Raw genomic sequence first — 72,089 nt, 5'->3', positions numbered from 1 at the left:
GGCATTTGGCATTTTATACCCTGTCGCTGAAACTATAGATGCTCCTCCCGTACACCAGCCTATGCAAGTAGAAGAACCATGGCTTTCATTTACATGCATATTCAAAAATCAGCTTTTCTATTGTCTCAAAATTGTAGTGGTTGATTTTGAGTTTCACAGTTTAATATGTATAATAGATTGCTTTACCCGTGTTTTAAATTCTCTTAGTGTTTATAAGCTTTGCATGATAATGCTCTTAAAGGATGATACACACTCCATTTAGACTATGAAATTTAAGATCAAGTTTGGCAGTCTAAAAGGAGGAGGGTGCATCATCCTTTAAGAGCATTATCACGTGAAGTTTATACGTGTTAAGAGAATTGAACAATACATATATGTGTAAAGCGATCAAGGATATAGCATAGCGACCAATGAAGATAGAGTGGACCATGGGAGACCAGGGTTCAAATTCCAACAAAAGCACAAAAAAGTTAGTTGATTTCGTCTTTGGTGTACAGAGTTACCCTGGAACTTTTCTTGTGGAAGTAGCAGGTAACTAGTGAATTAATAAGGTGCATGAAAGTTGGCTCGAACACTGCCTTTATAAAAAAGTGGATTAAGTTTGGCATGATTATTAGATATTTTATATTTTACTAAACACCTTATAAACTGCTTTCGGTATGCTCTGTGGCAAGATAAACACTGCCCCCCAAAAATTGTATATAGTCTGCCTGCATATGATAAAGTTTTAGAATAGCCACTTGTGATCCTTTGTTTGATCTTCTCCACCTGCAAATGACAATCAACTCCATTCCATTTCTTTAGGGAGAGTGGCAAGCCCAAACATCTTATAGGCAAGACCCCTTCTGCAAAACCAGTCATACTGTATAACCTCTCCTTGTTCCACCATCTATCCCAGCACAGAATAAGTTTGATTATTCAATATTGGCTACTAAAACAGTTAACCATGTTCTTGAGTTAAAGTGGAACTTGAGGACAACTTTGTGTTTAAACAGTCAGAAGAGATCACAAGACTTTTTTGAAGTTGAGGAGAGATCACAAGACTGATTCAGTGTGATTTTCACTTTATTGTTGGTATAGATAGATAATTAATTAAAATATGATACATTAGAGATTAAAATGTCTAATGCCGGAATGCAGTTATTCTTAATGTGCTAAAAGCTGACTCAATTTTAAAGTGATATTGCTTAAGCAAAAGGGTGTGCAATATCACCTCCTTGTTGCTCGATTAATTTTTTGTGAGATGGTTTATGAGGTAAAGTTTTCCTTGTAGAGCTAGATTCACCAAAGGGAGTGCCTCTGGAAAAAGGGAAACATTATGTTGTCCAGGATTGAAATTCTTTTGTCTGCCATGTATTTATGTAGTGAAAAAGGTGCTAGGGAGGAGCACAGAGATCCATGCAAGGGGTGCAATGTTGTGCTTGAAGTATCTGCTTCTATGAGTACAGCTGGACTTGAAATGATATTGTATTGAGGGATAAAACATGAATATTTAATTAGTTCCGTTTTTGAATCTGCACAGGATTGGCTTCCTGATGACCTAATCCATAGTGTTCACCTATTCTATAATTGCTCTATTATTTGTATCTTTCCCTCTTGAATACTAGGCATAAAGTAAGAAGTACAATTTATTTTCATTTTTTTATTTGACTCGTCGCCATTGCCTAAAATGGCGAAATGGCAGGTGAGTACTCACTTTTACAGTGAGGGTTCTATCATTTGAGGCAACAATTAATGCCTCGTCTCCTAATCTTACCAAACGCTACCTTAGCACGGTAAAATTCTTCTCTCTCTTACTTTTACGGTGTTTCAACGGTCTATGACTGATTTTCTTTAATTACATTTGTTTTGTGAATTTTGAATCCTTAAACGTAATTGGTTCAATGGTGACCATGAGGATCTGTTGAGGTTGGGTGAAATCTGACCCTTTATTTGTTTTTCATACTCAATCCCCACCGCACAATGACGATTGTGAGGAAACAAGTCCAAAAAATGGACTTGTCCCACATCGATGCGATTCGAGTTTGAAAGATTTGGGAGTTTTCTATATAAATGGACCCCAAGTTACATTTGAGGGGGGGGGGGGAAGCAAGATATTCGTATAAAACTCGATACTTGGTTTTTTAACGAGTGACCGACATTAGAATTGGACATTTAGTTGAATTTTCTCAGTTTTGATCGAGTGCCAGTTTAAATCTTAGTTTTTTATTCCTTCTTGTGGTTGAGTTTGTGTGGTGGAGGAGCAAAAAGATCTCTAAATTCATTCTTGACAAAAGGCTGTGCCTAGAAGAGGTAATTGTCATATCCCTTCTATTTTTTCCTGTCTTGTTATTCATGAGCCGTTTGTAGTAGATATTATTTTTCTTTTATGGTTTGACTCAATGTAATCTCTGTCTAGTGATGTGTTTAGTCTAGCCTAGATGTAGGCCTGGGTATATGATTATTCATGTTTGAGTTCTTGCCTAGTTCCATATTAGCCTAGATTATTTGCAAATATGTAATGATTTGCTTGGTTGGGTTAAATTAGTTTCTTGTGTGGTGTGAACCTGTTGTTCCTTAGTTAGTAGATATGTTAACATAATACTGGGATTAGCTTAACTTGGTGATTAAAGAGATTAATATGTATTAGTATGTATCTAAAGGTGTTTTTTTGAATGCTTGATTGGTTGAAGTATCACATTAGTTCATCATTTGAGCAATTTCTGAGTAGCTGAGTCCAAGAAAATAGAATAAAAAGGTGAGGTCTCAACTGATTATGTGGAGTCTTTATGTGTAGGCTAAACTTAAGTAGCATTGAAAAGCTTAAACAGGGTTTTTTGAACTTGTTCCCATTTAATTTGGCATAAAAACCTTTTTTTCGGCTGCTCTGAATAAATCAACCTATTTTATCTTCAATGAGCACCTTTTATCTGTTTTCATGGTCAATCCAAGGGTAGTCTAATATAGCTAGGAATCCTAATCTCAAAAATGGTGGATTTAGCTGATAAACATTTGTAGATCTGTCTAAGTACTCTGTATAATCTTTGGTGTAATAGTAAAGGTGAGTTGTTGTGTTGTTCCCATGTATTGTCTGATAAAAGAGCAAGGATCATCAAGACAGGATTTAGTGTATGAATAGACAGTCTATGTGATATCATGTTTGTTTAGCCCTTTTTCTTTGGATAAAACTGTGTCCTGCTGTCATTTGCTTGAATTTATCTTTGCTATCTAAAGACCCTAAGAGTAGCTATCTTGAGCCCTGTTTATTTGAGTATGGTGCTTGATAAGTTTTATTGGTGTTGTGAAAAAGACTTTGAGAGCTATGTTGTGTGCCTACTAACCAGGCTTACACATGTGAACCTTCTGAGGTTTCCCTGCCTACTGCCTACATTATTTAAATCCTACCACTAATATGCTACATAAAATTCTAGGAAGGTCTGAAGTAAGTTTGTTCTATGTTGTTTAGTTTTAGTTTTAGCTTGTTGAGTCTGTGATTCTCTTAATTCTAAAGACTATGGCTTAAACCCCCTATATTGTCCCCTGTTTGCTATGGGCATATAGTGTACTAAGCAATTTTAAGATGGTCTATCCCTATTTTTCTTATCTGGTATTGAAACCAGTTATGGCTGTGAAGCTTGTCTGATTAAGTTAAACCATTATCTATTACCCTAAACTATGGCTCTGTGGTTAAATGTTGTATGACAAGGCCTTTTATTGAATCAAAGAGTGTAATTGTAACAATCCCTGACTGAATCTAAATTTGTTTGAACCTTTTGGTCTTTAAAATCTCAAAATGACACTTCCTATCTTTTAAGTGATTAGTTTTGGCATTTTAAAAAGTGATGAGGGAGGCCAGAAACTTATGTGCACATGTAGTTTTCTCTTAATACCTGCTTTGATATTATGTGGCTATGGTCACATGTGGCCTTATTTAAAGGTAGTTTTGAATTGAACCTAATGTACCAGACCCTTATATGCTCCTATGATGTCTACTCTAAGTTAAAAGACTTGCATTCTTTTGATGATTCAGTACCTTAAGTTTTCAAAGATAAAAAATGGCAGGCAAGAAAGGTTTGATAAATCCTGAATTTAGCAACTGTGGATGTGGTTAATGATCTGGGGAATCCTGCTATTTTCTTTGGAAGTATCCTGATGGGAAAACTTGTACTCTGTGCCTTACCTAACTCTGTTGTACATGCGCGATTCATTTTCCATGATCTTAAATGGCTGCTTATCTATGTTTATAAAAGTATCAAAGATAGACCTAAGCACAACATGAACTAGCAATAAGTTGGGATTTAGATTGTAAGTGAGTTCTAGGCCTTATGTGATTCATAATATCTTAATATGTCAAAGCCATCTCCCTAGGGATAGAATTAGGAATGAAGATATCCGAGACAAGGTGGGAGTGGCATCAGTGGAGGACAAGATGCGCGAAGCGAGGCTGAGATGGTTTGGGCATGTGAAGAGGAGAGACACAGATGCCCCATTGCGGAGGTGTGAGAGGTTGGCTATGGACGGTTTCAGGAGAGGCAAAGGGAGGCCGAAGAAGTGTTGGGGAGAGGTGATTAGACAGGATATGGCACAGTTTCAGCTCACTGAGGACATGACCTTAGATAGGAGGTTGTGGAGGACTCAGATTAGGATAGAAGGCTAGGTGGCTTATCCTTTCACCATAGTAGTTGTAGTTTTGCTCATTTGTTTATTGCCATTTGATTGCTGCTTGTATTTGTTGGGCCGTTGTACTTTGGTTATCTTATTTATCTATAGTAGTTAATGCTCATTTCTTTCCGGACTGTTCTACCATGACTTTCTCGCTTTTGTTATTCCTTGTTTTCATATTGTTTTCGATATGCTTGGTCCTATCTGACCTTTTGTCTTGTTTTTCCTCTCTTGTTCTCCTCTCTTGAGCCGAGGGTCTTTCGTTTCATGGTGGGGGTTAGGTCTGCGTACACTCTACCCTCCCCAGACCCCACATGGTGGGATTATACTGGGCTTGTTGTTGTTGTAGTGATCTAGTATCTGATACTGTCTTTCTGGGTATGGGATTATCTTCCATGTAAAATCTGAAACAAGCTGTTTCATATAGCCTGCTAATAATCTTATGATAATCTGCAGGAAGCAGCTAAACTGATTCAACCCTCGTCTAGAAGAGAAGGTTTCTCCGCTATCCCAAATGTAAAGTGGGAAGATGTTGGAGGCCTTGATTCATTAAGACATGACTTTGACCGTTACATCGTCAGGCGTATAAAGAATCCTAATGATTACATGGTCAGTAATTCTCTTAAATTATATTGAATATTCAGATAGAAATACCGCACTGGTGTGTCAGCTGACTGAGCTGATAACTTTCATTTAAGACCTCCTTATGTTATGTTTCTTTTCCTTTCCCTTTATCTCATGTTGGGCGCTTTTATTTATTTCGTCCATGATCTTTCTTTGGGCATTTATCTCCTTCTTTGCCCTCTGTTTATTCCATTGCAGAGGATCTTTAAATTATCAATGTTAAGGTGGAGTTTTCTTGCCATCTTTATTGAACTTTCTGTGGCATGGGGAATACTAGAGTTGTACTGTTACGTATCTTTTTTGAGTAATTCTTCTCCCACATTCCTGAGCATCTTAATGTGCTTGGAAGACTATGTGTTCTTTTTGGTGTGATCACTTGTACTTTCTTAACTTTATTATTGTGTCCTTGGTCCTACCAATGCGTCCAACTTTGTCACAACTGTAGTTGCAAGTGTCCGGTGGGACTTATGTTCATCGGGAACACTGCTACGAGGTTGGGAGGATTCACCATCAAATAAATGCTTGCCCTTTGGTTGTAAAATTCATGCATTTCCTTTAGCAAGCATCCTTTGTGTTACAAGTTTAGTAAGCTATCAGTTGATGAATGCAAAAGTCCAAAGTTAGTACCAGTTCTGTGTGGCTTTTTAGTGCCTTAACCTCAACTTTTTTGTTAATTTTTCTTATGAGTACACGAAGTATAGTACTTCTGGAAGTTGTTTTATATTTCAGGGTTTTGGAGTGGACTTGGAAACAGGATTCTTGCTTTATGGTCCCCCAGGATGCGGTAAAACATTAATTGCCAAGGCTGTTGCTAATGAAGCTGGAGCAAATTTTATACACATTAAGGTTCCTGCAAATTTCTATTTTCCTAATGACTGCTTTTCTTAAAGTTTTGCACTACTGAACATGACATGTTTTCTCATTTACTGATCTCCTCCAGGGACCTGAAATTCTGAACAAGTATGTTGGTGAAAGTGAGTTAGCTATAAGGACATTATTTACCCGTGCAAGAACATGTGCTCCATGCATTCTATTCTTCGATGAGGTGCTTGTCACTCTTTACAACTTAAACACTCTTAAATTTGTCTAATAATCCACTCACCTTCAACAGTACTGCAGAAAGCTTTTACTCATTTTTATTTCCTTCGAAAACTTAGGTGCACCTGTAAGATGCTTGCTACAAAGACTAATACATAGTACAGTGGTCAGATATTAGAGTATGTTTTGCACTGTTGCTTCAGTACCCAAAATTAGTAATAGAATAAGACAAAAGTAGAAACTTTCGGAATTCTTGTGCACTTATAAGATGATTGCCACGAAGTCTAATACATAGTACAGTGTGCAGACATGAGTGCTAAGTTTTGTACTGATGGTTTTATTACACAAAAAAATAAGGGAATAATAGAAAAAGAAAATAGAACTTCTGTGAAAAACACATGATTGTCAACCTTCTTGTTTATTTTCTTTCACATTCTTTTTTATTTTTTCATGTTTTTACAGATGGATGCATTGACAACTAAGCGTGGTAAGGAAGGAGGTTGGGTTGTGGAAAGGCTTTTGAATCAGGTTTGTATGATGGAGCATATTTTCTTGATAAAAGTGGATATTATATTCTTCTTAACCTTTGCAAATGTTAAATTTTTCTAATTATTGCAGCTACTAATAGAACTAGACGGTGCAGATCAGAGAAAAGGTGTTTATGTGATTGGTGCCACAAATAGGTATATTTTGTTCTTCTGGATATTTGTGCCTTTTGTTTTTGGAATGAACATTGGAAGTAAATGATTCACTTCCTATTTTGGTTCTTATTCATGTTATTATGTTTGCAGGCCTGAAGTCATGGACCAAGCTATTCTTCGACCTGGAAGGTTAGGGAGACTCCTATATGTCCCTCTACCTACTCCAGATGAGCGTGGTCTAATTTTAAAAGCTCTTGCCCGGAAAAAACCTATAGATTCTAGTGTGGACTTGATGGCTATTGGAAGAGATGATGCCTGTAAAAGTTTAAGTGGAGCAGACCTAGCTGCACTGGTTTGTTCAGCTTTTGTTCTAACCCACTTGTTTTACCTGCCTTTACCACCCCTCCCCCAGCCAACCCCCCCACCACACACACACAAAAAAAAAAAACCACACACACACCCCTTGAAAACAGTGGAACTTGTCACATCTCTTTTTTTCATGGTTGGTACTTTTATCAAAGGTGTGTTTCCTTTATTGACTTTTCCAAATTGCTTAAATGTGCTAGATGAATGAAGCTGCAATGGTTGCACTTGAAGATAAATTGACAGCCATAGATACAAGTTGTGGTGACATATCATCGACCATCAAGGAGTCACATTTCAAACGTGCTTTGGAGAAAATTTCTCCATCTGTCTCCGACAAGGTACATCTGATTCGGGGACCTGGTATCATTTACAGTTAAGGTATTTATCATTGTGTACTAAATCCGATCATGGTCTCTTATTATTCTGTTTCTGTTTGTGGATGCAGCAAATAGGATACTATCATGATTTATCAAAAAGGTTCAGAGCAGCATGAAAGCCTTGGTGAAGGAGAGGAAAGAAGATGCTTAGAGTGGTGGTCATATCTCCAGCTCTGGCCATGGGAGAAAGTTGCACGAGAAATATTTCGGATATTTCTTTCTTTTTGGTGGTCTTGTGAATATCCTTGAGATATAGTGTGGGAGCAAACAGAGAGGAGAGGGAAAGCAGAAAAAAGCTTTAACCTTTTCCTCTCTTTTTTGTGTTTTTGGTTGGATGGAGTTTGCAATTAAAGAGAAGCTCTCAGTGTCCATGTAGGGTTCAATGGAGTTTGTACGAGAGAAGAACTTTTTTGTTGTGGTCAGTTCCTTTTTTCTTCTTTTACTATTATTTTAGCAACATAATTCTTTGCACCTGGAAATATGCTATAATGGTAAACTGTTATCTAATTGAAAGCAATAGAGACGTGGTATTTATTTGCCTCTTGACCATTTTCGATGCAGTTGAACTTAATAAAGCAATCTCTTATACTCGAGTTCCAAAAATGATACGAAATTTGAATGAGATATTGTACTTTTATTTGGTCTATATTAGCTCAAGAGCAGAGCTAAATTGCAGATGAAGAAGAGTTGGCAGGGATTGGGGAAGAGGGAAAAGGGATATAGAAGAGGATTCATTTCATTCATTTCATAATCCCCTACTTACAAGCTGAAAATAGCATTTAACATTCAAGGAAAGATTTAGAATGAGAATTTAAATAGGCCAGCTGTGACAAACTAACTAATGTGATATTTCTGAAATTAACAAGACCGGTAAGGATTAAACTATTGGTTTTAATATTGTTGGTCCATTTGAACCTCCATAAAAATGCAACATTCTATGAAGTTAAATTATATTATCGATTTACGAATTGTTGCTCCATTTTGAACCTCCATGAAATCGCGTACTGTGAAGTATTTCTCTTTCAAGCCTCACATACTCACTAGTTCATTACCATCGATGTATTTCAAATTAATTCGGGAACTTTGAATTGAGTATAAAGATGTCACTTCAACTTCAAATATTGTAGAGTACATTCTTTTTGGACACTTTCCTAATTTGGGATTTGCCCAATGCTTGCCATCATTTTATTTTTCATGAAGAAATAGATAGAATACAAAGGAATTTTGCGTAGGAAAGTAGAACTGAATAAAGAAATTAAATGTCACACATTTGAAAAACATTATCAAAGGTTGGACAACTAGAAAAAAATGAATTCACTTTGGCATGATTTTTAGATTACTATCGTAATTTCTTTGAGGAATCTAATTTGGGGACCTCTGAATTATAAGGACGAAGAGTATATACTCTCTAGTTTAATCTTTTTTTTTTTGGTCAAAAGGATATTATAATTAAAAATAAATATAGTTAACTACATGTTAGTTGGAGGCAAGCTCAAAGATTGTTCAAAACGGTCGGCCAATATCAATATTACAGCGTTTGTTTTTTAGAATGGGTAGTTCCTTCCATGTTCACCCAAAAAACATTATTTGCAGACTCTAGAGGAACTAGTAGCATCTGGGTGTCACCAAAAAGTTTATTTGCTCCCGGTACAGATGTCTTACATGAGAGCTTCCTAACTTTGTCATCATATACCTGTATTCATAGATTAAAGCATTGTAAGTTTTCGTGGCCATTATGGATCATGTGTATTACCTCAGTTGAGTCACACTCCACCGCCAGAGGGTGTAGATCGTATTGGAAAGCAATGGTTAACCCTTTTAAGAGGGCTGAGACTTGAGTGTGTTGGTGTAGAGGCATTCCTTCGGTGAAGCCTACCATCCAGTCACTATTACAATTTCTCATAATCCCTCCCAGACCCCCTACCCCGTGCTTTCCAATGCAGGAGCCATCATTGAGCTTGTAGTACTCCCAAATGTGGTGAAAAGAAATAAGAAAAAGATGAAATATCAAAATCACTTACAAGGAAAATTATTGACGTAGTTATTTATTATTTCATCCATATTTGTGTATCACCTCGTATCTTCGGGCTAAAATGTGATCCATAATATGGGGATATAATGAAATCAAGATGGAAGGTGTAGGAAGTGTTTTGAAACCTATAAAAGGTATAAGAAGAGTAGTTGGGCAAATTAGAGTTGGAACCTATACTACGGACCATGTTTTCAAGTGAATTTGTAGAAGGACTTACTTCAAGCCACTCTAACTCCCTTATTAGTTAGGAATTTGGGAAAACTTCCTTGATGAAAGTTTTAGCCCTTTGAAATACCTTTCCATCGATATAAGGATTAGGTCAAACAGATCTCTGTAAAAAAAGTTATGTACGTTTTACTATAGAGCTGTCAGTGGTGCTCGTCCATGGGCTCGCGACATGATTAGACTACGTCCCAGGGCCATGTCCTGCGTGTCCGGGCAGCGAAGTGAGGATCATTGAGTGAGTGCGAGCACACACATGCACAGCAAGGTACCGCACGCTGCTGGGCACGCGACGCACCCTTTATGGCCTGCGATCTCTGCAACATTTATAAATACGTTGTTTTCCTAATTTTTCATTCTATTCTTCACTTCTTCAAATCCTATCACAAATTTTCTCTCCTCTCCTCATCCTTTCTGTTATATCCCGTATGTTTATACATTGGGACATTTTAAGCTAAACGTGACAAGTTAAAGACAAGACTATTTTAAGGTACGAAGTAGAGACTTTAACTTCCGGTTTCGTTTCAAGTCACAAGTTGCCTATAAATTTCGTTTGGTATAGTAGTATTAATGGAAAGTTGAGATTAAATTAACCATGATTAGATTATTAAGTGGGATTAAAAACTAAATCAGTCCATTAAAATAGCCATAAGTGGTCGTGTATGTAATGTGGAGATGGTCAATGATAATTGACTCAAATATTGAGTGGGACACATGTCCAACCCATGAACATCATATATATAGTAAGAATGCTGATTCATTCATCACTAACCAAACCATTTTCATCTTCACAAAGTCAAGAATATTGGAGATAGAGAGAGAAGGTCTCGGCTAGAGCTAGCCGAGAATGGGGTTGTGAAATTGATCAAAAAAAAATCAGTTTCTTAAGCAATTCAACTCCTTTGAAGGTGCATAATAACGTGTAGCATTCATTGGAATAGCAAGAACAAGTGTTAAAATTCAAGAAGTGAATTTGAAGGGCTAGCCGATTGAAGGATTGAGTGACAAGGTAAGAATTGATCACTTCTCATATGTTTTATGGTGAATTGAATGTATATGATTGTGCATGTTGGTATTGGATTGTTGTTGTTGAAGTTGAAGTGGGCCGTATGCTATAGGTTTATAGGAAATAATGTTTAATCTTCTTGTACATGTATTAGGAATGGAAGGAATGTGTTATAGTATGAATAAACGAATGAAATTCATGAAGTTGTTGTAGTTGTGTTGAAGCCGTGTAGGGGCTGGTTTAGAGGAATTAATGGACTGTTTTATGTGATGCTTTAATTGTTGTTGTTATGGACATTGTGGTGCATTGTATGCCTTATGAATATGTGAGTTGAGGTGTAAAGGAAATGATTTATGTTGAAGTAGAAAAACAGTCCAAACCGTGGACTGTTTTAATGAAAGGGGTAGATTAGTGTATTTTGAATGTTGATTGTTGTTATGGACGTTTAGTGAAGATGGAGTTAATGATTCAAGTTGAAATTGAAATGGTTTGTGGGCTGTTGTAAGAGTTAAAATGATGCTAAAACAGTTCTAATAATCATATAAGTAATGTTGTTGTTGTTGTTGTTGTTGTTATGGTTGAAGTTGGAAAAATTTCGAATTGTAAACGATAATGTTGTGTGTGCTGTTTTGGCCGCGGATAAGAGACTGCTTTGAATAATATACGGGCTGTCCGAAGTTCCCTCGAAACATGTTTAAATAATCTCGGGTTGGTACATGAAAGCATGACTAACAATATTAGCTTGGAGTACTAGTTGGGTTGAATGCGAACGAAACGCCGTCTAAATGTTAGAAAGGGATTACTAACGTTAAAATACGTATCGAATTCCCTCGTGGACTAATCGTAACTCTTGATATCTTGATATAGGATAAGGTACTATTGGGCAGCGAGTACGAGTTATAATACGACTAAACGCTAAAGGTATGTAAAGTCTATCCCTTCCTTCTTTTGGCATGTCCTAGATGTAAGTAAGAGATGATATGAGTTTTGGGGTAAATTCTACTCTCTAGTTCCAAGTATGACTTATGATTCTATTCATTCCTTAATGTTATTGTCAGGAGCCTACTATATGATTGACTAATAAATGATGTATAAAAATTCCTACTCTTAGAGAATTGCATAATTAGAGGTATACTTGACTTTCACAAGCTATATCATGTTAAACTGATACCTGCATATGAATTCTGAAACGTTCCTTGTTATAGTTTGTAATGACCTTTATAAAGAACTTAATATGAACATTATCCTGGTACTTGAGAGCTGATTAGATTACTTATCTATTGAGTCTCAAAAGATGATTGGTATGTATGTGGTTGCTTATTATTCTGCTCATGCTTACCGTTACATCCTTCACTGAGTCCCGGGCCAGGACACGTTTTCGTGCGCATATTTACTATATTACTCACCGAGTCCCTCACTAGAGGGCCGGGACACGTTATATATATACATGATGATATGATGACATGATGATATGGGGATGGCGGCCAGGATGGCATATGATCATTATTTCACCGAGTCCCTCACTAGAGGGCCGGGACACAAATATGTACATGTTTATAATGCTATGATTTTAATTACCGAGCCCCTCACTAGAGGGCCGGGACACGTTATATATGTTATGTACAGAATGATTATTCAGCTTTGACTACTAAACTCTATATTGATATTGGTATGAGGTTGATAAATATGAATTATGTTCAAAGGTAAGTTTTATGGATTTCTGTTTGTTGCATTAGATCCTCCACTCCTTGTCTCAGTATGATTCTATTTACTATATTTCAAGCTTTACATGCTCAGTACATATTCCGTACTGACCCCCCTTTCTTCGGGGGGCTGCGTTTATGCCCGCAGGTACAGACGCTCGTTTTGGAGATCCGCCAGCCTAGGATATCTATTCAGCTACTTGGGATTGCTCCTTTGTTCCGGAGCCTAGCTTGTGGTATAAATCCTTTTTGTTGTATATATATGTGTTTGTTCGGGGTACGGCGGGGCCCTGTCCCGTCATATGACACTGTCATTACTCTTAGAGGTCTGTGGACATTTGTGTGGGTCTGTATATAGTTGTTGTTTTGTTGTATGGATATGACTTATGTTTGGGGTGTACCCATTCGTAGTGGCAGCCTTGTCGGCTTGCATATATATATATATATATATTTGGGATGTTGCGTGTAGTGGCAGCCTTGTCGGCTTGCGTAGATATATATATGTTTGTTGTTGGAAATTGTAACTCCTCAGGAGACAGGTGGCTATGACATGCATATATGTGACAGCTTTAAAATAACATCTTGCCTTTTATACAAATAAGTTCTCGATATGCTAGCTGTAGATGATTATAGTTAACAGGTGATATGAGTGTCCAACTCGGGCACTAGTCACGGCCTACGGGGTTGGGTCGTGACACTTTCCCACCAAGGTAAGTCCCTCCTAAATATTTCTAAGTAATTCTAACTATTATACATGAGATTATTAACAAGATTCTACTCTACAATCATAGGATTTTCTAGAGGACCCTTCTCAAGGATTCAAGTTCAGATTTTTGGGATTCTTTTTCAAAGTTTGGATTCTTCTTTGGGTGTTTTGGAGCAATTAATATATGTAAGGCTTCTATCTACGTGGGGGAGCATCATTGCTCTTCCCCACGCCACGTTTAATTCATGAAAACACGATTTTTCCTCAAAATTAAGAAAATATGTCTCAGTTCATAATAAACCCTAGATACATGTCAATAGTTATATGTTATCATGCTCATTCCGGTTATTTGTGTTCATGACTATCATTTCGATTATTATGAATCTTTCCACAATCCATGAATACTCATGTTTTGAACTCCATGGGTTATCAAATACAAGTCAGGAATCAATATTATTCTGTTCTATAGATTTTACATGTTTCCATGCTTCATACAAGTTATATTAGATATCTATATACATGTTAGATTATACATACAAATCATGTTTACAAGTCATGAGCTTTTCAGCCAACCATGTTCATGTTCATGGTTTTAGGAATTGCACATATTATCGAGAAGGTTTAATACCTGAAACTACGTATTCCATCGTAGGATAAGGATCGATCCGCCCTGTAAGGACAATTCCTTCATGTTACCTATTTCCGGTTATTTTATGGATCCAGTCACGTCATGTTCATGTCTTGTAAGCCGACAAGGTATGAGATGGCTTAGCTGATCGGGCAGAGATCAAAAGCCACGTGCTCACGTGGTGGTTACATGTCAGTTATACTAAGGCTCTCCCACTTAAAATGATTTACTCATATTATATTATATGCATGTCAGATTATGCTCATGTTCATGTCCAGCTTTACAGTTACAGTTTCAGTTCTTATTATTTCATGTGAGCGCGTTTATTCATTCAGTTACCTTACATACAAGTACAATTTCAGTGTACTTACATCCCTATTGCTCGAGGCTTGCATTTTGCAGGTACTGATTTACAGGACGACAAGACTGTTCGCTAGGATCTCACACGTATCCGCTATTGGTGAGCCCCACTTCATTCGGGGTGTTATTTTTATTTCATGTTCATGTCATATTAGGCAGTAGAGGTATGCCGGGGGCCTTGTCCTGGTAACAATTTAGTATTCAGACTCATGTTCAGAGGTTTCATAGACTGGTCTACCATGTTATGTCAGATGTTCAGTATCATATAGCCGTGTTGGCTTCGTACTTATTATGTTTTCAGACTACTTCTGCATATATACTCTTAGACAATATCTTCAGTATTATATTTAAACCCCGTGCTTTATTCAGATTTTCATGTTTAAGTCATATTCCACGATAGTAAATGTCTCATGTTGATTAAGCCAGCCATGTGGTTGCTCAGTTACATGCAGTCAGACACCGAGCGTGTTACACCCCATGATTCGGGACGTAACAATTTAGACATAAATTTTACTTTAAAAAAGGTTAAAATGTTGTGAATGAAAATTTTAAATGGAGAATTTTAAATTTTAAATGCTCCTCAACCCTATTTTTCGAACTTTAAATTCTATATTTGAATTCAAAGTTGAAATAATAAATCAAACTTATAACTAAACACTTGAAAAAAACTCAAATATTTGACGTTTTATTCATGGACAAATACTGAAAGGAGGTTGGATCACATTGTAATTCTATAAACTCTAGGGTGCACACCAAAACTTATACAAAATAAAGAGGGGTTTGAAATGAAATTATCTCTCCATATGTGAGCTTCAACAGCTTTACACACCTCTGTATTTCCAATGGCGACCGCTCTTTCTATAAACTGGACTCGCTTCGCTTCTCAAGTTCCTCGCTCTTTTCCCTTCCCTTTTCTTCAAAAGAACCGCCACGTCATCAGATTATACCGGAGCTTCCGGTTTCCCGGTAGCTTCTGCACTCTTTATTCCTCCTCTAGACGCCCTTACACTGTCGTAGCTTCCAATTCTCAGTCTAATGGTAAGTAAAACACATCATTTTTCATTTAACTATAATCATATTTATTCATTATAAACTGAAATAATTATTGCTCCCTCCCTCCCTCCCAATTGATGTGAGAGTGTTTAACTTGTCACGGAGTTTAAGAATGAAAGTAAGCCTTTCGAAACTTGTGGTCCAAAATAAATCATAGGTAATTCGGTGGCTAGAAAACATTTCATTAACGGTAAAATGGTAAGTTTAAAGTTAAATTGTTATTAAATATTTGAGACAATCTAAAAAGAAAGAGTGTCACATAAATTGGACGGAGTTAGTACTATAAGTTCAATTTGATATATTCATGTATGCATTAGTTTGATTCTTTATGGGGAATAAAATTCAGGAACTACATGAATTCTTACAGTAGTGGAAATTTTTTGTTATTTTAACATGATGACCTAGTACATTTAAATTTCTCATGACTTATAAACAAATCTGCATCATTGATCGTAACTAGTCCTTGATTGTGAGAGTTATTACTCCTGGTAGAATTGATTAATGCTAACTCCATCCCAAAATAAGTGTCGCTTTAGCTTATTTCACGCCTATTAAGAAAAGCATTAAATACAAGGTATAATTTACTAAGTTACGCCTATTTATTAAATGTTTCTTGAGAATTTAGCACTATTAAGAAGAAGTAGTTCTTTAATATAAGGGTATAGTTGGAAACAATTACTATTTTTTGTCTTGAATTCCTAAAGCGACACTTATTTTGGGACCTTTCTTTTTTTTTTTTGCTAAAGCGACACTTATTTTGGGACGGAGGGAGTACGTAGTTATGCAGATAGTTTGGGAACAGTTTGATTCGATAATCCAAAACAGACAACTCACTAGGGTACTAGTCAGTCTGTGTTTTCTGCCGAAAAATGTCCGATGATTTGTCAAAATTTTGGCAGGCTTGAGTAGTTATACTGAAGTGGGTGATGAAAGATATGACGTGATTGTGGTGGGAGGAGGGCACGCAGGGTGTGAAGCTGCCCTTGCTTCAGCACGATTAGGGGCGAAAACGCTGCTTCTTACTCTTAATCTTGATCGCATCGCATGGCAGGTAATGGGAACTCATCTTTTTTTTTTTTTTTTTGGACTAATTCTGTTACGTGCAATGTACTTTTTTCTTGGTGTTTATTGTATAATAACATTTTAAATTGTATTCTTTGGCTATTTTTGAAATGACGAAAATTGTGACTTTTAGGAATAGAAACTTGAATATTAGTAGAATGAATTAATCTAATCTGAGTTAGCTCCAAATGGTCAAACTGACCCTCGATAACCACTAAGTGGCAAATAAGTTGGAACCGAAGGAAGTCTACGACTGCGTGATTAATTAAAAGAAAGAAAAGATTGGAATAGAAGGACATGCATTTCTGCTTTCCAAGAGAACTTGTAAATTCGTGATGTTATGCATCAATTAAGCTATAATTCAAGGACTATTAAGTTTACAACCCAAGGATGGTTCTTATATCTAAATCTGCTTTCATTTCATGATTGTAATCTTACTAACTAATTTTATGCAGCCATGTAATCCTGCAGTTGGTGGCCCTGCAAAGTCTCAGCTGGTGCATGAAGTCGATGCACTGGGTGGTGATATTGGAAAAATAGCGGATAGGTAAACCTAAGTATTCCAGCTGCTATTAAAGAAATCATCTGGTCTAGTTTGGTAACTGGCTCAGTGGAAGCATTTTTTTTTTAAATCCTGAAAAATCGGAAACAAAACCATGTTTGTGTCTTTTAAAAGAAAACTAATTAAATTTGGCATCTTTTTTAAGTTCTTAGAAAAATATAGGGGACAGGAATACTATATAAAGCGTGGCGGGCTTACAAATTTGTCTGCATCTGAAAGGAAGAATAACTGAAGAACTATGATAAATACCAAATAGGACAAAAAAGAAAACAATGAACAAAGTAGCTTGTAAGCATGAAAACATCTTTGGAACAAGTTTGGCAAGAAAATGGAGAGGGTATGGGACGAGATAAATCTAGTAGAAAAGAATAGTTTAGTGAGGCTTATTTTTTATAATATTCGATATTCTTGGAGTTATATTTCCTTAAATCCACCTATCATTATTCAGGAGACTGATGAAAGCTTCTTTTTCCAATAGGTGCTATTTGCAGAAACGTGTTCTTAACATCTCTAGGGGCCCTGCTGTTTGGGCATTACGTGCACAGACGGATAAGAGAGAATATGCTCTAGAGATGAAAAAGATTGTTGAGAGGTAAGTTTATTGTCACAACATAGAATACAGTTGTTATCAAGAATGACTTGTGCTCATGAGTAAGCTGCTCAAAGTTTTTTACCATATGGGGCAGATGTGCTTATTAAGCTGTTTTATAAATTTTATGAACGCAGGGCAGATAAATTTCATCAAAGCCAATAATACATTCAGTAACTTGTCTTTGTCACTACTGCAGATACCACTTACCATGTGTTTCATTGTGAACTACACAGTGAAATAAGTATTTTATGAGTGCTACATAGATCCTGTTTTATATGATTATATGAACTTCCTTCTTAAGCTTTGATCTATTGTTCTGGGAGAAATAAAGATGAAAGCTTAGTAATTTCTTGTCCACGCTATAGAGTTTCATGGATCACTTTGTATACTATGCTGACATATTGGATACTTATCGTTCTAGTTAAACTTTGTATGCTTTAAAAATGTTACAAACACGGTGCAGATAAATTCATTAAGGCCATAATACATTCAGTAACTTGTCTTTATCATGCTACTGTAGTTACGAGTTATCCTGCGTTTCATTTTGAACTACACAGTGAAATAAGTATTTTATGAGTGCTAAATAGGTCTTGTTTTATAATATATTACTTTTTTTCTTAAGCTTTGATCTATTATTCCTGGAGAAATAAAGATGGAAAGCTTAGTAATTCTGGTCCGCACTATAGAGGTTCATGGACCACTTATACTAGACTGGCATCTTGGATGCTCTTTCTAGCAGTATCTCATATACTTCTCAGCTAAAGTTGTACAATGTCTTCATTTAACAAACTATTGGAAATATATAAACCTGTACCTGTACAATGTCATCTTCTTGCGTTACAAAGTGCTATGAAAATATTCACCTCAGGGTTTCTGGGACGATTGCTGTGCTGATGTAATTTTCACCTTTTATTACGAGGCGAACTAATCCATTTCTCTCGCCTCCTTCTTTTTCTTTTTTGGGTATAAAAAGGAAAAAGGGCTGAGCTATAAACATCTATTTACTTACCAGAAAACTGAGAAGTATGGAGAAATTCAATTAATTCCTTGCACATTGGTGCATGATTTTGCAAGTTATTCCATTGCGTTCAAATTATATATCTCAAACATATTGGTGGCCTTTATATCTTTTGAGCCTAACTTAACTTGTCGCTCCCATTTCCAGCACCCCAAACCTCTTTATCAGAGAGGCAATGGTAACAGATATTTTGTTGGGGAAAAATGACAACATTGAGGGGGTCTGTACTTTCTTTGGAATGAACTTCTATGCACCTTCGGTGATTCTGACGACAGGGACCTTTATGAGTGGGAAAATATGGATTGGTAGAACTTCAATGCCTGCAGGAAGAGCTGGTGAATCAGCTTCCGTTGGTCTAACAGAAAACTTGCAGCGCCTTGGCTTTGAGACTGATAGGCTAAAAACAGGAACCCCTGCACGTGTAGACTGTCGTACTGTAGATTTCGCAGGACTGGAACCCCAACATGGAGATGAAGAGGTCCTTCTGCTTATTCTTAATGTGTAGGTTCTGTAGACTTAACTGTCATCTATGATCTCTAACCATGCTGAACTACTTGTGCAATCCAATAGCATATTACTTATGACAATGTATTTTGTGGGTGAGTTGCAAATATTGCATGCTTCTGGATGAGTTTCATTTATTAAGTATGTTGTATAACAGTATAAGCTAGTTTCACTTGCAAGTGCATGTGATTTTTATTTGAGTTGTCTTTGGATAAACTTATTTGTCACTTTAAATGCTCTGGATCTCTCTGAACCTAGATCCGGTTTAGGATTTCCTCCAAATGTATTCTGATAGGCGATATCTAATACTCTTTTCCCCTAGTCCAACAGTTATTTCTTGATTTTTACTGATAATAATAGATTTTAAGTTTGTCTGATCAAAAACCAATTTATTATAAGCAATTTTATATCTAATACAGAACTGCAAGCATGTGTTTCTGAGTGCTATGTGCTATATAATACAAGTTACACGATGTCCAGCTCCCCTCTTCTGTGGGATAGACCGTAGAGTATAGTATATACATTGTGAGGGGGCTTGCGTTATTGATAGGTAGCTACTTGTAGAGCTTTTATTTTGCTTCTTGCCTTCATTTTATCTCATGAGGGTTTAAGATCTGGAGGCTTGAAATTCCCTTTAGAGTGTGCGATATATTTGTTGGTAAGGTTCACTTAAAATATTTTTTTTTTTTTCATTTGTAATTTATATATATACATGCTCATGGGTCTACATTCATATGCTCCAACATTTATCGTTGATCCTCAGGTAAGCTGGTTCAGTTTTGATGCTAATTACCATATAGAAAGGGAACAAATGTGCTGCTACCTTACACGTACCACAAAGAGTACTCATCAGCTAATTAAAGATAATTTGCACGAAACTCCTACTTATGGAGGGTGGGTGGAAGCTAAGGGCCCTCGATACTGCCCCTCCATTGAGGATAAGGTATTATATGATGTTGCAGACCATGTAGCTTCTCTCTGGTTTTGAGGCATCTCATACTAAATTCTCCGTTCTAGCTCTTATTTTCTTGTTAATATCACCTAATGCGCGGAATGCTTGCGTTTACTGATGTGAGAATGCTGCACATTTCTTAGCCAAAAATGTGAAATGGAAAGGATTAATCTTCCTTCGAACTTTACTTTCCAGAGACAAATTTATATCAGCATATCTTTATTTTGAGTTACGGAGAATTTCAAATGAAGTACAGATAAATTGTAACTTCGGATTTTTTATCTCCATCTTATTTTTCCTGATATTCATGTTTCTTTGATTCAACTCAAATGGCAACAGAAAAGGGTAATTATTTGGATTATTACATTTAGGCGTATAGCATTTCAAAGTTGCTTGTCTACTATTTTGTGAGGATCATATCAATGTGCTGTTCAATAGTGGGTTAGAGTGATTCTGAGGCATAGTTGAAAGTTGATTGATATGGTTGGTGATAAAATCCCCTCACATTTTAAATTCTTAAAGTGGATATCCATCATGGATTGTGCAAATTAGTTACCACTTACTCAGAAGGGTGTTATTCTATGTTGTCGAATGCTCTGTTAAGATGGTGCAATTGTTAAAGGAGGCTACTATTATACTATTTCCCAAGCGTGGAATCATATACACCTTAGCTATGTTTTGAAACTATTAATGATCACTATCTCGATGAAATGTTAATGATCATGATTCCAATGAAGTGTTAATGTTGTCCCTTTTTGTTTTTCCTGCAAAAAGTTTATATCCTGATATTTCAACAAGAGGAAATTTATGCCCACTGAAATTTCTTAGTAGTTGTTGTGTAACTTGGAAGCTCCTTGTGCTATTGGAGGGAAAAGAAAGTAAGTGGAGGGAAGATTTAATTCCATCTGATACTAGAATCTGCTAATGTTATTATAGTTTATCTAGTGAGTGGAGGGTGAATCCTTGCTTGTAACAAAGTATGTGACGAGTATTAGTTGACGTAAATTTAGTAACCAACTCCCTCGTTCAAATATCATGGCTCCAGATTTGAAAACTATTTGTTCTTATTTTCTTTTTATTTCTCCCATGTAAAGTATGATTATCTTTTTGACTATTTCAGATTGTAAGATTTCAAGAGAAAGAGTCTCATCAAATATTCCTTGAACCTGAGGGTCGAAGTGTTCCTGAACTCTATGTGCAGGTTTGCTGACTCTTTGAGTTAATTTAATTACTGCCTTACACGAGGAAAACAGCTTTTCGTTGATTGTCATCTTGCTGACAATCTGCAGTGTTTATGGTATAAATCCTTTACATTCAAACAGTGTATTAATTGATTGACTAGGGGTTATCGCCTCATTGGTGAGCTACTATAGGCTCTTCAAACTGTCAGGCGCAAAGTGATCCCAGCTAGAAGCAGCAAATATTTCGATTTTGACTTTAAAAGTTGTATTTTTTTTTTTTAAAAAAAAGGAGTAAAAAAAAGGGCCTTTGTCTTTTGAGTTCTTGGTCCTCGGACTCCTCCCCGCATACACTTCAGCTGTAGCACTCTATTTTTCGTTGTTTTCTTATTCTTCTCAGCCTTACAATGCCTTTCCTACTGGTACCTTTTGCCTACTTTGAATTTACTTCTTATTTTCTTCTTCAAGTGAGGATTCTTTCTTTTTTATTGTGCAACTCCTCTTCAACCCTTTCAGTTACTAGAGTAATTGAATACGAATTGAATATTGCAAATTGATTCTTTTTATGATTTATTAACTGAAAATCGAAAATTTAATTTTGTGATGGAGCTATCTTTATGTGACCTTGTTGAATTACTTAATAGGGTGCTTTTGGTATTGAAGGGAATGCTTATTGTGAAAATGTTTTACCTTGGGAAATCATTTCCCACATCATGTTCCCGTAATGTGTACTAGGTAAAGTATGATAGGCGTGAAGGTAGAGGAGTGTGTATGATGACTATGTTTGGGTAATATTTTAGTACTAAGGTTAATAACAATATTAGAACGGAAAAAAGGAACGATAGAAGCAAAAATAACATGTCAAACTGTTATCCGCCGAGTTTCGAACTGTGCAATTGAAGCAAATGATATACTGCAAAGAAAAATGACTTTTCCCTATAAATGAATGACTTTGGTTTCTCCCGTTTGAGGAAAATATTTTCCTTCAATAACCTTATCAAGAAAAATTATTTTTGTTGGGGTAAAAATATCTATTGGCGCATTGCAAAGTGGCGTCGAGTTTGTAGAGGGTGCTTCTGAATGATTTTGGTGTACAACAGGCAATGGTGGGTACCGTTAGAGATGTTCTGCACAGTTGGGCTGTAAGACGTAGATGAAGAAGGCAAAAGGCTTGGAAGGTTGCTCCATTAGCTTTTATGTGGGTCATATGGAAAGAGATAAATATGAGAGCTTTTGAGGGGGTCGAAAATGAGTTTGCACACTTAAAAAATAGCCTTTTCTCTTTGATTGCATTTTGGTGCACCCTCGTGATTCCTTCTTGTATAGATGATTGGGTGTCTTTTGTAGAGTGTCATGTTTTCATATAGATTCTCTACTTTTTGGTATACCTCCTGTATATGGGAGTTTTCGTTCCCATTGTTAATAATACCACTTACCTTATCCAAAAAAAAAAAGGGGGTCAAAGTAACCGAATACTCAAAAACAATTCATCAAGAAAACATTTTAAGAAAAGCATCTTTGGTCATACCAATCACACCCTTACTGATGTTTAATATGAGTTGTTGGAGTAATATTGTCATTTATTACATCTTAGATGCTGAAATTAGTAATATTTATTGTAATTTGATGTTACAAGTACTAAATCCATACATATAGCTAATTTTTGTATTTCCGGAGAATTGGGTGCTTTACTTCGAACTTCGAAGAAGTGTACACTCTTAGGATCTTGTCGGCTTTTTGTGGTTCTCTTTTTAGAATAATGTATTCAAGTCTGTTACCTATTCCCGAGTATAATGTGCTAAGGTTTTGCCGGTTAGTGATATCCATAAAATTGATTTTAATTTGCTATGACTTGGTCATTTCCAAAGAACCAATGGAGATGTGCTGGTAGGAAGATATGTAGCCTACTTAAAGCTCTCTGTTGACTAATTTCTTATAGTTAAAATTTCATTTTCTTAGTACGCTCTCTCTTGGAAATGAAATACTCTGATGCTATATATCACTGTATTGCTGAGTAAATACTCCAATGCTATTTGCATAGTGTAATGATTCGTTCATCTGTAGGGATTCTCTACTGGTTTGCCGGAGAGACTACAGTTGCCACTTTTACGAACATTACCCGGACTTGAGAATTGTACAATGCTCAGGCCAGCCTATGCCGTAGAGTATGATTACTTGCCTGCTTATCAGTGCTCCAGATCCCTAATGACTAAAAGGATCGAGGGTCTTTTCTTTTCTGGCCAGATCAATGGGACAACAGGCTATGAAGAAGCTGCTGCCCAGGTTTTTATCTTCCAATATGCTCACTTTTGCTTATGTATTTTTAGCTATGCATCCAATAGATATAGGAAATGTTTAGACTAGTTCCTACTTTTTAACTAGGCCATTATGATTATTATCTGATAAGTTCTTGTAAGCCTCCTTCGGTAAATTTTTCCTGATGTAGGGGATTATATCTGGAATTAATGCAGCTAGACACTCAGATGGCAAGCAACTTATTGTTCTTGAGAGAGAAAGTAGTTTTATAGGGACTCTGATCGATGATCTTGTAACCAAAGATCTTCGAGAGCCTTATCGCATGTTAACAAGGTGAAGTGAAGTAAGAATGGTCATGTCATAGCGATGACCTCTTTTATTTTTTATTAAGCAAGCATGCAATAGCTATTATTTGCATACTGTTAAGTTCACTGATGAAACTACAACATTCTTTGGTTGCATTGTTGTCCAAATTAACAGTGCGCGTCGTTTGCCTTTAATTGATTACACACCTTATTTTCTGTTTAACCTTTATTTAACAGTATTGGCTAGCGATATAACCTGGAGTGAGTTAGGAGATCTGCAATGCCATTTTGAAGATAATTGACTACATTTTCTTTTTTTATGAGCTGGTCTATGCCTTAGATCTGTCTGTTTTTACCTTCTCCTCTTTCCGTGTTGCTATTGGCTTAGCTATTTCCTGTTTATCATTGTTATTAGATAGTGAATTTAATCTCTGGACCTTCTGTAAGCAAGGTGCATCTTTCCCAAAATGAAGAAAGAGATAAAAGAAATCGTGATGCCTTTGCCGTTGTTGTAGACATCGATTATTTCCATTTGCCTTCTTGTGAAGTATTTTTCCATGTTTAAGTACAGCTGTTGTTCTCCTAGCCACTTTTTATTTTCAACTTTTGAAAAGTACCTACTGCCTGATGTTTTCAGATTTATATTTTCAGCAGTTGCATGAAAGTTCTTATAAAAAAAATCTTTGCTTATGTCTTTGTTTAGACTAATACCTATGTCATGGAACATACAAAATCCAATAATATATTTCTTTTTGCCATTCTTTTGACTAGTCAAATTAAAATTTTCTTTGCTTTGATTGTTGGCTGGAAAAAAATGAACCCAATCACAAGAGCTACCTCATGTGGTGAGGATTGTCCAAGAGCATATAAGGGGACATTGGATGTTGGGCCTTAATCCCAAGAGCTACTTCATGGAGTGAAGATTGTCCAAGACCAGAGACAACAGTCCATTCCCATTTCCTCTGCCAATGGAGGATACTTTGCACGGCCAAGGCTAGCATTTAGTGTGTGGAGAATATTACATGGGGGCATATAACATTTGGAAACCTATAATAGAGATGATTCTGGCTCTAATACCATTGGAGGCAAAAACATTTGGTGATTTCTTCCCATCTATCCAAGTCTTGGTGGACAGAGTTACCAAATACCTGTGTTGGTGAGAGGTAGAGAGTACCGCGTAGAATTAGTCGACGTGTGTGCAACCAGTCCGGACATCACGGTTATAAAAGAATCATGCTAAGAAAATGAACTCCAGGCCTAATTCAACCCCAAAAGCTAGTTTGTGAGGTGAGGGATCGGCAAAGACCATATAAAGAGACAACAGTCAGTTTCCTCAACCAATGTAGGACACTTAACACAGCCTCGCACGAGCAAAACTGGACATCTGGTGCTTAAAAAAAAAATTAAAAAAAAAATACAAAAATATGAGACTATTGCATGGGCTCAGACTATAACATGGAGGTCCAACTTAGGAAACAAAAAAAATGGATGGATATGACTTCAAATATCATGTTGAATTGCATGACTATCTAAAGTTTTAAGTTGTTACAGAATTTATACTTTTATCATGTCGTCAGCAGACCTGATAATAACATTACGCGCATGACCTGTTATTAACATTACTGAGAAATCTTGAGTAATTATCTATGATAGATGTCATCTTTCTGTGTAGATCTTTTTAATGATAACGAAGTGCATAACGTGTTATTAACCTTGCATAACCTGTTATTAACCTTACTGTAATCTTGTCATTGTAGATGATAGTTCTTATCTTCATGTGTAATTCTACTTGCTAATAAGTCTCATATACCTTCAGCCGCTCAGAACATCGTCTGCTTCTGCGGTCTGATAATGCTGATAGCCGTCTCACTCCACTTGGTCGTGAAATCGGTTTAATAGATGATCGAAGGTGGATGATGTACCAGGAGAAGCAAGCTCGTATCTTGGAGGAGAAAAAGCGGTTGAAAGCAGTTAGAATTTCTGGTCAGCATTGTTTCTTTCTCTTGTCCCTCTGCTTGTTGGTGGACGTAAAACTGTGCGAACCTTATTACTTGTGCTTATATGGAAATCATAATTCTAGAAGTAAATACATGAAGTCTTTTGTTCATTCAAATTTTCTGTCTAACTCAATGCCTGTTTCGTTTGCTTCTAGGTGGAGAGTTGGCCACTGAAGTTACTCATCTCTCTGGTCAGCCAGTAAGGGATTCATCAACACTAGAGAGCCTGCTTAAGAAACCACATATACAATACGAAGTTTTTGATAAGCATGGGTTTGGAAATTCTACCCTGTCCAGGATGGAGAAACAGTGCGTAGAGATTGATATCAAATACGAAGGCTTCATTGTGCGCCAGCAGAGCCAACTTCAACAGGTAAACAGTGATGCACTTGGGCTTTATTTACTAGAACTAGGATAGGGACTCTGGTCTGTTGTATCTACACACTCATTGGTCTTTTGATCCTATATCTCTCTGCTTTCAAAAACCCCTCTAAATCTCTAATCGGTTGGTATGTCATATCTTTGTGATGTCGACTTTCTGCTTGTAGATGGTTCATCAACAGCACAAACCAATTCCCGAGGACATAGATTATTATGCAATGGTGACTTTGTCGCTCGAAGCACGTGAAAAACTCTCAAAGGTATTTTCTGCCTCATTTGCATAGCATTGCTGTCTTCTTGCACACACAAACTTTTAGTTATTTCCTTACTACTTTTCACAAGCTTAATGGTGTAGATCTTTTCTGCACAAAGATGACATATTGTGCCTAATTATTCTCTCTATTAATTTTTCTTTTTAGATGTTCTAATTTGTTTGATACCATCCACCAATAGTATAATTGGATACAACTTCCAAAGTTTTAAATCCAATTCTTTATACAAATCAAATTTAATGTTTGATGTTTTCTCCATCAAGTTAACTTTCCCACTTGTTAGGTTAACATTTACTTCAATTGTTATTGATATAAGTCAGGCTAATATTTCATGCACCTACGCCAAGGTACATAGTGGAGGGAATGGTAGTAAGTACTTGGTGTAAATTCAATTGTTCTGGTAATGTTGGCAAAATGATGTTTTGATCCTCCTTTCTTTCTTTTCTTAGTTCATAGGCATCGCTGGACTTTGTTGTGTCATTTGGACAAATGCAGAAAGACAGAGAGAGAAAGGGGTGTGGGTGGGTTGTTTGTTGGGGCGGGGAGCAGTTGGTTCTTGCTTGTAGGATTGGGTCTTTTGCCAGTTGCCTAACATTTACCATATTGCATCTGCTTTATGTACAGGTTAGGCCGCAAACAATTGGGCAAGCAAGTAGAGTTGGTGGAGTTAATCCTGCTGACATTACAGCACTCCTCATTATTCTTGAATCTAACAGGAGGAAAGCCAAAGAGCAGAGTAGAGAACAAGCAGTACTTTTGTGAAGGATACATATGATCGGCTTAAAAGTCCTCTTCAAATGACACTTGTCTCTTAAAACCAGCAGCATTCTTGTCTGCATGATTTTTAGATCAATGAACAAGGGAATCATCACCACCTAGGATGCATGATAGTCTTCCTGTTTTCATTTGAGATACTTGTAGTTGAAAACGAAGCCAAAGGTTATGTACTATACGTACACGAGTTGTAACATATTTACTGTCTTTATAAACGTGCAGCAGCAACCGCGTAATTACTCTCTGTGTTTAAAGGTTCTCCTAATTGCAAATGCTTAATAATGTAAACATGCAATAAAAAATCTAGAAAATATTATAGTACATGGATTAAAAATGTCTTCTTTTTTTTTTTTTTTGGGGGGGGGGGGGGGGGGGGGGGGGGGTTGCAAGTCCAAATCTTTACCTGGAAAATGCAACTACAGATCTTCACCGGGAAATTGTATCTCATCACATTAGCAATCTTAGACAGGTCGTGTACACATACTTTTCAGAACACTACCCCGTTCCTTTACAAAGTTTTTGTGTCGTTGGAAGCTAAACTTCAAAGGGATATTTCCTTTAGAAGCCATGTCCACATTCTTTGAAGTTTGAAATTGGTTATGTTTCACTTACATGTGACCCTTCATCCTAATTTCCAACTAATCTTGTATCCTCAAAGTACTCCTTGAAACAACATTGCCTGCAATTTAAGACTTAATGATATTTTTATACATTTTTTTTGCGTGGATCCCCGGTCTTTAATTTTTGTCTTCGCCTAAAAACTCATGAGTTCATGGTTCGAACCCCGCTCGGTCAAAAATTTTTAAAAAAATTCGCAAGATAGAGTTTTGGATTCACACTCTACCTTGCCTTGTGCCTGAAGGCAAACTCTGCCTTATAAGGGAGATTTTAAGGTAGAGTTTGCTACCTTAAGGCAAACTCAGCATAATCAAGTAGCAAATTTTGCCTTGCGATTTTTTTTAAACTTTTTGACTGAGCGGGGGTTCGAATCTGGAACCCATGGGTTTTTAGGCAAAGGCCAAAAATTAAAGACCAGCAATTTGAGGGTCAAAAATTAAAGACCACCCCTGAATAAGAACAATCATGCTAATTGCCCAATTTTATAACCATAGAACTGTCATTTTGTTTAAGATCATAAGTTTTATTTTTATTTTTTTTTGAGTTTGTGCCGAATTAAGAACCATCACATTAATTAAAACGGATGAAAACTATATAACATGGATCAAATAAACCTAACCTTTGTACTTGAGTGTTGTTTGGTTGGAGTTTGAGAATATTTAATTTGCGCTTGAAATTGAACACCAATTTATACAATGCTTGGTTGTTACTTATGTATTACGACTTCTTTCGCTTCAATCCATAAATATGTATCTTAATCAAAAGGAATTCTATTTTTTAGTCTTATTTATACTAATACAAGAAAGAATGTTGCAAGAAGCTACTCATCATGATATTCCTTTTGTCTTCCCTTTCCTCTATCTTCAACTATAAAGCGATTTAAGAAGTGCACCTTGTTTTTTTTTTCTTTTAGCCTTCGTGCCTCAACCCCTCAATGGAGCATAAACACATTGAATAGGTCTTCAACTTCAATTTGGGTCTGTTTTAGAATGTATAACTTCAACAAAAGGAGGGACTTTTCTTCTCAAACTCAAAGGTAGTTGTTGGACGTTTTCTATTTTGCTAACTAATGTGAAGTTAAGTCTATCCTTCCCTAGTTCATGTAAGGCTAAACTTCGGATTTTTGCTTTCTAAAAAAATCTCTTATCAGATGGTTGTTAGTTGCAATCTTTATGTCTCACCTAGCCTATTCACTGTTCTCCAGGATAAGAGGTTAAGTGTTTATAAGTAATTGCGCTTAACCATATCCAAAAGGGGATAACACACCCACCATTTGGTGAGTGAAAGGCCAGGAAATGCGGACTCTAGTGTCTCCTAGGAGGCGCCGTGCATCGAGTATACTCTTTGTAACACCTCGTAACTTCGGACGAAAGTTTGACTCATAAGATGATAATATAATGGAACCAATATGAGGGTTATAGGAAGTGTTTTGAAAACCAATTAAGTCATAAGAAATGTCTTTGGGCAAAGAAAAGTTGGAAGCCACTCTACGGGGCATGTTTGCAAGTGAGTTTATGGAAGGTCTTACTTCCATCGACCATAAACCCTCTATTAATTTGTATTTTGGGAAAACTTCCTTGATGAAAGTTGTATCCCCTTGAAATATCTTTCCAACGGTATATTATGGGCCTCAAACAGACATCTGTGCAAAGAGTTATGCCCATTATATGACGGACGGTCCGAGCAGAAGAATTTTGACGGACCATTTGACGGTCCGTAGAACAGTTTGACGGTCCGTAAAACAATTATACGGTCCGTCAAATGGTCACAGAGGATAATTTTTTTGTTGGTCAGTTTTACGGTTCATTTTTACGGTCCGTATAATATTTTGACGATCCGTAAAACAATTATACGGTCCGTAAAATGGTCACAGAAAACCAAATTTTGCTGGGCAGTTTTACGGTTCATTTTGACGGTACGTAAAACAATTATACGGTCCGTAAAATTGACTCAAGTCAGCGTAAAATGATCACAGAAACTCATTTTTTGCTGGGTAGTTTTACGGACCATTTTGACGGTCCGTCAAACAGTTTGACGGTCCGTAAAAATGGGCGTAGAATTGCCCGATGCGTCAGATTCTAAGATATTAATAAGAGACCCAAACTCATTTTTTTTCATTCTCATTTCTCCTACACGACTCAAGGGTTCTCTAGAGCCATCCAAACACTTCATATGCAAGAATCCAAGTGAAACTAAAGATCCACTTCATCAATCCACAAAACTAAGTGTGAGAAACATATCAAATCCATTCAAGTCAAGAAATTCCATAGAAGGTGGAACTAGGGTTTTGTTCAAGTGAAGCATTTCAACTCAAGGCTTATTCCTACAATAACTAAGGTAAGTTTTATGATGTTTCATGATGATTAAAGTGTTGATAAGTTCTTGGGAGAATAATAATTGGGTTTGATAAAGAGAATTATATGAACTATGCTAGGGTTTTTGGATTGTTGACTTGGGATTGTAGTATTCATATGGGTGATGGAGAATGATGTTAATTACATCTAATTAAGATTGTAGAATCACCTAGAAGTAATAGAATGGGAATTGGGTGAAGAAATCACCATTAATGGAGACTGTGGAGCTTCGTGCCCACTAAGTGTTTGATAAAATGCTTAGATGACCAAAACATGAATATTATTGCTAATATAGAATCCCTTTGACTTGTATTGATATAGATCAAAGTTGAAAGGGTTGACGAACATTGTATTACGCTCAAAGGCTGGAATTAAGGTATGTGAGGCTAACTATCTACGTTAGGGAATGTTCATGATTCTCCCTACGCCTCATTCTTCATACTTGTCAGTAATTTGACTCGGAATACAGTTTAGCCCAGTTTTATGGTATGTTGTAGAACTGTTATCTTCTAGGGTTGCAGTTACAGAATTCGTTCATGGTTATCAATTTGAATATCATGAACTCAGCACGTAATCTTTATAGACTTATGTATTGTTACCACATGAGTCTCAGTCTAGAAATTCAGTATGCTCAGAAACAGTCAGTGTTTTCAATTCAGTCCAGCATGTCTATTTCAGTTCAGCACTATTCATTGTTGTTATGGTCTCAGTCCTTATTAATTAACCATAATTATACATATGTGATTTTGCCCGAGGGCACAGCACAGTCTTGTGTATACGTATACATGGCCGAGGCCATTGACTGACGCACTACTAGGCCGAGGCCATTGTGTGCATTTATTACTGGGCCGAGGCCCCACATAAACAAACACAGATAATACAGATGATTCAGATACAGAGCAGGGAGTATTCATATCTCTACTTCCTTGCTATTACAGTTACAGTTATCAGTTTCAGTTTCAGTTTCAGTATTTTATTGCTTCAGTTGCTTTACATACCAGTACAATTCAAATGTACTGATGTCCCTTTTTATTGCTTGGGGGCCTGCATCTCGCGATGCAGGTAACGATACACAGGTTGACGACTCAGTTAATTAGGAGTGCACGTATCAGCTACTGGTGAGCCCCACATTCCTTCGGGGCGTTGTCAGCTATCCAGTTATTTCAGTTTATAGACAGTTCTATTATTCAGTACTCTTAGAGGCTTCATAGACACAGTTCAGACAGTCATATATTTATTATGTTAGCCTTGTTGGCAGTATTTCCGCATTATGATATTTCAGTGAGACTTTTAGTTAATCAGCATGTATTAGTTTTATTTTATAAATTAGTTATGTTTTGGTATCACATGTTGATTCAGCCAGCCAGTTGGTTCGCTCGGTCACATGCAGTCAGGCACCGGGTGCCGTGTTACGTTCAGGCCCAGGTTCGGGGCGTGACACTCTTGGTGTCCAACTTCCCGTGTTTTTGGGGAGGCAAGCCCCCTATCTTATTCTTCTTTTCTCCATAAATAATATACTTGCACAATTATGCTGAGACGTATGTATTATTTTATGGCAGGATAGAATGTAAAATGATAATGTGGATATTTGTAATACATGAATTTAAAATACTAAAGTGACAAAACTAACAATGGTCAAACTTTTACTTTGTTATTTTTTTAAAAGTAAACACATATTTTATATTATACATTATATACAAATTTGTGATATATCTAAGTAAATAATCCCTCATTGCAACTCTTATATAACTCAAGTCCGCATTACAATCCTAACATATATGGGGTCGTTTGGCTCAAAGACAAGTTATACATGGATTAATAACGCAGGGATTAATAATACATGAATTAGTAATATAAGGATTCTTTGTGTTGGGTGTTTGGTTCATTGCACTAAAATTGGACACAAAAGATACCATTTGAATATTTATTTATTTTTAAAATTTAAGAAATAATTTGATACAATTATATCCTTGAATGCTTGGCCTTTTATAGGTTTCTTGGAACAAAACAAGGCTAATTTTGTCATTTTAGTTTTTTATCCATGGATAAGTTGAGTCCGGAACAAAAATGACCCTAAAAAAATACCTTTTGAACCAAAATACCCCAACAAAAAAAAATGTTACTAACGTACCTTTAACGCAGTAATTTACTGCGTTAAAGGAGGCCCCCTTTTTTTTTCTTCTTCTTTTGGCTAATCTTTACACTTTTTTACGTACTTTAGCCATAGATCAATCATGCTTCGAGACTCCGAAACTTCAATATTTTATATAGAATCCTACTTATTTTTGTGCAATTAATAAGGTAGGCTCAATACATCAAGGATAAGCAAAATTTTGGATTGTCATTTTGAAAATTGCTCGAAGTCCATTTTTGTTTAGCTGTAAGTTATTATGTTTTAGGGTTTCGATTTAAGCGCGTTATTTTTTAGTCAAAATTGCATCATTCATAACAATATGAAAACACTTAAACTTGTTCATCAATAACAAACACAAATCTGTTAAAATATAATCATCAAAGAAAGAAAAAACTTAAAATACATGAGCCTACACATGCCCTTGAGTTGATTTGCCGCCACCACCACTAGATCTGCCACCACCACGAAAGTTTCCTCCGCCATGAGAGGTACTTCCACCACGAGATGTATTTTGACCACCATAATGTAAGGGACACTTGCGCTTATCATGACCAAAATAATTGCAAAATGAGCATTTTCGAGTGTATCTCCCCGGTGGAATATCCATTTCATTAGGAATACAGGAGTATACTTTATTTTTGAATTTAGGGATAAATACTTTATTTGCAACCATGGAAAATGGATCCGGTGGCAATAACTCTCACTACCAAGTGGGTAGAACCTTCCAGCATACGTTTTTACATAATTTTCAACTGTATATTCCTTAGCCACGTACGTGGAGGCGTTCTTTCCCATTGTGATAAAACACTGAAGGCATGAGAACATGGCATGTGACATGATTGCCACTACCACATGTGCATGTTCTTGGAATCTCTCAAATTGTGTGGACGTTACCTCCTTTACCTTGGTGCACACTTGTTGTGAGTTCAGATATGCGCTCTGCATAGTTGTACTCTATCCGGTCGTGTTGCTGAGCCTTAAATTTGTGATACTCGAACAATTGTAACGGTTTTGGCATCCATTTTAGGCGGCCTGCCGCAAGTCTTTTGGCTTCTTTTGATCTAATAACGAACCGCTCCACAACCTACTTAAAAGTCATTCTCACCATTGCAGTGACGGGTAGTCCCCGTTCAGATTTCAACAAGCCATTGAATGACTCAAAGTTGTTTATTGTCAGCATCCCCCATCGCCTAACTTCATCCTGGTGTTGTGTCCATTTGTATTCAACCATTGTCTTTATCAATTGTATTCAACCAGTGGAAGGCTTCCTCATCCGCCCGCCTAATAATCTCCACCTGCAGGTGAAGCTTCTTCTCCTAATGCTCTATCGCAGCCGCCCACATCCAATTGCAAAGTGTTGGGCTTCGATATGCCTTTTGGAAGTTTGCCTTCAAATGCCTTAAACAATAACAATCGTAGGCAAAGGGTGGTTGCCACCCATGCAAATTAAGCATATTGCTCAATATGCCAGCATTTCTGTCTGATATAACACATATGTCCATGCAATGCTTAATAACGTGTTGCCTCAAGTAGTTTAAAAACAGACCCCACGTAATAGTGCTCTCATTAGTTGCAATTGCAAAAAGCTAGACGGAAAATAGATCCGTTTGCATCCATTCCAACTGCAATTAGCAGCTTTATGTCATATACCCCGTACACATATATTACTGGTTGACAATGAGCAAAACCATCAATGCATGGTTTGAATGCCCAAAACATATCTCAAAAATATTACGAGCACACCAGGCTTCGATTTGAGCTTCTATTCAACAACAATACCAGGATTGAAGTGTTGTAAAGCCGTCATGTATCTCGGCAACGTCTTGAAAGAGCCTCCCAATTGTCGTAGACTATCTCTCGTGCATGTCTATGCCTAAGATACACCTTCCATTTACTAACGGTTTTGAGATATACTTTTAGGATGGTTGTAATACAATTTTTAATAGGGTACCTGGATAAGTTGATATAACAACATATATCAACGAGGAACACCGTATTAACATCAAAATTAAAATAAATTTCGGTGAAGGGGATACCTTGGGCTTTTTGCAGTGTCGCCAACTAACACAACAACAATCATATTGGTATCTAGATTGCAATGATCATCTGGGAGGTCACCCATATCATAAGTGTGCCTTGTGTAGAACTTTGAAATAGTCCATATCTTTTCAGTAGTCTCCTTACCACGGAGCATTCATTGGCAACCTAGATTTTTTCACTTGCAGACCAATTGCTAAAGTTTTCTAGTGGAATCGTCAACTTTGAACTCCCTCATCCCCTGGATGCAATAGATCTTAACAGCTCTTTGCAATGACTTTTTCAAGTTGAAAATCGTGCATTTTTCAATATGAACCTTTTGTTTTTCAAGATCCACTGGCTCTTTGCACAAACTTCGCCAAATATAATCAATATCCCTAGTAAAGACAAAGGCATCGGGGCGATCTTGAAGATGATCAAGATAGGGGATCTCATCGGAATGTCAATGCACCGGGGTTGACTCTTGCTGTTGAAATTGGCTTTGTGGCATAGGCCCTTGCTGATCAAATGGGTGCTGTGAATTCAATTCTTCCTGGTGTACCAGACTATTCATCATGTCTTGCAACAGTTCTACTTGATATTGAGGATTAGTACCAACCTCAACTTCATTCTCACTTTCTTCATCTTCACTTTCCTCCCCATTAAGTATTTCCTCACTATCACTAGACGATGTTACTATATAATTCGGATAATCCGGATTATCCAGAGCATGGCTTTACCTATAATTTTGTGCGACGACCACATTCTCCCTACATAAGAAACTAGAGTATTTTAACTACTAGACATCAAATAATACTATTGATGATAAGAAAATAGACGTACCGATAGTAATCAACTGCACCGAAACTTGAGGAAGGGCCATCATTTTGAGTAGGTGTATTACCCCTAAAAAATATAATCAACATCATTTGTAGCATTGAAGTAATAAACACATGCTACTACACATAAGAAGAAGAAGAAGAAGAAGAAGAAGAAGAAGAAGAACAGTAACAATAACAATAACAATAATAATCAGAATAACAATAACAATAACAATAATAATCAGAATAACAATAACAATAACAATAATAAGAATAACAATAAGAACAATAATAATAATAACAATAATAATAAGAATAACAATAACAATAATAACAATAACAATAACAATAACAATAACAAGAACAATAATAACAATAACAATAACAAGAACAAGAACAATAATAACAATAACAATAACAATAACAACAATAACAATAACAACAATAACAATAATAAATAATAATAATAAATAATAATAATAATAATAATAATAATAATAATAACAATAACAATAATCATAACAACAATAATAATAATAATAATAATAATAATAATAATAATAATAATAATAATAATAACAATAACAATAACAATAACAATAACAATAACAATAACAATAATAATAATAACAATAACAATAACAATAACAATAACAATAACAATAACAATAATAATAATAATAATAATAATAATAATAATAATAATAATAATAATAATAATAATAATAATCATCACTGCCCATCAAATTGCTGACTTAAACTTTCCAGTGGCATTTGACTCCTTAAAATGCCTTCATAAGTGCTCATGTCAGGGTAATTGTGTTCATGAGTAGGTTCCGCTTCAGTAACTTTAGCCTGAATTCTAGATGGGGTTTTCCGACGAGATCTATTTCGAGCTTCCCGAGGAGCTATAGCCATGATTTCATGACGATTAACGAGGACCTTCTGTACGTACATTTCAAGGACGTTTAAAGTTATGCATTCCCTATAATCGTAAGGCGCCTTCAAATAATCCGTCAAAGAATCATCATCATGAATATGCCACTGTCCATAGCTAACTGTACCTTGCGGCGTAAATGATATTGAATATCTTCCAATTATATTTAAATCAAAATCACCCCTACTCACTTATAGTCTATTATACAAGACTTGGAGTAGTTTTAAGAATTTTAAGTTAAGTGAAAACTTAACATGGTATTTTAGGGGAGAGCCATAACGCAAACTATTTTCCTCGAATATAATTTCTCCATCCCTGAATAAAGAAACCCTAATTTTTGGAACATCTTTCATTTTTTGACTAATTTAGGAGTACAAAATGCAAAAGTTGGATGAAGCTTAGAATTTGTGTAAAATACAGAAATTGGATGAAACTTAGAAACTGTGTTTTCCTTTCATACAAAATCTTTATTAGATAAGGTTTTGAATCATATAAGGCATGCAATTAGTGTGTCTTGCAACGTTACGTCAAGTCAAATTAAGTACGGAGTGCGCCCATTTGACTGTGTTATGTCAGAGATAACAGTATAGCCCAGTATATTAATGCGTTATTTTGACCTCAAATTTTTGGGAAGCCAAAAGTATTTATGTATATTAGAGAATTGACCAAAAGTATTTACGTAATTTGACCAAGATTTTAGGAAAAAGTAAGTGCATTTGAGTAGCAACGTAAGCTGTTTTTCAAAAGATGAAAAAATAGCTTTTTCCATAAGCACTTAGGGAAATCTTGGTCAAACACAAATTCCTAGTGTAATACTCGCTTCGGTTAAAAAAGAGTGTCCACTTAGCTATTTGCACACCTATTAAGAAAATACAAACTCCTAGACAAAAATAGGTAATTTTACTAAATTACCCATAATTAAATAGGTATTGAAATTTGGTCACTTAACGCTTAGTAAGGGCAAATCTGAAAAAATAAGGTTAGTTCTTTCTTAATTTGATAAATGAATAATTTTTTTTTGAACAAAAAAATAAGGCTAAGTGGACACTTCTTTTTGACCAAAGGGAATATTGACAAAAGTAATTTTCAAATTGATTAAACAAACACAAAGTGCTACTAAAATCATATTTTCAAAATTAAGCAGATTTTAAAAATATGACCAAAGAGGCTATTAGACAATTTAGGTTGGGAAAAGGGTCAAAAATACCCCTCTACTTTGGAAAAAGGGCTAAAAATATCCTCCGAACTTATTTTGGGTCAAAAATACCCCTCTCATCCTTAAAGTTTTCAAATATACCCCTGTCTTGACAGAAATTATCCCCCAAAATAACCCGAAATTATTTTTAAACCCGTTCCATCATTTAAACTCGGCTCAACTAAATAATAACCCATAGGATTCCTTTATTCCCCCAATACGTAGGTTTGAAGCTTGAGGGAATTGGGGGAATAAAGAGATCTTATGGGTTATTATTTAGTTAGGTCAGGTTTAAATGATGGAACAAGTTTAAAAAATAATTTCGGGTTATTTTGGGGGATAATTTCCGTCAAGACATGGGTATATTTGAAAACTTTAAGGATGAGAGGGTATTTTTGATCCAAAATAAGTTCGGAGGATATTTTTAGTTTTTTTTTTTCAAAGTAGAGGGGAGTTTTTGAAATTCAAAAGAGTCCCCGAAAGCGGGAATAAGAGGCAGGGTAACTCGCATTCTCTTCACTGTGCAGAAACTCACTGCTTCAACTACTAGTCACAGCAAAATGTGGCAGCAGCAACCTCGAAGCCTTAATCAACGCCTTCTCATTAACCTTTCTGCTTCCCATTCTAAACCCCCTCCTGGTAACTACTTCTACCTTCATCTTCTATTTTCTAGTAAATTTCTTTTAACCCATTATTACTCATTATTTTATGTAGATGATATGACAAAATTGGAAGCTAGGCCACATTTCAATCAAAATCACGTCGCCGTTCCCACCTTCTCTTTTACCTTAGATGATTCCGATTCTTCTCCTTCTCCCGGTATTCTTCTTTTACCCCCTTATTTTTCTACTAACTCTATGTTTTTTCCTGATTTTTTTTTGGTGTGTGTGGGTGTAGTTCGATTTTCTGCAAATGATATAGGAAACGACGCCGTTCCTAATTTCTCTGGGATTGCTGATTTCAGCCCCGAACCTGCTACTTCTGGTACCCTCTTTTAACCTATTTTCCGAATTATTTTTCCTTGTTCAAAAGCTTATTTTATTCTTCAAATGGTATAGGAGACGAAGAAGAGATTGATGATCAATCACAGATTAACACTATTAGTAGTGATTTTGAGAACGACGCCGTTCCTAATTTCTCTGCTAAATCTTCTCCTTTTGGTATTCTTCTCCCTTAACTCTAAACCGACGCTGTTCATAATTTTAAATACTTTTTATGTCAAAAACCTAAAACGCCCTTTTTTAAAAAAAAATTATCTATTTGTATTTGTTTTCGTTTAAATATTGTGTAGGGGAAAAGGCGTTTGATAAATCCAAGCATGAAATTCAAGAGGAATTAAGTGGTCAAACTGAGGATTCTTTCTATTATCAGTGCTCTGGAATCGGTAAATATTGATTGCTTGTAACTATTTTTTTCTTTACTTAAATGATTCCTCGTAATTACTTGTGGTATTGTGTCCCCAATTCCTTTTACAGTTCTCAAATCCTTTTTGCAAGGATTAAAAATTAGGGAAAATTACCTCTATGTCTACTGGGAGAAAATATTTACACTACATAGCTCATATTTTGAGTTGTTTACCCAATTTAGCTTATATTTGCGTATAAACATTTTATATACTATTATACACTTTTATATAAGGTTGATAAATTGTGTATAATGCTTTCCTCCCAGATATAATATTGTATACTCAGCTACGCGACATTGGGCTGTATATTTTGAAAATTGTCTAAAACAGGAGCTAAAACGCCCATTTTTAAGATCTCTATTTATTCCTTTTAAATATTGGGTAGAGGAAAAGGAGATTGATGAATCCAAGCATGAAATTCAAGAGGAATTAAGTGATCAACCCGAAGATTCTTTCGATTATCAGTGCTCTGGAATCGGTAAAGATTGATTACTCATAATTACTAGTGTATCTCCAATTCTTTTTGCAGTAAATTATTTACATTGATGGGAGTAGAAATTTTTAGTACCATACTATTTTAATTTATTATAACATGCTATTTATCATTTATGCAATTTTAAGTTATATATAATGATGGTGTAATTTTTTTTTTTTAACACCATCAGCAAAAATTAAACCTATAATAACAAGTTATTTATTTCTTCCACTTCATACTAAGTGTACATTTAGCTTTTTTATTTTGAATCAAAATAAGTGTCCACCACTTACATAATCAAGAAGGAATTAATTTTATTCTTTTTCATATTTGCCCTTATTATAAGTGATCAAATATGTGTCAAATTAATAATAATATGTAAATTTTAATTAATAGTAGTTTAGTAAAAATACCAACTTGCCCTTATTGTAAGTGAACAAATTATGTGTCAAACTAATAATAATATGTAAATTTTAATTAAGAGTAGTTTAATAAAAATACCCACTCTTTTGCACAAAATTAATATTTCTTACGGGGTTAAGTGGACAACCGGAGGGAGTACCATTTAGTTAGCAGTCAAATGTTTGTTAAATAATTTTCCATTTAGTTAGCAATCAATGTTTGTTAAATAATTTTCCATTTAGTTAGCAATCAATGCTTGTTAAATAATTTCCTATGATTACCTTAAGTGATATGATTATTGTGTAGGGGAAAAGGAGATTGATGAACCCAAGTATGGAATTCAAGAGGAATTAAGTAACCCACCATCCGAGGATTCTTTTGATTCTCATTGCTCTGAAATTGGTGATCTTGATAGCTCATCTTGTTCTGGTAATTACTAGTCTCTAAAATTCCTTTTTTTTTTTGGTGCTGAAAATAGGATTTTGTGCTTCCTTATGTCTCTATTACAGTTTTTCCTTTGTTCTGCTGCTCAACCCTTTTTTTCTTTTGAACATCTGAATTTTTGTAGGGGAAAAGGAGATTGATCAACCCATGAGTGGAACCAAAGAAGACCCACTTTTATCTAAAGTTGATGATAACAGTTCTTCCCTGTCTGGTAGATAAACTAAAACTTATTTATATAGTCCTCTCCCTGTTTAATTTCGACTGGTTTCCAGTATGTTTCTGTCTCGATATTAATCAGTAAACGATGTTGCAGTGGATATGGAACAGTCCAAAGATGTGCATGAAAATTGTGAACTCTCTCAGAAAGGCCAGAAAGATTATGAGAAAACATCAAATGAAGGTAATGTTTGTCCCTTTGAGAAATAATATGCTTGTGTGCCAAAACTGTGATATGATGTATGCTGAGAATTTTTGTGCACTTCTGATTATTTTCATTGATGCTGATGAGCCTATTGTCTGATAGGAGAGGAGAAAATAACTAAGGTGAAGATCAAAGGTCGTCGTCGCCTTTGCAAAATTTCAGAGGATAGCAATGACAGTGAGGAAATGAAGCCAAAGGATAATGAAGAGTCCGGACTTGCAGAGATAACAGATTTTGATTCACCTCCTCCCCAGGTGAAAAATGTAGTTCAGAATGAACACGGTGGTTGTGGGAACGAAATAAGGGATATACTGAAGGATTTAAGTTCGAGACTTGAGATTTTGTCCATTGAGAAAAAAAGGGCGCCGAAGCCCAGTGATCTGACTAAGAAGAATGAAATTCCGGAATACCAAAGTGCTGGTTCCTCTTTTTCACCTTCTTCTGAAGATTCAACCAAGGAGTCTAGGATTGGAGGAGAAATTCACAAGGAGTGTCTGAAGGAGGTCGATTTGGGGGATGAATCTAAGAACGACTGTGTCGTCCAGAAGTTCAATGATTCAAGATCTTCTGTTGGAGCACCAAAGAGGAAAGAAGTTAAGCAGATGGTTGGAAAATCACAGCCCATAAAGAACTCTCTTTCTGCCTACAAATTTCTGGAAGAAGGAGACAGTAATGACAGTGATGGTGATTGTGTGGTTGTTGGTGACAAGAGTGCTGTCACTCAAGCGGGAAGACATAACAGGAAGGCTAGACATGAGCATAAAAATTCAGATGACTTTGATTCACATGATTTTGTTTCAGAGGAGGATAACACTTACACTCTCAGTGGACCAAAGTTCAATTACGGGTTACCTGGTAAAATTGCCAAAATGTTGTATCCCCACCAGCGTGATGGTTTGAAGTGGCTTTGGTCTCTTCACTGTCTAGGTAAGGGTGGTATTTTAGGAGATGATATGGGTTTGGGGAAGACCATGCAGGTAAAGTCAAGGTCTTAATTTTGTATTTCGTCCATCTTCAAAATTAATGTTTTCCAAAATATAATTTCTGAATTAACTTTTTCTACTTTTGCCATGTTTTAGATATGTGGCTACTTAGCTGGTTTATTTTATTCAAAGTTGATAAAGAGGGTGTTGATTGTTGCTCCCAAAACTTTGTTGCCCCATTGGATCAAGGAATTAACTGCTGTAGGGCTTTCTCAGAATATAAGGGAGTAAGTCGTCTTTCTTTAATGTTGTCTTATTGATTTCAACTTTGACTTCAACTGGTAGTATGAAATGTGTAAGTGTTCATGGTACTTTCTTGGTGCAGATATTTTGCGACTAGTGCAAAACTACGGAATTATGAACTTCAATACGTTCTTCAGGTTCCATCTTCTATACTCAGTAAAGCTTCACGTTTAGTTTGTTTCATGCTGGGCCTATATAATATAGGGATTCCATTCCATGCTAATGTTTCAACTGCTTGTGCAGATAGAAATTTCTTAATCATAATATAATTCGTTGGGACTGCATGCAAAAATGAATTAGAAGAGTCTACTACTTGCATCTGCTTTAATTCTCTCTTCCTCTCTCCTTTTCTGTTAGATTATACCTTTTAGTATGAAACTGAGTCTTTGACACAGTTTCATGCATTTCATATATTGTGGGTGCTTGTTTGGAGTTGTTGACTCGACATATTAACTGTTGAGTATCTAAAGCTTCAATGGACTTTCATAATCTGGGTTATATTAATTTGTGTATTATGGTATGTCTAATCTATGGTTAATTCTTCCCTACTTGTTTTTTTTTTTCATTTATGCAGGACAAAGGCATTCTCCTCACAACATACGACATTGTAAGAAATAATGTAAAGTATTTATGTGGTGATCAGTACGTTGACAGAGACGAGGAGTTGACATGGGATTATATGATCCTTGATGAGGTACTTCTTGATTACCATTTAACTGTTCTAATATCAATGCATGGCAATTGACATTTTGTATCAGTTAATTAGCAGAAATGAGATACTACTTCCATATTGGTGTGGTTGAACGAATACGCATTAAGAAATCTTAGTTCAATTCCAAAGTAAAACATCATCTCTTGTAGACACTTTTTAGGAAAAGACACATCCGAAATAGGGAAATTTAACTCTTATGCTATGTGCAAAAGGACTTTTTGTTTGGTGCATTGCATATCTGATGCGGTTCAACAATCGACCCATCTGAAACTATATGCTAATTCCCATGGGTGCATGATCATAGCTCTACGAGAACATGATTTGACCAGCTTCCTAGACCTATTAACTTGGGAAGGGTGCATCCAGTTATGACCCTAGTTGCTTGCTGCTGCAGCAAGTTCATAGGCAATATATAAATATGTCATGACCTACCTCTGAGTATTTGGAGGTTGTGTTCAACCCTAATCTTATTACTTGACTTTGAATGTGTTGTGTGTTAAATTTGATTTGAATTGTTAAGCATCTCAATCATTTGTCTTAAAGCTTTGATTTTTATTGTTAACCTCTTCTTTTGACAAGAAAGATTATATGCATGCATGGCAAATATATATCCTTGCGGATTTATTACAAGTTTCAAGGTGTGAATGTATAAGCCTCTTAAAGTTTGAGTTTTTGAATTATCAGGGTCATCTCATAAAGAATCCCAGTACTCAGAGGGCTAAAAGTTTGCATGAGATTCCATGTGCTCATCGTATCATTATAAGTGGCACGCCTCTTCAGAACAACCTCAAGGTGTCTATACTTTTACGTTTTTTGATGTCTATCACACTTTGATGTCAGTTGAAATTATAGAAGCAAGTTAATGTTGTGTTTTGCTCTGTTTTCCTTTATTTCTAACCCTCCTTACCCAAATAGGAGTTATGGGCACTATTCAACTTCTGCTGCCCTGGGCTGCTGGGTGACAAACAATGGTATACCAATATGTTCAAATCCATTCTGCTTATATTAAAACACTGGGCTCGAATAACATGATATTACTTCTTGTCTAAAGGTTCAAAGAGAAATATGAGCATCTCATTCTTCGTGGAAATGATAAAAATGCTTATGACAGAGACAAGCGTATTGGCTCAGCAGTTGCAAAGGTAATTGCTAACCCAATCTTTTATACTCTGCATATGCTAGTTTCTTCTGTGTGCTTATATTTCTCGATTACCATGAACGCTTATATATTTCATACTACCAGTTGAAATCAATAAGACAACATTAAAGCAAGACGACTACTCTGCATATTCATTTATTCTGAGAACTTTCCTCTCACTCTGGAATAAATATTGGTGTTGCTCTTAGAAGTAAATACACTATAAGTCTTTTTTGACAAAGCTAATTAATAGTTTCATCTTTTTCATTTAACTCTCCTCTGAGCAAAATCAGAAAAATAATTAAGCTAGATAGCTGATTGGCATTCATCAGAGAAGATAGCTGATTGACATTTGCCTTCTCAAGCTTTAGAGTTGCATTCTGGAATCTGTTAAGTTGGGGTTCCTGGGTCTGGTAATACTGTGACATTGGCTGGAAAATTGTGCTTTTTGTTTTAAGACTGGTAACATGAAATTTGTGCTTTTGTTCTTTGTTAATCGTCTGGAGTTGTGAAGTTGGTTGAGTGGTACAACACACAACTCAGTGATGGCGGTTTGTCTGAGATGATTTCTTGCCAGGTTTCCCAAGCTTGAATGATTTACTCTACATTTGATGAATGTACATTGGATATAGAAATTCAACCCAGCATTCTTCTCAGTTTTTGGCTTAACAGCTAAACTGGTCAGTCAAGCCTGAGTGGTGCAAATTGATATTCGTCACTTTTGGACATAAAAGCAACTTCTACTCAACACATTCTTTCTCTTTAAATTACTCTCTATGAAAGGAGAAAAAAGAAGAGAGAAATTTACTTTTCACAAAATGGCTTCTTGTATAGGTGTTTTTGCCTTATTCTTATAAGGTGAGTTATCTTTTATACAAGGATCCAATACAACAACAACAACAACAACCCAGTGAAATCCCACATCGTGGGGTCTGGGGAGGGTAGAGTGTACGCAGACCTTACTCCTACCAAGGTAGGACGGCTGTTTCCGAAAGACCCTCGGCTCAATAAAAGCATAAAAAGAAGTCAGATAAGGTTAAGAGATTCAAAGCAATATGAAATGAAATAATGCAAGCGACACAGATAACACAGGATAATCAAAGCACAGGAAATAACAGATAATAGCAGAAATCTGAGCATAAGAAATTATATTGCGATAATGCGACTACTAATAAGAACGGAAAACGAGACTATCTACTAGCCTTCTACCCTAATTTGGGTCCTCCAAACCCTCCTATCTAAGGTCATGTCCTCGGTAAGCTGTAATTGCGCCATGTCGTGTCTAATTACCTCTTCCCAATACTTTTTCGGCCTACCCCTACCTCGTCTGAAACCATCCAAGGCCAACCTCTCACACCTCCGCACTGGGGCATCTGTGTCTCTCCTCTTCACATGCCCAAACCATCTTAATCTCGCTTCTCGCATCTTGTCTTCCACCGAGGCCACCCCCACCTTATCCCGAATATGCTCATTCCTAATCCTGTCACTCCTGGTGTGGCCACACATCCATCTCAACATTCTCATCTCGGCAACTTTCATCTTTTGAACGTGAGAGATTTTAACTGGCCAACACTCCGCCCCATACAACATAGTCGGTCTAACCACCACTTTGTAGAACTTGCCCTTATGTTTTGGTGGCACTTTCTTGTCACATAGCACTCCAGAAGCAAGCCTCCATTTCATCCACCCTGCCCCAATACGATGTGTGACATCATCGTCAATCTCCCCGCTGCCTTGCACAATAGACCCAAGGTACTTGAAACTACTTTTCTTCTGGATGGCCTGGGTTCCAAGCCTCACTTCCAAGCCAGCCTCCTGAGGTGCTTCACTGAACTTACACTCCAAGTACTCTGTCTTGGTCCTACTCAGCTTAAACCCTTTAGACTCCAGAGTATGTCTCCAACCCTCCAGCTTAGCGTTAACTCCGCTACGAGTCTCGTCGATCAGGACTATGTCGTCGGCGAAAAGCATACACCATGGCACCTCACCTTGAATTTGCCGTGTCAATCCATCCATCACCAAGGCAAATAAAAACGGACTAAGAGCTGATCTTTGATGCAACCCCATCACAACTGGAAAGTGCTCTGAGTCTCCTCCTACTGTCCTTACCCTGGTTTTGGCTCCCTCATACATGTTCTTGATCACCCTAATGTACGCCACAGGTACACTTTTAGCCTCCAAGCATTTCCATAGGATCTGTCTTGGAACTTTGTGATAAGCCTTTTCTAGGTCGATGAATACCATATGTAAGTCCCTCTTCCTCTCCTTATACTACTCCACCAACCTTCTCACAAGATGGATGGCTTCTGTAGTTGAGCGTCACGGCATGAATCCGAACTGGTTCTCTGAAATAGACACACCTCTCCTTACCCTCATCTCCACCATCCTTTCCCACACTTTCATAGTATGGCTTAGCAGCTTGATACTTCTATAGTTGTTGCAACTCTGGATATCTCCCTTATTCTTGTATAGAGGGATCATTACACTCGCCCTCCATTCTTCGGGCATCAATGCCGTCTTAAAGATGACATTAAACAACCTAGCCAGCCACTCCAAACCTGCTGGGCCCGCGCTCTTCCAAAATTCCCCAGGAATCTCGTCAGGTCCGGTCGCTTTTCCCCTGCGCATCCTACGAACAACACCCTTAACCTCGTCAACCTTAATACTCCTGCAATACCCAAAATCGTGACGCCTTCCGGTATGTTCTAAATCTCCCAATACAATGTCTCTGTCCCCTTCTTCATTCAAGAGTTTGTAGAAGTATGACTGCCATCTCCGTCTAATGGGAGTCTCCTCTACCAATACTTTTCCATGCTCGTCCTTGATGCACTTTACTTGATCCACATCACGTGCCTTTCTCTCCCTCGCCTTGGCTAGCCTGAACAATTTCTGGTCCCCTCCTTTCTCTTCTAGTTCAGCATACATGCGTTCAAAAGCTGCCGTTTTTGCCGTCGAAACCACCAACTTCGCCTCCTTCCTCGCCATCTTATAAAGTTCTGTATTCGTCCACTTCTCCACCTCATCCTTGCTTTCTATCAACTTCGCATACGCCACCTTCTTTGCTTTCACCTTCCCTTGAACTTCTCCATTCCACCACCAGTCCCCTCGATGCTGACCACGACTACCTGTCGAGACCCCCAACACTTCCCTTGCTACCACCCTAATGCAACTAGCCGTCTTATCCCATATACTGGTCGCATCCCCACTACTATCCCAGGCCCCCATATCTTTCAATTTCTCTCCCATCTCCAGGGCACTAATCGTGGTCAAACTCCCCCATCTGATCCTAGGTCGGTCCTCCACGATCCTCTTCTTCCTCGTCATCTTGATCGCTAAATCCATCACCAAGAGCTTATGTCGGGTTGTAAGATATTCGCTCGGAATGACCTTACAATCTTTGCACAGACCTTTATCATCCTTCCTAAGGAGTAAAAAGTCTATCTGAGTCTTAGCCACCGAACTACGGAAGGTTACCAAGTGTTCCTCCTTCTTTGGGAAACTCGAATTGGCTATCACCAACCCAAAAACTCTTGCAAAATCCAAAAGTGAGACTCCTCCACCGTTCCTGTCCCCGAAGCCAAAGCCTCCATGCACATCATCATAACCTCCCGAAATAGGCCCGATGTGTCCATTGAAATCACCTCCCACGAATAGCTTCTAAGTAGGCGGTATGCCTCCCACTAATTCGTCCAAATTCTCCCAAAAGCGCCTCTTCTCCTCGTCGCCTAAGCCCGCTTGCGGCGCATATGCACTAATAATGTTCAAAGTGAGTCCTTCAACGACCACCTTAATCGACATCATCCTATCAGTGGCTCTCCTAACCTCTACCACCTGATCCCTTAATTCACTATATACTAAAATGCCCACCCCATTTCTATACTTCGACCTACCAGAGAACCACAGCTTATACCCGTCTACCTCCTTAGCTTTAGGACCTACCCATTTGGTCTCTTGGATACAAGCTATATTAATCTTCCTTTTCTTAAGAATCTTAACTAGCTCTATGGACTTCCCCGTTAACGTCCCAATGTTCCAAGATCCTACTCTCAACCTAGATGCTCCTTTAACCCACTTACCCCTCCTAACCCTCGCCCCCGTCCCCGAACGAGAACATGACCCTAGTCTACCATCACTAAGCAAAGCCACGAAAATGAGTATGAACTAATAAATTATTCAAAAGTCTAAAGTTAGCAAAATGTAACTACAAGTGTATGGACAAATAATGGATATGGCAACCGGAGGTACCAACTCCAGTTGAACTGAACCTGGTCGCCGCCGGAAAACACTGTTCAACGTCCGAGTTACTGTTCACTACCGGAATTCTGCTCACAGAGACCTGAAACAGGAGAAGAGGGGGGGGGGGGGGGGGGAGAGAAAAAAAAGAACAAGAAAAGAAAAAAGGAGAGAGAAAAAGAGGGCTGGCCGGAAAATGGTGCTGGAAAAAGTCTCCGGCGATGACGCAGCTGTGTTCTGGCAGCGCCAGAAGCAGCTAAAAAGGAGAGGAGAAGAAGAAAAGGGAAGAGAGAAAAAAGTAAATCTGGCCGGAAAAGTGGCCGGTGTTACCTGGTCGCCGGAGTTACCTGAACAGTGATGCGGTCTGGTCGCCTGACGGGGTGGGGTGGGGGAGGGAGGGAGGAGATCTTACCGTTGGATAGCAGAGGAGAGAGAACTGATCTGAACTGATCCAATAAGGATCCAATAATTTCACCTATTTAGTACTCTGCAGGATTCTGTAGAACTGATCTGAACATAGTTTGACACTCCCTCAAAAGCTGGAGCATATATGTCATAGGTTCTTAAGCTTTCCACATTTATGCTTGTTTCTCAGACGTCGAAATGCCTTGGTGAGCTTATCTGTCTTCATTTGAACTAAAAACCTCGCTCAAGATCAGTCTAGACTGGATCTTTTTCACGAATAAAATGCCAATTAATCAAAATATATTTTGGTTCTCCAAGAAATACCAGATCTTAAATCATAGGGTACTTGCATTTTATCCATGAAAGGAAACTCAAAAAAAGATACATGATTCTGGCTCTGTCACGATGTATGAGAATACCCATAGGAAGGATGTTTATATTAATATGTGCTATATTGTAGATTAATATTGCATTATATGGTTAATGAATCGTGTAATTACCTGGTATTGGGTCAGTATATGCCTTTGTGATATATATTTGATTTCATTTTTTTTTTATCTCTATTTCTGAAATCCATGTGGGCTTATTGGCTTGTAGCAGATGCTTAGTCCCACTAAAATTTTGTTATCGTGTGTTATACAGGAATTGAGGGAACACATTCAACCATATTTTTTGCGACGTCTCAAGAGTGAGGTATTTTCTGATGATTCCTCGACCAGCGCAAAACTTTCCAAGAAAAATGAGATTATTGTATGGCTTAAATTGACGAATTGTCAGGTATAAGTTTGATTTGTCTCTCAATGTAACTTGTTCTGTTAGCCTTATGTTTCTGCTAAACTATTTGGAGTTTGTTCCTAATATTGTACCTTACTGCGTTGTTCAGCGGCAACTCTACACAGCTTTCTTGAAGAGTGAGATCGTCCTCTCAGCCTTTGATAGCTCCCCACTGGCTGCACTTACTGTAATGTTCCAGATGAACTTTCTTATATGCCTAGTCTCTCCGGTTATTTCACATTTGTTTAGTGGATATATGCAACATGATCAGTAGTAATATTTTCATCTGGAATTTGCTTTATGTATATCATCTCTCTCTCTATTGCTTATAAAGAATGTTAAGCACAGCAATACTTTTACCTACGACCTTGAAACACCAGATTAAGTACCCAGCCGCCAAACCAAGTTTTTGTTTTCCTATTTTCTTGTTGGTAACACCGCATTCATATCTCCAACTGTTCTTTCTCTTGTAAAAGAACAGATCAAAAATTTGAAGTTACTATTTTTTTTTTTTTTTGAAACTGGTAACATAAAATTTGAAGTTACTATTCTAAAAGAATTACTTTGCAAGCATAACATGGTATTTCAGTTTCTATCCATCGCCGACTGTCATTCTTCACAACTTGAAGATGAGAAATTCTGTAGAAGAAGCATAATAAGAAACACAGCTGAGCTGTTAGGGAACAGCTCTAATTTGAATAATTGGTTGGAGACACATATACCTGTAATCCCCTTTTAGAAGCCAGATTTTGGGGTCAAAATTCATAGCTGCAATACAAAATCAAAATGAGAAGGCAGGTCAGACTAGTTACTCTATCCTTTATCAAGAGAAAGAGTGAGACAGAGAATCGCTGATCTTAACACTTAGGGGACTTGAAATTGGGACTGCAAAAGGTTTGTTGACGCATCTCTTCATCCCCAACAAATGTTCTGGTTGTTTATATCCCTACTCCAGTTTCATGGTACTTCTCAATTTGTAATACATGAATTTCAAAGATCCGAATCGCTTTACCTTTTCCATTGTTCTCTTTTCTTTCTTCTCTAGGTATATCTCTATTCCTTTCACCTGCATAAATACATATATATATATATACACACACACATATATATGTATATATATTTTTCTTGGGCTCGACTAGGCTTCATTGAAGGATGCTGGGCTTGTTCTTAAACTTAGCTTAGTCTTATTATCATTGCTAGGGGCATTTGTAGTAGAATCAGACTAAATTATAAACAAGATACATTGGTGTAGCATTGATGTTTCTTGAATGTTGTTTGTGTGGCTGTAGGAAGTAAACTCATTATTTGAAAATCTACACGTAACTTCCCTAATCTTTCAAAATTGAGGGTGGTGATCTATCTTTGTAATTTAATGTTCATTCTGTAGTCTGGCTCAAAGCAAGCTTGTAGCTTTTATTTCTTAGTTTTGCAGAAGGCATATTCATGTATTTTTGTCAAATGACACTCAATTTATATGGAACAGATCTTGAAGAAAATATGCGACCATCCGCTACTACTAACAAAGAGGGCAGCAGAAGAAGTTTTGGAAGAGATGGATTCAACATCAAACCAGGATGACCGTGCTGTGGCAGAGAGATTGGTTATGCAAATGGCAAATGTCACTGAGAAACTTGACGAGGAAGTGAACCATGATGTGTCCTGCAAGATAACATTTATACTGGCTTTATTGGTGAGATGTCAACAACAGAAGTGTTATGTTCTACCTACCTTGATAATAGCTTGTCTTTGTAATTCAAATGCTTCTTCATACAGGACAATTTGATTCCCGGTGGGCACAATGTGCTTATCTTTTCTCAAACACGCAAGATGCTTAATCTACTCCAGGTTATTGTCATGTTCATATCTTGGTTTTCCACATGACCTGCATATGTTAATACTTGCATATTTTTTTTGCATGACTTTTTAAATTTTTGTTACTCTAATCTGTATTCAATCACTTAATTTTCCCCAGGATGCTTTAATATCCAATGGTTTCCAGTTCATGAGGATAGATGGAACCACCAAAGCTACTGACAGATTGAAGATTGTTAATGTTCGTCTTCTCCTTGGTCTTGATTATTAATCCTCCATAATATTTTACATTCTGATATTTATGCCTATTTTATAGGATTTCCAAGAGGGTCGTGGTGCTCCAATATTTCTTCTAACTTCTCAAGTTGGCGGTCTAGGTCTTACTCTCACAAAAGCAGATCGAGTGATTGTTGTTGATCCAGCATGGAATCCAAGGTACATTCTTTGAATGCCTTTTTAATATCTTCTTAGAGTTGGTTGGATAAAATGAATGTTTTAGACTATCCAGAGAAGTTTCAGTCTTCCCATTTCATGATGTCCTATAATTTTGTTTAAACGTAATATTTTTATTATGCAAGTAAGGCTCTGTCTTCAAACTTCTTCCAATTTAATGGTCCTCTTTCGTTAGATCCTCAAAACATGTCAGTACCCAAAACCATCTTTGTCAAAAAAGGCGCCATTAAGAATGCCATTTGCTATATCTGGATTGTTTATGATGTGATGTCATAATCTATTTTAGTTGTTTTTCATATTTATTCATTGCATAGATGTTATTATGTTAGTTGAAGAATTGGTCATCCCGTGCCTTCTTTTTTAGTAAGATTATAAGCCAGCAATTACTATCTCTCGCTTATGCCACACACTAACTGGAATATTCTTCAATGGAAGGTTTGGATGGTCTACCAGACATTACTAAATGGCTACATGCAGATAATAAAGCTTCTTTGTGACAATGTTCCTAGTGTCTTCCATGATTAGTACGAGTTCTGGTTGTTTAACTGTGTGCTATCTTTATTATAGATACTATTTGTTATTATTGCTGGATTTTGATTGTGACTTGGTTGCACTTCTTTTAATATGTTTTTTTCTGAAAAAGAGTGTTCATACTTCAGTTTCATGTCCTGTGTTATTGCCTCCATGCCCTTTTAGATAAATGTGTTTCTCTGGGAATGGAATCTAAGATTTAACTTTAATATTGTGTTAATAGTAGTGGAAGAAGGAATACTCCTTTTTCGAAAAGAATGATGGGGTCCGGAGTAAAGTGTCAAACCATTTTGATCTCAATTTGGACATCGATTTGTTTACTTCGGACTGCTCATACCATGGGACAAGCAGGGGATAGAAAAGTAGTTTCTAAAAAACAAATTCCGAATAATATGGCTATAATCCCACCCCTAGACATTCGGGATTGTATTTATCTTGTAAGGTGAGGATGTAGTCACAATCAAATGCACTTACCAATAGGAGATCTCATTTGACCACATTGATCCAAATGACACTTGATATCTTTCCTCTATTTGTGTTATTATTTGTTAAATCCAGGATGCACATTGTTTGGAAGACAATGTTGCTCCATATTCTGCTACTAATTATTGTACCAGGCCTGTAATAGCTATCTAAGTGCTTGCTGTAAAGTGCTTCTTCTTCTTTCTGTTTTCCCATAGTCTTAATTTTTTGTTAGGGATTAAATAATAGCCATTTACTTTCAACCTTGCAGCACGGATAACCAAAGTGTTGACCGCGCCTACAGAATTGGGCAGATGAAGGATGTTGTTGTTTATAGATTGATGACTTGTGGCACAGTTGAAGAGAAAATTTACAGGAAACAGGTACATATTTTGTATTTACGCTTGACTGAGTTGTGATAAAGATGCAATACGTTAATGATGAATCAGTGATCTTCAATAATTGTGACCCTAAATATTTAATGCATCAACTGTTAAATGCTTATTATGGTTGGCTATCTTGAGAAGTATGGTAACCATTCTCTGATGCTACTACCTACTACACTAATGCCTATTCTGATGGAGTGTAGGCTAACATTATAGTCGCTGTAGCTAACTGCATGGTCCTTTTGTCATTAAGAACTCTAAATCAAAGACCTGCTTTTTTATACGCGTGAAATGAGCTGCGAAGAGAAATTCTTACTGAAATGGTTGTTCACAAAAGTGGGGCTTGAGTTTTTGAAACTTTTAGTCTATGCATAACATAAGTAATTACTTTTTATGTTCAATAGTACAGGTCATTATTCTGCTAAAATTTAAGCATAGAATATCTTATGAAGTATTCTACATAATATTTTCCGACTTATCAATGGATCTCAACTATTGTGAATCTAAACTCATTTTAAACTTTTAATTCCATTTGTTCTCTTGACTTATATTCAAGTTACTTCTAAGATCAGGAGCAAAGGCAATTCGGAATAAGTGATAAACGTAGAAGTTCTCAATTTGAGGATCTGACCTTGCTTTTTAGAAACTTCAACAACTTTATTAATCTGTGAGGCCACATCCTTTGGCAGAAGGCAATTGTTTTGTTAATTTATCTACTCTGTAATGCACATTTCGAAGAAGATGAGATTTATTTCCCATCTGTGTTTTCATATATTAATACCTACGGTACAGGTATACAAGGGGGGATTGTTCAAGACAGCAACTGAGCACAAAGAACAGATCCGTTATTTTAGTCAACAGGTATATGGTTAGGTGGATAATCTAAAAGTTATATCTGGTTTATCTAGCTGCCGAAATTAAATGCTTTGATCGGCTTGTGTGGTCAACTTTTCAGGATCTTAGGGAACTTTTCAGCCTTCCTAAAGATGGTGGTTTCGACATATCACTCACTCGAAAGCAGTTGAATGAAGAGCATGATCATGAGCACAAAATGTAATGTATTTGTATCTCATATAATTTTGAGTGATTGTTTTGTTGTTGAGGTTTGATAGGATTTCAGATTGTTTCTGGGGGCTTGTGCCTCTTAATCTATTTAAGTGGTACTTTTGCTATCAACTAGTTTTTACAATGATATACTCATTTTGCTGCAGGGAAGATGCTTTGAAGGCCCATGTGAAGTTTTTGGAGACGCTGGGTATAGCTGGAGTTAGTAGCCATAGTTTGCTTTTCTCAAAGACAGCGCCCGTGACAGCTGTCCAAGATGAGGACGAAGTAAAAATGTAAGATCATAAAACCCTGGTGCTAAGCATGCATCAGTGTGTCCGTTTCTTTAGAAGCTGTTGAGGCAACAGAAGAATGGCACGAACAACTAGTTCAATAGCTGCATTTTCTAGATTATATTAATATACATTGAAGGTTTTACAATTTATGAATGACAAACTGGACAAGACAAATCATTTTCTTGTTACCATCACTATTTAAGAGTTTTTGTTTTCTACTTGCGTGCAGTGCAAGAGAGAGGATGACATTCGTTGGGAACTCATCCTCGCACTCATCAGTTGAACGTGCTGTTGATGCGTATGACTATAAACTTCGATTATTAACTGCAGCTCTATATATTGGCTTTTAATTTAATTCTTAGAAATCAATTCTTCTTCCAGGGGGCAGTACGCTTTCAAGCCAAAGGATGTGAAATCGCAGGTGAAGTCTGTACCTACAAGAATTGGTCCTACAGAAGCTGAGATCAAGGACAAAATCAGGCGGCTTTATCAAATTTTTGCGAACAAGGTATATTGATGAAGCTCATAATGAATTCTTATATGATAGTCTAAATCGTGTGAAAGAGGAAGAGAACCATATTACAAAAAAGTAGACTCAATATTAGGACAGTTCGATGTAACTTTTGTATGTATTAATCTGAGTTCTTGGAGAAAAAAAATACTCCAATCTTAGGAAGTCTTTTATAAGCTGTGTTTCTATTGGAAAGTTCTTGGGGTAGTATATCTCATTTCATCTTATCTTCTCAGGAAATGATCTCCAAGTTACCTGATAAAGGGCTGAGGATACAAAGGCAAATTGCTGAACTGCACAAGGAGCTGGAGATTCTTAGAACGGAAAAAGAAAACAAGGAAGAAATCATTGACTTGGATGACATATCTGGACAATTCCACAGGGCTGTAAATGTGTAAATATTGCTGTCCATATGAATTATGATAATTTTTGACACTTCAAAGTTGGACTGTGGGAGCCTTTTTCGCTACAATCTTGCAACGTGGGCTCCTGTTTTCTTTTGGGTACAAACTTCAAATTGTAGTATGTAATTAGTGCATTCCATCTCTTGCACTCATCGGTATTTAGTTATAGAGATTTAATTTCAGTTGGTTAACACTTTTGTTTCATCTGGTTAATTGAAGCACAATATAGGTTCTTGTCTCCCCGCCCGAGTTAACCTCGTTATTTCAGTTTGATACTTGTTTACCACTTGGGCAAATGCGACTAATTTTAGATTAGAGGAAATCTATATATAATATAAAGCTTGGCATAGACAAGGTGATGTGACATTTCTTTATGACCTTCATTTCTATTTATCTTTTTTCTTCTTTTTTTGACAATTTTTTTCATTTTTTTCATTTTTTATGTGCCTCTCCTCTTACATATTATTATTATATTCATCATTCTTTAAAGCACTTAAATGGTAGAGTTATCCAAAATACAATTATGTGATCTAAATGTGAGAGCAATAAAGGGGCACGTTCTTTTGGTGGATTTATGTAAAATAATTTACGTTTTCCAACTTCTCATTTTCTAAAGTTTCAACTATTTAAATTCTTAGATGATTTCTTAGCTTGTAAATACATGTCTTCACACCTGTTTTTACCTCAACATATTTTCACTACTTGAAAACATTCTGACTTAAGAGACATCTATTGTTAAGATAATTTAGATGAGGTATGAAATGTGCAGGGAGCCAGTGAGTGGTCATAGATATTTTTGATTTATCTATCCAAGCTAAAGTTTTAAGATAAAACTGTCTTTGTCCGATATTGTTACATGAATTGGCATCTCACTATAGCAATTTTCTTGGGTATAACATTTTTTATTTGTTTCTTTTTTGTAGATGCACCAATCTATATATAATATAAAGTTAGACATAGACAGGGTGATGTTGACATATCTCTCTATGACCACCATTTCTATTTATTTTTTTTCTCAATTTTTTTAATTTTTTCCTTATTTTATGCTTAATTTTTTTTATTTTTTTTTTTAAAGAAAACTAGGTGCTCTTAATTTTTATCTTTCCTCATTATTAGTACTATTTATTTCTTTTCCTAGAAACCCTCCATTTGCCTTCGTTGTCTTCCGTTTTTACTTTTTAATCTTTGTTATAGTTTCATCTTTTCTTCTTTCCGGAAGGAAGACTAAACATGTGCTATCAATTAATGTAGAGTTGAAACGTTTTCTTTCAATGTTATCACTATTAGCTCTATATATTTGGAGCACTGCAAAAGAAACGATCAGAAACTTTTATTTCTACACTGCTTTGGATTGCTTGTTATTACCTTTAGCACTATCTAATTGTTTCTTTACCACGCCGTCCTATTATATTTCTGCTATTTCGGCTTATTATCACTGTTTATTATTACTAATGCTTTTTTATATCTCTATTTGAGCCGGGGGTCTATCGGAAACAACCTCCCTGCCCTTTAAAAGATAGGGATAAGGTCTGTGTACACTCTACCCTCCTCGGACTCCACATGATGGGATTATACTAGGTATGTTTTTGTGTTGTTGTTGTAACCATTTAGTAGGGGTTATAGAAATAAAACGTTAGATTTGTAATGTAGGGAGGTGGACTATATAATGGCTTGTGGGCAAAGGAGAGAAGACAAGCATAGGGAGTACGAATTTTCTTGTAACGGAGTTATTGGAGTTTTATGAAGTATCTTGTCATTTCTTCCTCAGGTTGTTCAGGTTCCTCTCCTAATTTCATTTTTTTTTATTTTTTGTACATTATGCAGTGTTTAATTTGGTTGCAATAGCACCATATGAAGAAGATAGAGTTAAATACAACTTTATGAGTTTTGCAACTAATTATATGTGATGAACATGACGAGTTTTTATTTTATTTTATTGGATAAATATGAAATAAGTCTTACAATAATTTTATTTTACGTATTATCATATAAACGTTCATATTGAGGAGTCCGGTGTTCGTACTTGAATAAAAAAACTTTGTAGTGTTAAATCAACATGATCTACTTTTATTACGGGCCAAACTCTTACTATTGGTATGTTATGTATATCCCTCAAGATAACTATTTGTAAATCTATGGTGTTAACACTTGCAGGGACAATATCATGACAATGTGTCCGACTTTACAAATTGAAGATTCTATAAAAGATAATAATGAAGTACATAACTTTGTTTTCCGTTTTTAATGTTTCAATTAAGCCTGGCAACCGGTTCCAACCGGAACCGGACCGGTAACCGGTTAGGGAACCGGCCGGTTCCGATTTACCGGTTTGAAACTCCAAACCGGAACCGGTCCGGTTTTAAGTGGTTAAAACCTTTTTGTTTTTTGTATTATATATATATATATATATATATATATTATAGTATTTATTAGTATATTGTAGGTATATTTACATATGTTATACAACTTTATAATTAAAGTTTAAATATTTACTGACTAACAGGCTAATAGCAAGTCAGCAATACAGAATAGTGCTTTTCGTATACATATATATGTATAACTTAATATAAGTGTATAACTTAATATATATACTATATATATGTATATATATGTACTATATACACTTATATACTATATACTATATATACTTAATATATATACTATATATATGTATATATATGTACTATATACACTTATATACTATATACTATATATAGTATATAAGTATATACTTATAGTATATAGTATATATATATACAATATATACTTATATACTTATATATATGTACTATATACTATATATACTTACTTATATACTATATATACTATATAGTATATATACTTAATATATATACTATATATATTTATATACTATATACTATATATACTTACTTATATGTACTATATACTATATATACTTATATACTATATATACTTACTTATATACTATATATACTATATATACTATATATACTATATATACTATATACTATATATACTATATATATTTATATACTATATATACTTATATACTATATATATTTATATACTATATATACTTATATACTATATATACTTACTTATATACTATATATACTATATACTATATATACTATATATATTTATATACTATATATACTTACTATATATACTTATATACTATATATACTTATATACTATATATACTTATATATGTTTAAGTATACTATATATATATATTATAAGTATATTCTTAGTATATTTTAGGTATATTCCTAACTTAATAAAAGTAAAAATATGAACACAAGTAAATAGAAGAAAGCTCAATGAGTCATATATTTTATTCATTCTTGGATAACATTTATTTGCAAGTTGTATTTTTTTTTAACTTGCAAATAATACATGAATTGTACAAAAATAGTAGAATAATAAAATCACCAATTTTGAACCATTTCGTTAATTTCCCCCACATCATATTCGGTCATGGAAATATCTTCAAAGTCTTCCATTTGGTCCGGTCCACTAGCTATCAAATCTTCAATTTCTTTCTCTTCGCCTTCCTCCGCTTGTAAGTTTTGGTTGCGTCGCTCCGATCTAATCCAATCGCGAATGCACACTAGTACTTGCAAGCTAAATCCGGATAATGAATGTCTATGGTCTCCAATTTGCTATCTTCCTTAGCTAAATGCGTTCTCCGAAGCCACGGTTGTACTTTTTCCACCATGCTAAGACGTCCAAATCATCTTGTTGGTTGATATCCACATTTGACTGCATCAAATAAAAGTTATATTCATCAAAGTTTGCAGGAGAAGAAGAAGTTGGCTGTGAATGTAAAACTTTTAAACCCAACAAGCCCTTTTTGCTACTCTGAGAAGTAGTAGGGCGTGGAGCAACGGGTGTAGCACGTTCTTCCAAACTAGAATAATGAGTAAAAACTCTTCTAAATTCATCATCAATAGCGAGATCGGCTTCAGCTAAAGATGGTTGAACTCCCTCTTCAATTTCTAAAAATGTATAAATTTGACTAACCAAATTTTTAGTAAAAGACAGTTTTAAACAAGGATTTAAAAGGGAACCCAATATAAATAAAGTTGGGATGGGAAAAAAATACTTCTTAAATTTGATTATCATTTCAAAAATAGCCACTTGATAATCGGGTTTATATTTATACTTTTGTAAAACTCTAGCTATTTCCGCTAAGTAGGCTAAAATTCCGGTTACCGTGGGATAGAATTATCTAGAAAAAGCAAGAGTTGCATTATAAAATTTTTCTAAGAGGTCAACACATTCTTTAACATCTTCCCAATGCGCATAATTTAACCAATCATCACTATCAGTATTATATTTGTTGTGAACTTGTTGTATGGGAATCCTATACTCATATGCTTGTTGTAGCATAATGTAAGTGTAGTTCCACCTAATCTCAATTTCTACTTGAATTTTCTTAGGTCTAAGGTTATTTTCCACACAAGCATTCTTAAAATCTCTAATTTTTCCCCTATTAGCATTACAAAAAAGAAACGCAACCGCATCTCTAACTTTTTGAACAGAATCATCAAAATGCGCAAGACCATCTTTAACAATTAAATTTAAAATGTGACAACTACATCTTACATGAAAAATATTTCTTAGCGGAGGGTTTAGTTCTCTTTTTATAAGACCTATCGCTTTTGTATTATTAGAAGCATTATCTAAAGCAATACAAAGTGTTTTTCTATAAATGTTAAAAAATCTCATAATAGTAGACATTGAATCGGCTAAATTTTTTCCATCGTGACGACCTTTTCCTTCGTCATATAAAAAAGCTATAATTCTTTTTTGCATAACCCAGTTGTCATCAACCCAATGACATGTAATAGCAAAAAAATCTAAATGGTTAATACTAAGACCCAAATCAGCGGTAAGACAAACATTACAATTTAAAGAATTAAATACATGGCGCAAATAAATCTATATTTTTTAAACAAATCTATAACATCAGCTCTACAAGTACTTCTAGGAATACCCTCAAATAACGGATTATAACAACGTTGAATGTAAGTAACAAACCCCAAACCCGAGGGAAAGGAAAATGGTAAACAATCATAAGCTACCATTTTAGCTATTTCTACGCGTTCTTTTTTCTTGTCATACTTAAAATTTCTACCGGTTCGTGGGTCTATCGTCATTTGAATCCCCCCCACATTTGAACCTGTTTGCTCTCCCCAAATATCCATATGTTTGGTTCTCATATGAGCATTTAGTGTACCCGTTCCACCATCCTTACCAGTTCCTTGCTTAAAACTAAATACTTGTCTACATATGTTACATGTAGCTGATTGGTTTTCCCTATTCTTAGTCATAAATTTCCAAACTTTAGCTGTTGAAAATGAAGAAGGGTTTATATAGGGGTGGGGATGGGTTAAAGTGTTAAAAAAAAAAAATTGGGGGCCAAAAATTAACAAAATGACCGTTTGGCAACGACCATTTTTGCAAATGAACCGTTGCCAACGGTCCATTAACGGACACTGTGCGGCCCAACGGTTTATTTATTTTTTTATTTTTAATTTTCACCGGTTAAACCGGTCCGGTTCCGATTTTACCGGTTCCGATTTCCAAAATATCGGAACCGGACCGGTAATAAACAACACGGTGAACCGGAACCGGTAGAACCGGTTCCGGTTTAACCGGTCCGGTTACCGGTTTTAACCAGTTAAACCGAACCGGTTAACAGGTTTAGTTTCAATCTTTCTTCTATGCATGTTTGCATCATTTCAGCTTTATCATCTAATCATCTATATTTATTCCCCAAAAACATTATTGGTATAAAACTAGAAAAATGTATGTAATGATTTTATTTGAGTTTATTGTTATATTTTATTTTAAAATATGTAGTCTCTTCTAATACATTTGATTGTTTTGTCCAAAAAAAATAAAAAAATCATATGTATGCTTATGTTATATATTTATTATTTTTTAGTTTCGGTATTACAAAATTAATATCCTTTGTACATCAACTAAGTTAATAAATGGACGACGGAGTTATTGAAGTTTTATGAAGTATCTTGTCATTGCTTCCTCAAGTTGTTCAGGTTCCTCTCCTAATTTCATTTTTTTTTTTTGTAAATTATGTAGTGTTTAATTTGGTTGCAATAGCACCATATGAAGAAGATAGAGTTAAATACAACTTTTTGAGTTTTGCAACTAATTATATGTGATGAACATGATGAGTTTTTATTTTATTTATTGGATAAGTATGAAATAAGTCTTACAATAATTTTATTTTGCGTATAACCATGTAAGCGTTCATATTGAGGAGTCCAATGTTCGTACTTGAATAAAGAACTTCATATTGTTAAATCAACATGATCTACTTTTATTACGGGCCAAAATCTTACCATTGTTATGTTATGTATATCCCTCAAGATAACTATTTGTAAATCTATGGTGTTAACACTTGCAGGGACGATATCATGACAATGTGTCCGACTTTACAAATTGAAGATTCTATAAAAGATAATAATGAAGTACATAATTTGCTCTCGGACTACTAAAGAAGAAAGTTCACAGTTTAAACAAGAAAAAACATAGTTTTGGAAAGTTTGAAAATTATTTTCGGGGAAGAGATTTTTAAAAGTCTACAACTAACAATGTCTGATAACTTTGTTTTCCGTTTTTAACGTTTCAATCTTTCTTCTATGCATGTTTCTGACATTTCAGCTTTATGACCTAATCATCTATATTTATTCCTCAAAAACATTATTGGTATAAAACTAGAAAAATGTATGTAATGATTTTATTTGAGTTTATTGTTATATTTTATTTTAAAATATGTAGTCTCTTCTAATACATTTGATTTTTTTGTCAAAAAAAAATAAAAAAATCATATGTATGCTTATGTTATATATTTATTATTTTTTAGTTTCGGTATTACAAAATTAATATCCTTTGTACATCAACTAAGTTAATAAATGGACGACGGAGTTATTGAAGTTTTATGAAGTATCTTGTCATTGCTTCCTCAAGTTGTTCAGGTTCCTCTCCTAATTTCATTTTTTTTTTTTTTGTAAATTATGTAGTGTTTAATTTGGTTGCAATAGCACCATATGAAGAAGATAGAGTTAAATACAACTTTTTGAGTTTTGCAACTAATGAACATGATGAGTTTTTATTTTATTTATTGGATAAGTATGAAATAAGTCTTACAATAATTTTATTTTGCGTATAACCATATAAGCGTTCATATTGAGGAGTCCAATGCTAGTACTTGAATAAAGAACTTCATATTGTTAAATCAACATGATCTACTTTTATTACGGGCCAAAATCTTACCATTGTTATGTTATGTATATCCCTCAAGATAACTATTTGTAAATCTATGGTGTTAACACTTGCAGGGACGATATCATGACAATGTGTCCGACTTTACAAATTGAAGATTCTATAAAAGATAATAATGAAGTACATAATTTGCTCTCGGACTACTAAAGAAGAAAGTTCACAGTTTAAACAAGAAAAAACATAGTTTTGGAAAGTTTGAAAATTATTTTCGGGGAAGAGATTTTTAAAAGTCTACAACTAACAATGTCTGATAACTTTGTTTTCCGTTTTTAACGTTTCAATCTTTCTTCTATGCATGTTTCCGTCATTTCAGCTTTATGATCTAATCATCTATATTTATTCCTCAAAAACATTATTGGTATAAAACTAGAAAAATGTATGTAATGCTTTTATTTGAGTTTATTGTTATATTTTATTTTAAAATATGTAGTCTCTTCTAATACATTTGGTTTTTTTGTCCCAAAAAAAATAAAAAAATCATATGTATGCTTATGTTATATATTTATTATTTTTTAGTTTCGGTATTACAAAATTAATGTCCTTTGTACATCAACTAAATTAATAAATTAATGACGGAGTTATTGGAGTTTTATGAAGTACCTTGTCCTTGCTTCCTTAGGTTGTTTAGGTTCCTCTCCTAATTGTTTTTTTTTTTTTTTTTGTAAATTTGTAGTGATTAATTTGGTTGCAATAGCACCATATGAAGAAGATAGAGTTAAATACAACTTTATGAGTTTTGCAACTAATTATATGTGATGAACATGATGAGTTTTTATTATTTTATTGGATAATATGAAATAAGTCTTATAATAATTTTATTTTACATATTACCGTATAAGCGTTCATATTGAGGAGCCCGGTGTTCGTACTTGAATAAAAACTCCATATTGTTAAATCAACATGATCTACTTTTATTACGGGTCAAACTCTTACTATTGGCATGCATGTTATGTATATCCCTCAAGATAACTATTTGTAAATCTATAGTGTTAACATTTGCAGGGATGATATCATGACAATGCGTCCGACTTTACAAATTGAAGATTCTTTAAAAGATAATAATGAAGTACATAATTTGCTCTCGGACTACTACAGAAGGAAGTTCAGAGTTTAAACAAGGAAAAACGAAGTTGTGGAAAGTTTAAAAATTATTTACGGGAAAGAGATTTCTAAAAGTCTACAACAAACAATGTCTGATAACTTTGTTTCCCGTTTTTAATGTTTCAATCTATCTTCTATGCATGTTTGCGTCATTTCAGCCTTACCATCTAATCATCTATATTTATTCCTCAAAAAACATTATTTGTATAATACTAGAAAAATGTATGTAATTCTTTTATTTGGGTTTGTTGTTATATTTTAATTTAAAATATGTAGTCTCTTCTAATATATTTGATTTTTTTGTAGTGGCTTCCTTACATGCCTCAAATTAATATCCTTTGTACATCAACTGAATTAATAAATGCATGACCGCGCGAAGCGCGGATAAATTAACTAGTAAGTTATAAAGTTGTTTTAGGTGAGGATAATCAAGGACTAAGTTGCAAAAAGAGAAAGAGAGTAAGAACACTCGGAGGCTGGAGCAATCTTCTGTACGACCATCGCCCGTATCTTTGTTCTCCTTTTCTTCACATATTTTCTACTAAACCCATGCTTCGTCGTCAGTCACCCTAAAATATATATATAAGGTGGGCCTCATACTAAAAACATCAGGTAATATTAAAAAAAAAAATGTGGACCCCACCGTCTCCAAACTCATTTAAAAAAAAATGGACACCATATTAAAAAAACAAGCAATGTAAAAAAAACGTGCACCCCATATTAAAAAATCAAGTAATATTCATGTAATTCCCAAAGTATCCCCATTAAGTCAATAATGGTGGATTCATTGCCACATACATATCAACCCATTAGTAGGAGCAAATGAAATTATTGTACATTAAAAAATATGGACTCCATATTATTGTTTTTCTTCAAAAGGTTAAGTAGTCAAACCATACAATTTCCTTTCTTTTCTTATATTAGCCTAAGATCTAATCTAGATATTTAACTATTGTATTTGCTATTCCGCCATGTCATTTATTTGTTATGTTTACTAAATAAATATACTTAAAATATTTATATTTTAAAATAAAATAGAAATTAATTACTTTTTCATTTTTATTCTTACTCTAATAAATGTGAAAAGAGATTAATGTCATAAAAGAAAAAATAATATTAAATGGAGATAAAATAATTAATAAGGTAAATTAGTCAAATTATAATTCTAATTGACGTTTCCTTAAAAAACCATGCAAAAGACAATATAACAAGTAAAATGACCTAAACCAAGAATATTTACCAAAAATTAAAAATAGTAGTTTTTCGTTTAAATAGAAAATTAAGTTTTTATTTTGTTTCGTTTTAAACATGTAAAATTAATTTAATAATTTGAATTAGAATTATCCAAATCAAAATTTGATAAAAAATAATAAGTATTGTGTTACACCTCGGAAAATTTTTCCGTTGGTACGTAAGTGAACGAACTAGTGATAAGTATGAGTGCATGATGTCCATGAGCAAGAAACGACGTTTGATGACCTTAGGCGAGATTTCGAAGGTATCCGATGTGAGATGAGAAAGTTGGCTAAATTAAGATGAGATATAAGGTGAGCAATGCATGTGTATGGACGTGGGTGATTAAAATGAGAAGTCTAAGAAATATGAAAAGTTGCAGAATTGCAACTGCCCAATGGTCGTAAAGTGCTAGGACGGACCGTAAACTGGTATACGGTCCGTAAACTAGCAGGTCGTAAACTGCCATGCAAGGCTTCAACTTTCTGCCAGCCGAGAAATGGTAAAATACGACCTGGAGGACGGACCGTAAAGTGATTTACGACCCGTAAACCATGGTCGTAAATCACCATGCAAGCAGCCAAAGCTTCTGGTTCTGGAAATGGTTAAAGACGATCGCGAGGGACAGTCCGTAAACTGCAATACGGGCCGTAAACCATGATGGACGACTACTGTTCACCTCAGCACAGATTTTGCAAGTCATTAAATAAAGGGACCAACACTTGTTTTATTTCATTACAACATTTCACCACTTCTCTCTAAAACCTCTCTCTACATTTATTATACAAGTTTTCAAGGATATTTGAGGATCAACAACATAAAACAAGGTGATCAAGAGTAAGAACATCATCAAAGATCATCTAGGTCAAGAAATCCAAATGGAGAAAAACTAGGGTTTTGCTCAAAGTGGAGTATTATTAAACAAAGCTTGTTCCTACAACTTCTAAGGTAAGATTCATGATTTTTACATGATGTTTAAGGTATTGAAGAGTTGAAATACATGGATTGTAGAAAATATGGTCAAGTAGGTCATGAATGATGAATAGTGACATTTTGAGGAATAGTTTGAATTGAATCATGAATGTTGTTGTGTTGTGATATGAATGTATTATAAATGGTACTAGGATCATGAACTTGACACTTTAGACGAATGGACGAAGTTGAATGTTATGACCATGAATATGGGTGAATTAGAGGCAAATTAAGGAATCTAGATAATGTGGATAATGTGAATGACTAATGGCCATTGTTATGATATTAATGAAGGTATAGACGCTAGCATTGGAAGGAAGCGTGCAAGTGTAGAATAGTCCGACGAAAAGGTATGTAAGGCTAACCCTTCTTTCATAAGGCATGGTTCCTTGGCCAAATTCTTAAATCCTCTATATGAGTATGTTGTATTCAAATGATTGACACTCCGAGCTCATAAGCTCACGATCCTCGATATGTGCTACGATTGTACTACGCACCCCATATGACGAGTAAGCATAAGATATAGATGTAGCGAAAATGATGATGATAGTGATGACAATGATAATAATAATGATGCTAAAGGTGCCTACGGGCTATTATACTTACATGTGCCTATGAAGGGCTATAATGACACCCCCAGCTTATAACACCGGGTAGGATATAGGTATATGAATATGTATAAAGTATGTATACGATTACGAAACGCGCGGACACCTCTGCAGATGGTACGGATAACCCTGAAGCCTTGGTAGGGCCAGGTATGAGTAACCTTGAGCCTTGGTTGGCCAAGTATGTATGAAACACCGATCCTATGAGGTCGGGTATGCTATGTAAATGCTATGTATATGAAATGACTATGTATATAATATGAATATGAATGTGATAAGACTATGTATAAGAATACGAATAAGGACATGTATACGAATATGAGCACAAGTATGGTACGAGTACTATTATGGAATACGGATGACGACATAGGTGTTGATGTGGCGTGGTTTTACGCCACAATCGATGCTTTTTGACTCTAAGTTTTACTTGTTTTTAAGCAAGCCTATGTGATTTTACGTGGTTTTTAGTGTTTTTCAGGTAAAGGAACAAATTCGGCACAATCACAGTTGAAGTGCAGAACCAGGTCGTAAAGTGATGTTTACGGTCCGTATTCCATGGTCGTGTTTAAGGATAACAGAACCAGAAAGTCAAGCTGAGAAGATGGTGGTTTACGAGCTAGGTTTACGGACCGTATTTCAGTTTACGGTCCGTATTCCATCACGTATTTAACCAGTTGAGCATCTGGCAGGAAGTCGAAGTATTAGATGTTGAATTACGACCATGCAGTTTACGGACCGTAAACTACTTTACGGTCTGTATTTCAAAAGGGAAAGTTGCACACAACTGAGCAGCCAACTTGGGCGTAAACCAAATTTACGGTCCGTAAAGTGATTTACGGACCGTATTTCGCCATGACGGGACTAAAGTGCAAATCTGAAACTTCTGTAATTCCAAAACCTATAAATAGCCTTTGTAGGGTTTTTAATAGACATCATTCATTATTTTTGTTGTCTCTTGACTTAGAATATTAATTCTCTCTAGTTTTTGAAGATTCAAACATCAATTCAAGTATTACGAATTCCTTTTTTATTCCAAAGTAAGCAATTATGAATTCTTTAATTTCTTATTTCTTGTTCTTTGTCATGAGTAACTAAATTCCCTTACTAGGGTTGTGAACCCAATAATGGGTGTTTTGTGATTGGGTTTGTGATTGATACACAAATAATGGATTATTAGGGTTTAGTTATTCTTCATTCTTCATTCATAATTAATGGTTGCAAACATTGATTAACGCCATAAACCCTAAATTTATTTGGAAAAATAATTAGGGTTGGTAAGAATAATTAACAAGAACTCAAAGTTTTAAACTTTGTTTAATAAATTCACTTAGGAATAAGAGGAATTTACTTGGCATTATTAATCGTTCTTCATAATCACTTTCTTATATTTGGGAAAATCATAGAAAGATATAATCTTTATTTATTGGGAAATAGTAGAGATTCACATAGAAATTAAGTGCATTCATATAATGATCCATTACATGTATATCAAGATCAATAACCATGATTATACACTCTATCTAGCGGGGACACAACCTTAGTTTCTTTTACCATAAATATTCACAAAGCAATAATTTAGCAACTAGTCATAGAAAAACCAACTTTTACACAAATTATCGGATTAAGATATTAGACCTAGAACTTAGCATCTACGACTTTAGTACCCTTTTCACACCATAGTCCCTCTGGGATTCGACCCCAACGTTGTCGGGTTACTATATTTGACAACATCCGCGTTATACCATTTATAGGTATAATTTGAGCGTATCAGGTGTACAAATACGTATGAAAAATGGAAAGTCCTACGAAAGGAAGGTAAGTGCTATGACGATGATATTATTGTCTCCCCCTCCTATGCTATTTCATATGTTGTTCATGATGCTTATTTATTGATATTGCTCATGCTTTACATACTCAGTACATTCTTCGTACTGACGTCCTTTTGTTTGTGGACGCTGCGTCATGCCCGCAGGTGCACAGGGAGACAGACTTGATCCATAGCTGTCTGTTCGGAGATTACATAGAGAGCTCCATTTCCTTCGGAGCCATATCTTTTGGGTACTCATTCTTTTGTGTATATAATTATGGGCATAGCGGGGTCCTGTCCCGCTAATGTGATATGTATACTCTTAGAGGCTCGTAGACATGTGTGTGTGGGGGTAGATGTGTTTGGCCTTGTCGGCCTATGTTTTGTATATCATTTTGTCGGCCACGTTGGCCCGTGTACATTGATGTGGCATAGATGCCTATGATGATATAAATGTGCTGTTCTCCAAATGGGACTAGTTGACGAATGAATGGAAATGCATGTATAATTATGTGGCTCACCTAGATGTAAGCATAAGAGTAAGCTAAGAGGGTGCCCGGGTGGGCTAGCACCGGGTGCTTGTCGCGGCCCCGAGTCGGGTCGTGACATATTGTTTAGGTCCAATCTACATACATTAACAATAAAATATTTTACACCTTTAAATTAATCGAATTAAAATTCAAAGTATCAACTAATGCTTAAATATTCCTATTGTTTTAACTCAAAGAGAGGAAAATAGTTTCCTTTTAAACAAGTCTTCTCTTTTAAAAAGTATTAATAAATTTTTGCCAACTTTGTATTCGTAGCAAACACTAATATAATAAAGTTTTGAATACGGAGCAGAAACTACAACGTTATATTAATCATGTTTTGAATATAGTATATATATATATATATATATATATATATATATATATATATTAATAGATATATTAGCATAAAAAAATTGCAAACTTATGTATGTTTATTAGCAATATAATATAATATATATATATATATATATATATATATATATATGTATATATTATCACTACTCAAACACAACTACATACACGTAGATACATTATAATCCAAAGTGTTGGGCCCGTGTACGCCGTCTAGTTATAATTTTCTAAACGAAAATGGGGCCAAATATACCCCTGTACTATCGGAAAAGGGTCAAATATACACCTCATTATACTTTGAGTCCAAATATACCCCTACAGTTATACTTTGGGCACAAATATACCCCTTCACCGTTAAAGTTGACCAAAGTTAATATTTTTAATGAAGAAAATGCCATGTGGTATGCCACCTTATTATTCAAATTCAATTTTAACCCTCCCTCTTTCCATTTCATCTTTCAGCATTTGCACCTCCCCCACCACTATACCCACCACCATTTTCACAAACTTGAACAGGGGAAGAAATCAAAATGCTTTACAATGGGGTAAAACAATCAGAAAAACCGTCTTCTGTTAAGTTTTGGAGGATGCTTTACAATAGGAAAGTTGCACAGAGTATCCATATATCTAGATTGCTAGTAAAGTCGTCTTATTCACCAAAAGATTCAATCCGAAGATTAATGTCACTTATTTGCAGTAGCTACTAATCTTCGACTTTTCAGAAGTTTGAACAGTATGACTCTCAATTTTTGAGTGTCCCAAGTCTTATTCTCCCTTTCCGTTTCAATCTTCTTGTTATCCTTGTCAATTAATAATTTGGGACTTTATGTGCTTCTCATTCCCTTTTGAACTTTTTAATGGAAAATGCATATACATCATTTGCTTCGTAGAATTTTCACAGATGTGAATTTGAATTTTCATATGGAAATTGTGCCTGATATAAAAGGAAATATTTTGACAGGTTACTGTCGGGTAATGCTATGTTCATAAGAGATGGTTCAATTTTAATTTATCTTTATTTGTAACTTCTCATTTGGTAGGCACGGCATGTAACTCGTGCTCCTACCAAGAAAAGGATAAGGGAGATAGAAGCCTTGGCTGCTCAATTAGAGGTCACTGCACGTTACAACTTTCCTATTGTAAAGCATTTTGAGTTTGTGAAAATGATGGTGGTTATAGTGGTCTAGTAGTGGTGGAGGGGAGGTGCAAATAGTGAAAGATGACATGGAAGGAGAGACGGTTAAAATTGGATTTGGACAATGAGGTGGCATGCCACATGGCATTTTGTTCATTAAAAATATTAACCTTTGTCAACTTTAATGGTAAAGGGGAATATTTGTGGCCAAAGTATAACTGTAGGGGTATATTTGGACGCAAAGTATAATGAGGGGTATATTTAACCCTTTTTCGATAGTACAGGGGTATATTTGGCCCTTTTCCGTTTTCTAAAACTTCGAACATAGTCGGTCGCCTAAGTTTTTTGGGTTAATGACTTACTAGTTATATATCTGGATCGCTCAAGTTGTAGTTCTTATAAAGTGAGATAAATTTGATATCACATTATAAAATGATTAAATTTATTCGCTCCTTCACCCATTTTAATTTTTTTGTCTTAGTTACAATTTAGACAATCAAAAATTATTTTCTTTGCCATAATTTTTAAATACTTTCTAAATATTTTAGATTGTTAACTATTGTGAGTACTTATGTAGTTTGTAAGTATGTAAATTTCATTTAAAAAAAATGAAGATTTTATTTTCGAATTCCTGGCTATTTTTTTAACGGAAAAGGGTCAAATATACCCCTCTACTTTGTTTTGCTGTTGCTACCTGTCCTCCGTTATACTTGTTTACCCCAAATTCGGATAATCAATTAAATTTATGAGTGAGGTATAGGATATGTGGTAAACTTTAATCTATTCTTTGATTGAGAGACATGGAATAGAATCAACTATGAATAATCTAAATAACAATTGATGGTATGCACTGAACGTGTATGCTTTTATGTTGAATATTGTTTGGTAGCACAAATCTAAAGATGAACACAACAAATCCGGACCAAAATCAGATATTGAGAGAGAGATTTGTATATATCTTGCTAATACAAAATGTTCTAGAGTTCAAGAAGCCAACCCCCCAAAAGTAGGGCAATGACCCCTATTTATAGTATTGCCCCATGGGCTTCATACAACATGAGGCCCTAAAAAATAAAGAAAAACTCTGAAATGGATTAGGTTGGATTAGGTTGGTCGTACGGTCTGACACCCGTACGATTGGCAGTTAAACATGGCAGGACGGTATCGACGCATGCCAATCGCGTAACGGATCTCCCGGACCAACGACCACGATCAAACGGACTAACGACCACGATCAAACGGACTAACGACCACGATCCACTCAGCTATGGAGAGAATGGACCAAATGATGCTCTTCCCTCTCTTCGGTCCAAACATTCCTCCGGTCCAGAAAGAAAGTCTTCGTGCAAGTGCTCGTCCCTCTCTTCCTTAGGTCTCTAGTCTTACCGGTTTAACATATATCCGGTTTTTACCGTATACAGATAGTCCCCACACTTTCCGGACTGTAGTTTTATCTGAGTAACGGGAAGTGGATGCATCAAGAAATCGGTGGCTCAATGTATCCGTTGTTATCTTTTCATTTTGGCGAGAACAGTTGTGTCACGTCCCTCTGTCATCGGCCACGTGTTCTCATCCCGGATGGTCAGCTCTGACAACCGCTGTAACGCACGTCACTTCAAGTCATTCCTCATTAATTATGGGACACCTGACATTCCCCGGCTGGCTGGAACTGTAACCGCCTCGACCCCATGTCTATATAACGTCTTCCAACACTTCATTTTTTCATTTTACGATCCCTTTAATCTCATCTTCAATCCTTCACTTCATTTCTCACAGCTTCAGTTCTTCATTTCTTATTCATTTCATCTTCTCACTTACCATCTTCAAATTCACATCTCTCGTCGATTTGTTGCTTATAGTTGTAAAAAGGGAACAATTCTGCAAACTTCTCCACTGGTCGTTCTTGTGTGTTGCTGCTTCTTCCTCTTGTTCTTTACCATTTTTGAATTCTTTGACTGTCCCCTTCACTTTTTAACGTCCTTTTCAAAATCACCCAATCTCTCTTTTCCATATTTTCAAATGTCTGCCAACACCGAAACCACTTCCCACGATATTCCCTCGGTTTCTTCTCAAGGAACCGAGCCAACTTCTCCAGCCAAGGGGAAGGTCTCCTTCGAACCTATCGCTTCGGACATTGTACCGGCCAAACCTAATTTCAACAAAGACTTCGAGGTTGAAAAACCTTCTCCGC

General features: G+C 35.7%; 3 protein-coding genes across 6 annotated transcripts in view; all 3 read left to right on the top strand.

The window, feature by feature from the left end:
* The window catches only part of LOC132644849 (cell division control protein 48 homolog C-like), a 10,708-nt gene extending 2,472 nt beyond the window's left edge, over positions 1-8,236 (top strand). The window contains exons 4-12 of one of the 3 annotated variants that reach the window (XM_060361489.1): positions 2,227-2,292; positions 5,098-5,250; positions 5,995-6,111; positions 6,206-6,310; positions 6,766-6,831; positions 6,922-6,986; positions 7,095-7,296; positions 7,511-7,648; positions 7,756-8,236. In XM_060361489.1, coding sequence (XP_060217472.1) covers positions 2,227-2,292; positions 5,098-5,250; positions 5,995-6,111; positions 6,206-6,310; positions 6,766-6,831; positions 6,922-6,986; positions 7,095-7,296; positions 7,511-7,648; positions 7,756-7,803 — 960 coding nt within the window. In that variant the 3' untranslated portion in view covers positions 7,804-8,236. Of the gene's footprint in view, positions 1-2,226; positions 2,293-5,097; positions 5,251-5,994; positions 6,112-6,205; positions 6,311-6,765; positions 6,832-6,921; positions 6,987-7,094; positions 7,297-7,510; positions 7,649-7,755 lie in introns of those variants that run through there. The other 2 variants (XM_060361490.1, XM_060361491.1) reach the window with 2 other exon arrangements.
* Positions 8,237-15,146: 6,910 nt separating this feature from the next.
* LOC132644848 (uncharacterized) lies at positions 15,147-27,486 on the top strand. The gene is made up of 13 exons (XM_060361488.1): positions 15,147-15,382; positions 16,297-16,448; positions 16,915-17,006; positions 17,500-17,613; positions 18,779-19,109; positions 19,899-20,078; positions 21,208-21,288; positions 23,330-23,548; positions 23,712-23,854; positions 25,643-25,809; positions 25,979-26,196; positions 26,372-26,464; positions 27,101-27,486. Exons 1-13 carry the CDS (start codon positions 15,187-15,189, stop codon positions 27,236-27,238), a joined length of 2,124 nt encoding a protein of 707 aa, XP_060217471.1. The 5' UTR covers positions 15,147-15,186; the 3' UTR covers positions 27,239-27,486.
* Positions 27,487-37,794: 10,308 nt separating this feature from the next.
* On the top strand, positions 37,795-55,098 carry LOC132644847 (protein CHROMATIN REMODELING 24). 2 transcript variants are annotated; one of them, XM_060361486.1, is made up of 28 exons: positions 37,795-37,964; positions 38,040-38,144; positions 38,223-38,309; positions 38,384-38,485; positions 39,116-39,208; positions 39,914-40,036; positions 40,176-40,262; positions 40,365-40,451; positions 40,575-41,449; positions 41,552-41,682; positions 41,781-41,835; positions 42,273-42,392; positions 43,095-43,202; positions 43,326-43,381; positions 43,462-43,552; positions 48,829-48,963; positions 49,070-49,147; positions 50,444-50,650; positions 50,734-50,805; positions 50,933-51,013; positions 51,089-51,207; positions 52,490-52,601; positions 53,397-53,465; positions 53,560-53,657; positions 53,816-53,944; positions 54,174-54,242; positions 54,326-54,452; positions 54,692-55,098. In XM_060361486.1, the coding sequence occupies exons 1-28, from the start codon at positions 37,886-37,888 to the stop codon at positions 54,851-54,853; spliced, it is 3,657 nt and encodes a 1,218-aa protein (XP_060217469.1). In that variant the 5' UTR covers positions 37,795-37,885; the 3' UTR covers positions 54,854-55,098. The 2 variants fall into 2 exon arrangements, with proteins under 2 accessions (XP_060217469.1, XP_060217470.1); XM_060361487.1 differs by lacking the exons at positions 37,795-37,964; positions 38,040-38,144; positions 38,223-38,309; positions 38,384-38,485; positions 39,116-39,208 and adding an exon at positions 39,685-39,787.
* Positions 55,099-72,089: the final 16,991 nt, after the last annotated feature.

The sequence above is a fragment of the Lycium barbarum genome, chromosome 6, assembly GCF_019175385.1.
Source record: "Lycium barbarum isolate Lr01 chromosome 6, ASM1917538v2, whole genome shotgun sequence".
Lineage (NCBI taxonomy): Eukaryota > Viridiplantae > Streptophyta > Magnoliopsida > Solanales > Solanaceae > Lycium > Lycium barbarum.
Note: the sequence above shows the minus strand (reverse complement) of the source record. Positions and strands in the feature narration are given on the sequence as shown.

Excerpts from the sequence above, each read along its gene's own strand:
- LOC132644848 (XM_060361488.1), top strand. The coding sequence starts at position 15,187 with ATGGCGACCGCTCTTTCTATAAACTGGACTCGCTTCGCTTCTCAAGTT. Across the intron at positions 15,383-16,296 it reads TTCCAATTCTCAGTCTAATG|GCTTGAGTAGTTATACTGAA; the intron begins GTAAGTAAAACA and ends AAATTTTGGCAG. Across the intron at positions 17,007-17,499 it reads ATTGGAAAAATAGCGGATAG|GTGCTATTTGCAGAAACGTG; the intron begins GTAAACCTAAGT and ends TTTTTCCAATAG.
- LOC132644847 (XM_060361486.1), top strand. The coding sequence starts at position 37,886 with ATGTGGCAGCAGCAACCTCGAAGCCTTAATCAACGCCTTCTCATTAAC. Across the intron at positions 40,263-40,364 it reads TAACAGTTCTTCCCTGTCTG|TGGATATGGAACAGTCCAAA; the intron begins GTAGATAAACTA and ends ACGATGTTGCAG. Across the intron at positions 51,014-51,088 it reads ACAGATTGAAGATTGTTAAT|GATTTCCAAGAGGGTCGTGG; the intron begins GTTCGTCTTCTC and ends CCTATTTTATAG.